Here is a 72089-nt window from a genome sequence, read left to right on the forward strand (position 1 = left end):
TGATCTTCATGACTCGGCTGCCTGCAACTCCAAGCTAGTGTGATTTGATTGGAGGATATTTGAATGAGTGAGGATTTAATGAGGAAGATCCATCTTCTATAATCTCTCTTCTTGTCTCATTCAAGTTCCTGCACCTTAATTAACCATAATTGCCATAATTTTCTCCCAAAAACCTGCAATCAATGCACATTATACCACTAGACATAACATCTTACTTTTACTCATCTCATTAAGCAAAATATAATTAAAACATGTAAGGAATTATGAGAAGAGTTGACTTTAGTAAGCTTGGAGGTGTATTAAGGTCCATATATTTACCCAATGATGAACTTCATCATCGCCCCTGTTATCACCCCAAGAAACTCTCCTAGGTTGTAGCTCGGAGATGCTTGGGACATCACAAACTCAACTTAATGTTGGAAATGGATGAATGGAAGGAATGATGCATATTCAAGCCAGATAACCACTCCTACTTTGCTTGACTCCAGACATGCATGAACACCCCCAGACTACAAGGCTTTAGACCACCAATTACTCACAGTTTAAGGATTGGGTGAATATGGAGAATACTGACCACACCAGCAGATGCACAGGACCCTGTGATGGCCAGCTGCAACCAGTAAAAAGGTCTGCAAATCTAATTCCCTAGTGCACAGACAGGATGACAGCTCTCTGTCACTAAGTGAAAAGAAACCTGATCAATACATTCACTGATACATGCAAGATTATAACACAGAGGTAGGATGACAGCTCCTCTAATGCTACACATCAAGAGTTCAAGAAAAAATGCAAATCAAGCACAACCTAGAACAAAAAAGAGGTGGAAAGTGAGCAATTAACAACAAAAGAAGCTTGTATTAGCTGAAAATGCCGACGAGACGCTGCAAGTATCAAAGCAGTTACAGTCTCCAGAAGTTGAACCTTACATCAAAACAACAACCATCAACCCTGATTACATCTGTTTTCTGGGTATATATAGAGTTTGATTACAAAAATGTTTTGTTATTCTATGCGTGGAGGGGTCATAATGGACCACCAACTACTTTAACTGCTTGGCAGAACTTCTGAGTGCAATTGCTTGCTATAGTGAACAAAATTGATCTTTTGTGGATGCTCTGTTGTACTTCTCAAGCAGGTGGAGTGTCGTAGAGGATGGAACTCCATAACTGTTGAATGTGTCTACCTGCTCAGCTCTGTACCTTTCCTTCTTGGCCATGTAGTTTGTTGAAGACAGTGGTTGAGGAGTAACTGCGTAGAGTACTGGATGCTGACCACCTTTGTCCTTCGGATGCATGGAATGGCTATGGACGTGGACAATATGGACGAATGGAGGGGGGAAGATCGGCCGTTGGATCGCGCAGATCGATGGCGGGAATCGGTCGGCGGAGGGTATCGGGAGATACAGAGGCGGAGAAACGTGGGCCGTTGGATCTCGGGTGGGCAGATCCAACGGTCATCGGGCGTCGAAGGTGTGCGGAGGTTAACAGGCGGGGAGGACGGTTTTGGCGGTGAGCGGTATTTATCGCACCGCCTTTGGGGGGAAAGCGGTAATCGTACGAGGGCTTGCGATCACAATCATCGTGCAACGCATGGCAGCGGAAACCGCTTTGATTGCGAGTTAAAGCGCGGGCAGCTTGCGGGTGCGGGAGGAGCGAATGCTGTTGGATCGCGCGGTAGGCGATCGGACGACGGGGTTTAGTTGCACATGTTGGTTCGATTGATGTGACAGGAGGGTCGTTGGATCATGGTGTCGGGGATCAACGGCTAAGATTAAAAGGCGGCAAAGGGTTAAGGAGGCATGGGGTCACGTGGATATGGAGCCATGGGATCTTAAGCTTAGCGCTTGGGGCTTTAAGAAACAGGGGTTTATGCCGGGTATGAAGGGAAAAATAGAGATGGCGGGGGTTATGAGAATGTGAGCGGAATGAAGGGGTAAGAGAAGGATGACTGATACGGGTCCTTTGTAGGCATAACCAGCACGGCCAGACATGTATTTGACCCTCAAATCTCGAAGTATGTAGCAGAGCTAACACTGGCTCCTTCTGGGGATGAGATCCTCCCTATGAGGTCTCAAGAACCGTAGACCACTACCTTATACATCAGAACAAGACTAAAAACATTGCCTAGTATTCCATTGGGCATGGAGTCTAATTAAGTTTACACTAAAAAAGAACACATTTACAACATTAAGGCTTGAAACCTCAAACGACCAAAATCTTCAAAAAACTGCCCATTTGCTGAGTCACCAAAATTTGTTTCCCCTTCTCTTGGTCAGCAGGTTCATTAAAGATTTGCAAAATCGGATTTATTTGATCATCTACCTCAAAAAGTTTAGGGCATTTGACCTTATCAGGTAGAGATGGTTTGTATCTCACCCCCTCTCTGTATGCTCTCATCCTTGGATGTTCTTCATGGGAGCTTTTGTACATCTGCTGAATAACAATGGTTGCTGTGTACTTGACTGTGTCATCTGTGGCCTGCACAATTAATATAAATGGCGAACCAATGTATTCTTGTGTGGGGGACACAAAGATTTCACCTGCTCCTGCATCTTTCTTAGAACAGTCCACATCCAAGGAGGTGTCCCAAAACTGTGCATCCTCTTCCTCTGTGATCTGGCAAACTGCCCTTTCAAGCTATGTTGAGTCCATCTGGGTAGGCTTCATGATATCAAGACTGAGATTATCAATATCAGCCTTGAGCATTGAGTTATAGCTGGCCTCAGAGCCTAGGAGGAAATTATGAGTGGTTTTATCTTGAACAGATAGAGAAGCACAAGATGATGGGGAGCTTTCTTCACCCTTTTTGATCACTGGGCTGAGGATAACAGCAGGTTGGTCAATTTGCAGAGATGCATAGTCATTAGAAGCTGGGCAAGCTTTAGGCTCAGGCTCTTCAAGGATGGTGGGACCTGCTGCTGGTCGCTTCTGCTTATAAGCTTGTTGTTCTGTAGGTACAACAAAATTATGAGCAGGGCCTTTGGATAATGACTTTTCATAGGCAGCTCTGGTTAAGAAGGGGGCACTGCCCTTGTCTTCCATACCATGGACTTCATCCTCTTCTTCAAATTTCTCTTCTTCCATGACTATACTCTGGAAAAGGGTCTTCACCCTTTGGTCTTCGTTTGCCTCTTTGCTTCTCTGCCAACTCTGCAACTGCTCTTGTGCTCCTCTGTATGGATTTTGATTTGGAAGAGCAAAGGAATTAGGAGCTCCTGCTTTCCTAGAATGCTGCTCAACTCTTAATTTGGAAACTTCAGAGGCTAATGACTCAATCATCCTGGCCATTTTGTCGATCTTAGGATCTGAGGATGATGAGAGCTCATCCCTCTGCAAGTTCCCAAATTCAGTGTGATAATAGAGAAGATCCTTCTTATCCCCCCAATGCTTTAGGAACACATCATCTAAGGCCTCAATGTTTGCTATAGACCTATGGGGAAATTCTCTGAACCACTTTCTAGCCTCACCATCAAGGCTCTGGACAAACACTCTCATCCACACATCATCTTCACTGATATCTAAGTTATCAACATAACTATAGAAAGATTCAAGGTGTTCTTCAACTGTTACTCCCTCTGTACCAGTGAACTTGGGCATATATTTCTGATACTCTCCTGTAGGCATGGCATTCAAAGGAACAGGGAAGACCAGGGGTCCATACCTAGCAGCTATAATTCTTTCCATCTTCGTGGGAGCTTGCTGGCCTGCCATGACTGGGATATGTGGAAGGACACTGATAGATTGAATGGTAGGAGGTAATGAAATAGATGACAGAAATGACGGAAATTGATGGACTGTATGGGAGGCTTTCTTTGGACTGAGATCCAAAGGGGAACTGACTGAACAAGGAGCTATATTAATCTATGAAGGAATCTCTTTACTAACAATGTTGGGCTCTAAATCTTCAAACTGTATATCATCAGCTATAACCTTCTCCTTCAAAGATACATAAGGTTTCTTAGGCTTACCTGATCCCGATGCTGCTTTCTGTGATGTTTTTCCTCGCTTAGCAATCTTCTCAGGGTCAGGCACTGGGTTAGCTGGTAATTTCTGAGGATTTCTCCGAGTATGCCTCACAAACTGAGCTAGAAATGAAATGTGGAGTCGCCACTAGGTAGGTTCTCCAGTAGATTCGCCAGATAGATGATTACAACCAAAAATGTGCCCAGACTTTGTCTATCATCAAAATCTGGAATTGTGTCGATCTCCCAGGGATGCTGAGCTTCAATCTCCTCTCCCTAGCAACGACACCAATCGATGTTATCACCCCAAGAAACTCTCCTAGGTTGTAGCTCGGAGATGCTTGGGACACCACAAACTCAAATTAATGTTGGAAATGGATGAATGGAAGGAATGATGCATATTCAAGCCAGATAACCACTCCTGCTTTGCTTGACTCCAGACATGCGTGAACACCCCCAGACTATAAGGCTTTAGACCACCAATTACTCACAGTTTAAGGATTGGGTGAATATGGAGAATACTGACCACACCAGCAGATGCACAGGACCCTGTGATGGCCGGTTGCAACCAATAAAAAGGTCTGCAAATATAATTCCCTAGTGCACAGACAGGATGACAACTCTCTGTCACTAAGTGAAAAGAAATCTGATCAATACATCATTGATACATGCAAGATTATAACACAGAGGTAGGATGACAACTCCTCTAATGCTACACATCAAGAGTTCAAGAAAAAATGCAAATCAAGCATAGCCTAGAACAGAAAAGAGGTGGAAAGTGAGCAATTAACAGCAAAAGAAGCTTGTATTAGCTGAAAATGCCAACGAGACGCTGCAAGTGTCAAAGCAGTTACAGTTTCCAGAAGTTGAACCTTACATCAAAACAACAACCATCAACCCTGATTACATCTGTTTTCTGGGTATATATAGAGTTTGGTTACAAAAATGTTCTGCTATTCTACGCGTGGAGGGGTCATAATGGACCACCCACTGCTTTAACTGCTTGGTAGAACTTCTGAGTGCAATTGCTTGCTGGAGTGAACAAAATTGATCTTCTCTGGATGCTCTATTGTACTTCTCGAGCAAGTGAAGTGTCTTAGAGGATGGAACTCCATAACTGTTGAATATGTCTACCTGCTCAGCTCTGTACCTTTCCTTCTCGGCCATGCAGTTTGTTGAAGACAGTGGTTGAGGAGTAACTGCGCAGAGTACTTGATGTTGACCACCTTTGTCCTTTGGATGCATGGAATGGCTATGGACGTGGACAGTATGGACGAACGGAGGGGGGAAGATCGGCCGTTGGATCGCGCAGATCGACGGCGGGAATCGGTCGGCGGAGGGTATCAGGAGATACGGAGGCGGAGAAACACAGGCCGTTGGATCTCGAGCAGGTAGATCCAACGATCATTGGGCGTCGAAGGTGTGCGGAGGTTAACGGGCGGGGAGAACGGTTTTGGCAGTGAGCGATATTTATCGCACCGCTTTTGGGGGGAAAGCGGTAATCGTACGAGGCTTGCAATCATAATCATCGTGTGACGCGTGGCAGCGGAAACCGCTTTGATTGCGAGTTAAAGCGCGGGCAGCTCATGGGTGCGGGAGGAGTGAATGCCATTGGATTGCGCGGTAGGCGATCAGACGGTAGGGTTTAGTTGCACATGTTGGTTCGATTGATGTGACGGGAGGGCCGTTGGATCATGGTGTCAGGGATCAACGGCTAAGATTAAAAGGCGGCGAAGGGTTAAGGAGGCGCGGGGTCACGTGGATATGGAGCCATGGGATCTTAAGCTTAGCGCTTGGGGATTTAAGAAATAGGGGTTTATGCCGGGTATGAAGGGAAAAACAGAGATGGCGGGGGTTATGAGAATGTGAGCGGAATGAAGGGGTAAGAGAAGGATGATTGATACGGGTCCTTTGTAGGCATAACCAGCATGACCATACATGTATTTGACCCTCAAATCTTGAAGTATGTAGCCGAGCTAACAACCCCCCTACTGAAAGTGTTGCTCACCCTCTGTGCAACTTAATCTATGTCCATGTCTTTCATTGCTTCGGTGGCTTCCCTGACATCCCATGCTTTTGCTATAGTCTCTTCTTCCTGGGAATAAAATCTTGCCTTCCTTTCTATCTCTTCGCACTGCTTTCTTTCTTCTTCTTCTTTCCTTCCTTCCAACATTCCTAAAAGCAATGGTGGACTGAGCCTCAATCCAATCCAATTGACTTTGAGTCTTTGTAGAGCCTGCTTATACATGGGGGTTCTATTTAGTGCCTCTCTCATTCTGTTAGGAGAATGGTATTCTTTGATTTTTAGGCTGTAAGGCAAGGTGTTCCATCTCCTTTGGAAAGCTTGCATGCTATCATCTCCTAGAAATTTGAACATGTCTTCAAAGTGTGTGACTGCTTGTTCTTGTGCAGCAAGGTACCTAGGTGAAATCTTGGGATCATTTGCAATGAGGTTGTGGGTGCTGATGACAGCCATTAGGTTAGATTGCTCAATAAGGGGTTTTGTCTCTTCTTTTGCCATTACCTTTTTTATCTCTGTAGCTCTTGCCTCCTCATGATTCATCCATGATGCTAAGGCCATCAATTTCAAGTCTCCTAGTTTTGAATTTGGGTCCCACACATTTAAATCTATCAAGGCCAAGTTGTGTAGGTAAAACTAAGATATTTTTGCTCTATCTTCCAAGGTGCTTTGATCACAAAGATCAATGAATTGTCTATAGTCCTGGAAGGGCATAGTTCCTCTTTGTGCCATAGTCTTGATTTGGAATTGTAGCCATTGTTCCTTGAGATACAAGGCATAAGACTTTGTTGGCATCCTGCACTAGATTGCCTCCAAGGATAAACTGGCCATAGTTGCCAACTGGCTTTCCCTTTCTTGTAGTTGTCCCCTTAGCCATGCATTCTCTGCTTCTAACTGATATTTCATAATTGTTTCTCTGTCCCTTATGTTGCTCAGTTCTCTACCCATCTGCTTCAATTTCTCCTCCATGTGGCCTACATCCTCCACCCCTTTTTATTTGGCAATTTGCATCCACTAGTGTGTCCTTGTCCTCTCTTTTTCAAGTTCAAAGAATATGGGAATGGAAAACTTTTGTGGGATTACCCTACCTCCTTCAATGAACCTGTAGTAGGAGTTGAGGTTTGGCTGTGGACTAGGTTCTCTTAGTTCTTGGTCTTCTTTCTTTGTTTCTTATTGAGTGATACCTTCTTGGTCCCTTTTATGTGTTTCCTGTAAGTTTAACAAAGTTTCTTGTAGGATGGCCTATGCTTCCTGTAGGTTTGCTTGTGTCTCATGTAGGAGACCTTTTCCCTTTGATGAGGCTGACCTTGTGATAGGCCTCCTAACATAAGTGATGGGATATTTGGGAGAGGCTTGTTTTGATGATCCTTCTCCTTGATTTTTATCTAGAGGGGCTGCCTTTTCTTACTACTTTGGTGAATCCTCAATGGAAATTGGAGTTTTGGTGGGGGTTTGAGGTCTCCCTTGTCTAATTCTAGTGCTCTTTCTTGTCTTGAAGTACAGTGGAGTTTGTCTTTGCCTCTTCCCCTTTGATTTGATAGGTGTACTTAGGGCAGTAAGAGCAACTGCTACCTCTTTCTCTGTGGGTTCTAGAGATACCCTTGGTGATTCTTCCCCTTCTTTGCCTTGAGTTGTAGACCTTTGTTCATCCTTCTGTCCTGTTTCCTATTTTCCATTTTCCTTCTCATTCTTTTCTTTGTCTCCACCTTCCTCTTCTTCTTCTTCCTCTATTTCCTCACTCTGCCCATCTGTCTCTTCTTTTGTTTCTTCTTCTGTCTCTTCTTCATTCTCCTCCTCTATTTCTTCTTCTTTTTCCTCCTCTGTTTCTTCTTCATTTTCACTAGCAGTGGGGCTTTTGTCATATTCAAGAGCTTGAATTGCTCCTCCTTCCTGCATGTCTCTGAAGGTTGTCCATGTAATAGGGAGTCTTAGGTTTTGTAGAGCATCTTCAAGGATGAGTTTGATCAACCCATGATGGGCTAGTTGTTGATGTTTTCCCTCTTGCACTTTGATGTTCATGTCTATCATTGATTGTAGAAGGAAATAGGGTATACTTAATCTATTTTGAGGAGATGTGTTTTCTCCAATTCTCAGTTCTTGGAGTATTTTGAAGTGGTATCCATAAATCACACTATATCTCCCTTCACATGATATGTATTTAATGAGGTGGTAACTGACTTCATTCCAAGGGTATGGAATGCTTTCCCTTCTAACCCCATTTTTTTCCTCCATTGGCTCTTCTCCTTCCAAAAATAATCTTTTCTTTGCAAGGGTGCTATTACCCTTGTCTTCTTTTCTCCATGGTAACCTTAAAGGGAGTGTAGTGATTCTGCTTATAACTTTAGGGGTAATTACTACTAATAAGCCTTTCACCATAACAATGGCATTGGTCCTAGTGAGGGGTATGAGTGAGAGGGAAAATTATCTGGCCACATCATCATCGTATCCTCTCATCCTCTCAAAGAACCCCATCCATTGGTGCCTTGTGAAAATTTCCACTACAGGAGGATGTTGGTGGATCCTTGCTGTGTTTGTGGGTTCTCTCTTGTTGAAACCTCCTATCATCTTTCCTTGGTAATTATGGATGTTTGTGAGGATACAATTTAAGAATTCTGGTAGGTGAGGGAGGTATGAATGTTAACTTTTAGTGACATGCAATACAACTCTCCTATACTGCAATTTCCTTAATCAAATTGAGGATTTTTTCTTCTTTCAAATGGAAAACATGGAGGGTATAGCTCCTACCTTGCTTTGTTACGTTCAGGTGAGGATAACCTTTGATTTCACCTCCCTTAGTGCTTACTGATAGTCCTGTAGATTGATTTCTCTGTATCCTGTAGGCTTCCTGTAGGTTTCCTGTAGGTCTCTTGTGTTGTAGATGCTGACTGTCTCCTGTAGGTGCTACTTCAGGAAGGCCAAGAGCAACCTCTTTGTTCGATGAATTATTGAAATTTCTAATGCTCTCTTTGTATGGGAATCAATGTTTTATTTCCATATATGGCTGATCGTGTGGGGTGGTGTGCTGGCTGTCTAAGTACGAGCACCTCCTTTTGGACTGTTGGTCCCACTATCAGTCCATCATTCCACCTCACCTCGTAATCATCTCCCACTCCTTTCCTCCGTAACTTAACCATTTTTGGCTTTATTCCCTTTTTCTTCTGATTTGACTTTTGCCACATGTGGAGTGGTCTAATTGTTTTCTTCTCGTCGACTAGCCAAAGGTGGCCAAGTTAACTGGCCACCTTTACTTATAAAATCAACTCTCACATAATCCTATAGTTTTGATCATATCATACTAATGAGAGAGCATGAGTAAGATGACATACCTGTGGGTAAGATGCTTTGATGATGATGCATGTTGGAGAATGATGCTTCTTTGTTGTGTTTTTGCTGCATATTCTTCTTTGTATTTGTCTCTTTTGATGTGCAGGTGCTGGAGAGTGATGCTGGTGATCTTGTTGTTGCTGCTGAGCTCTGGAGGAGCTTCCTCATCCTTGGAATCTTGATGCTGAAGATGGCTGCAAACTGTGAGGTTTCCTTTGTGGGATAGGCTACTACAGGATTTCCTACAGGAAACCTACAAGATGTCCTGTAGTTGCCTCTCCCTTAAAATTTCATACTTTTTCTCAACTCTAAAGCATGAGGGATGTTGAAATGAGTGGAGAAGGTTGGTAGGGTATAGTAGGTGAGAGATGTTGTCTCTAGGTATTGTTCCTCTTTCCCTCATCTTTCTCTCTTTTGTTTGTTTTTTCTTTTTCTTTTTGTAACCTGCATTTTTGTTTAATTGATTTCATTGATGGATGTAGGGGTGATATGGTGATGAAAGGAATGGAAATGATGTGGTGGAGTGATTTTTTTTTTTTTTTTTAATCTAGAAACAAGCTTGTCATCCCCTTGCTCTCGGACTACCTTTCTTGGGGTTTTTGAGGCCACTATAATTCCTACAGGAAACTCCTGTAGGTTTACAAGGAATCCTGTAGAAAACACAAAGCTTGTGTAAGATGAGCTGGAGGGGTTCATAAGTGGAAGAATAAGTAAAAAATGAAAGATATGAGATAGGTGGATTGAAACATGGCTCTTGTGGGTCCTTTTATCCCTCTCATGCTGTGCTTATCCTCCTCTTGTTGTCCTACAAAACAAAATTTCCAGTTTTTTTGTATCTTTTTATTGGTTTTTTTTGTTTTTTTGTAAAACAACTAGTTTGCCTCCAAGGAGGTTTTCATCCTAGTTGCCTGCCCTAGGTGCCTCAAAAGAGGTTTTCACCCAGAGATATTTTTATTTTCTTCTTTAAAAAAAAAAAACACCCTTGGGCCGCCTCAAGAGGTTTTCAATCCAACAGTGGGACTCAGGTGCCTCATGGAGGTTTTCACTCGAGTCTCTTTTTTTATTTTCATGGACTTGGTGGAGTGGAAGCTGAGACTTGATTCACCACCATCACTGTCTTGCTGATGCTATTGATGAATTCTTGCTTTGACAAGGGCTTCCAGTAGATCTTTAATCTATACCCATTGACAAGTAAAGGGATAGCCTCTGCATCAATGATCCTTATTTGTACAACACCACTATCATGGCATTTTTCCATGACATAAGGCCCTAACCATCTAGTCCTTAACTGACCTTTAAAATGCTTGTACCAGGAATCATACAACAAATCCCAATCACCTTCTTGAAACTGTTTGTCCCTTATATTCTTGTCATGCCAAATTTTCCTTTGAACTTGTGTCACCTTTGTGTGCAGGGGGGCTTGCATCCTAAATTCATCTAACCCATTCAACTGGAGCAATATTTCTTGTTGTGCCCTGGTGAGATTTAGATTCAGTTGTGCTGCCATTTTTAAGGTGTTGTATTCAAATTCAATGGACATCAAGGCTTTCTTTCCATAGACAATCTCATAAGGAGTGAACTCAATGGTGGCCTTCCATGTGGTATTGTAGGCCCAAGTGGCCTCAACTAATCTATCTTCCCAATCCTTTCTACTGCTGCTAATCATTTTTGTCAGAATGCCTTCTAACACTCCGTTGGTTACCTCCACTTGTCCATTAGCCTGTGGGTGGTAAGGAGTAGATGTTCTGTGCTTGATCTTGTGCTGGCTTAACAAATTCTCAATCATGTGAGATGTAAATTAACTGCCTTGATCATTGACCAATTCTCTAGGGTACCCAAACTTATAAAACACATTTTCCCTTAAGAATTCAACCACATTTTCTTCTGTTGCTACTTTGATGGCCTTGGCTTCAACCCACTTGGTTAAATAGTCAGTGCACACAATGATGTACTTCTTCTGTTTGGATGGAGGGTCAATGGGCCTAATGAAATCCATGCCCCACTTGTCAAATGGCTCGAAAGTCACTTGAGGTTGCAGAGGCATTTCATCCCTTGGGGTAGGTTTCCCCATCCTTTGACATCGATCACACTGACTGGTATACCTCCTCACATCTTGGTGAAGAGTGGGCCAATAATAACCAGCTTGTAGTACCTTGAATGTTGTTCTTTTGGCTACAAAATGACCTCCACAAGGCCCATCATGATAGGTCAGAAGGATTTCAAAGACTTCCTCCTCCCTGACACATCTTCTCAGAATTTGATCCGGGCCTAGCTTAAAGAGATTGCCCCCAATCCAAGTGAATGGGGCGCTCTTCCTTACGATCTTGCTCTTTTCCTTGGAGGACAAATTTGGTGGAAACTGTGTAGACACCAAGTAATTTTCTATGTCAGCAAACCATGGAGAGAGAACTGAAATGGCGAATAAGTGTTCATCTGGTAACTGATCATCAACCATTCCTTCCTCCCCTGCAGGCAAATTCAATCTAGATAAAAAATCTGCAACAACATTCTCCTTGCCAGGCTTATCAATAATAGTTAAATCAAACTATTGCAATAAAAGTAACCATCTAATAATCCGGGCATTTACATCAGGTTTATTCATCAAGTATTTAATTGCAACATGGTCAGTATGTACAAATGTTTGGTAACCAGTAATGTAATGCCTAAATTTATTCAATGAATGCACAACAACTAGGAGCTCTTTTTCAGTCACTATGTAGTTCAACTCGACTTTTGACAGATTCTTACTGATGAAGTAAATGGCATAAGGTAGCTTGTCATCTATCTGGCCTAGAGCTGCTCCTATGGCTTTGTGAGAGGCATCGACATGTATATGGAAAGGAAGAGCCCAATTTGGGCCTCAGAGAATAGGTGCAGTAGTCAACTTGTCCTTTAGGGTGTCCAAGGCTTCTTGACAGCTTTCTAACCATAAAAATTCAGAGTCTTTGGCCAATAACCCAAATAAAGGAGAAGCTAACTTGCTGAAATATTTTATAAACCTCCTATAGTATCTGACTAAGCCTAAAAATCTTCTGACATCCCTCTGTTTTTACGGAGTCGGGACCCTTTTGATGATGGCTATCTTATTTGGGTCTACTTGCAGTCCTTCCTGGGATATTGAGTGACCTAGAACAATCCCTATAGTCATTAAGAACTCACATTTTTCGGGACTAAGGGATAAGTTCATTTTAATGCATTTGTTCAACACCTTACCCAGGTTAGAGAAAGAATCCTAGAAATCACACCCATAGGGTGTAAAGTCATCCATATAAATTTCTACTGCATCATGGACGAGCTCGACGAAGATACTCAGGACTGCCCTTTGGAAAGTGGCAGGGGAAATGCATAGACCAAAAGGAAGGGGACCCTATAAGAGAAAGTACCCCAAGGATAGGTGAAGGTGGTTTTATCACAGTCCTCCGTGTTAATCTGGATTTGATTGTACCAGTGAAACCCATATAAGAAAGAGAAAAACCTTTTCCCTACCAGGCCATCTAACACTTGGTCAATGAAAGGTAGAAGGAAATGGTCATTCTTTGTTGCTTTGTTTAACTGTCTGTAATAAAAAAAATTCCTCCACTTCCCATTTTTGTTTGGGACTAGCACCAAAGGAGACACCCACTCATTGCCCGAGATAGGGTAAATGAATCCTACATCTAGTAGCTTTTGCAATTCTTCTTTGACTATATCCTTGAGAGATAGATTCATTCTCCTTTTGGGTTGTCAGACTAGTTTGTAACCTTATTTGATATAAATGTGGTGAGTACACACCGAGGGGTGCACTCCCTTCATCTCTTTGTAATTCCAAGCAAAGGCATCCAAATGCTCCCTTAGCATGTTACATAACTCTTCTTCTTGGTGTACAAAAAGAGAGGGGTTGATTTTTAGAGTTCTTTTAGGGCCGAATTCTATTGTCTTGACACGAGTAGGGTTTGACTCAACTAAGCATAGGTCAATCCAATGGTTGCTCTTGGTTTCCTTCACTACTTCTTCTAGAGACAAGGTGTTGGGAGTTGGATTTTGGAGGATGTGTTCAATCAAATCATCTTCATCAGGATGTCCTCCTCCCATGGCAGTTTCTAGGGTATAGAGTTGGGCAGAGTAGACTTCATCTTCTTCCTCCTCTTCTAGCCATAAAGGTAAATCATGTTCTAAAGATGGCTGAGCAGGAGGGTACAAGACCAACTGCTTGGATAGATGCCCATTTTTGATAGTCATGTTTCCAGCCTTGCAACTGATGTAGGCATTGGCAGTGGCTAACCAAGGCCTCCCAAGTATGAGAGGATAACCATTAAACTTGGCCTTAGGTTGGAGAACTAGGAAGTCTGCAGGGTACTCCCAGGAGTTAATGGAGACCATCACATCCTCAACAATCCCCTCAGGGGCTACTGTGGATCGGTCTATAGCCTGCAAGACCATCATGGTATTTCTTAATGAACCTTGGAGATTCAACTTGAGCATGATGTCCTTAGTCATTACATTAATGGAAGCCCTAAGATCAATCAAGATATGTGGGACAATGGTGCCATTGATGTGCACATCTACTACAGGGCTTACAGGGTCTAAATACTTTGGGCAAATTACTTGCCACAACATTAAGTCGGACAACTGTCCAATGACATTAATGGTAGGGGTGTCTCTCTTTTGCCTCCCTGGATGTTTGAAACACTTCTCTTTAATCAGTTTGTTGTAAATAGGTATATCCTGAATTGCTCATTGAAGTGGAATTTTGACACATAGATTTTTCAATTCACCCAGAAGTTCATTCTCTTCTGGGCTAGGCTGGACTAGATGAGTTAACCTTTTAAGAAAGGGTGGTGAATTAAACTCTAGGCATACTTTCCTCTCTTTCCTCCTCACTCTCCTTAGGCGGATATGGAGTTTGGTTGTCCGAGAGTACTCTCCCAGACCTCAGGTTGATTTCCTGAATTTCCACAGCATAAGCAGGGTAGGATGTCTCTCCACTGTAGACTTGTTGTGCCTGTCTGTTGTTTGGGTTCAGATTTGGTTGGGCAGGCATCTGAGGTTGTTTAGGTGGAGCAGGGTGTAAAAGTTGTGGTTGAGTAGGAGGTGAAGGCAATAAAGCTGGAGCATTGTTGTATGGGGGCCTCCACCCCTGGGGTGGTGCATTCCACTGAGGCTGTGGAGGAGTATATGGCTAAAATGGCTGGTTGGTCGACTGGGAATGGTACTGAGGTGCAAAGACCAAGGAGAAGGTGTAGACTAGGAGGGATGAGTAGCCCCCCCCCCCCACCAAGAGGGAATGTATGTGTTTTGGTTAGGGTTGTAATATGCATAGGATGACCCTTGCATGCCCTGCTGGTATGGTCAAGGCCCATGAGGCCTTCTTTGATTTATGTAGCAGAGCTGTTCAGTCACCCCTTCAGTTCCCTGATACACAACTTTTAGTCCAGGTAGAGAAGGGCACTTGTCTGTGGAGTGGTTTTTTTCACAGACCGAGCAGATTTCATTCAGGTTTAATGGACATTGATTCCTAGGGTGCCTCCTTGTGCATTTAGGGAAGAAGATGGCTAATGCTCTCTCTGCTTCCTCCTGATTCCTCTTGATGTGCATAGTGTCCATCTGTAGGGCAAGGGTTTGCAACATTTCACTCTTAAAATCTTCCAACATGTTCCCAATTTCACCTTTTATAGATGTGTTGGACGAGGATGAACTAACCACTGTTTGAATACCCCTACCCTTTTTCCTAGCTGCTTTAGAATGGTTTTAAAAGACAGTCTCGATATCCTCATAGGGTAGCTAGTAGATGTCCCCTCCTGATAGCAAGTTTAGGGTATCTAGAAGATCTTCCCTGACCCCCCTGAGTAGGACTAGCTTAAGTGACTCAAGATCAAGTGTGCACTTGGCCCTTTTGTAGCTAAGCTGGAATCTTTCCTCATAATCCTCTAAGGACTCATCATGCCCCAAGGTCATTCTAAATTTTTTCTCTTTAGTGTCTTTGGACCTGCAGTAGTCCCTATACTTGTTGTTGAAAGCTTGTTGCATCTGAGCCTAGGTGGTGATGCTATCCCCAGGTAAACCCATGAACCAGCGCAAAGCTGCATCCTTGAGAGTGGATGGGAATAATTTCAACTTCTGATCATCAGTGGTGTAATCATAAGTTCTGCATATGACAGTGAACTCAAACAAGAAAGTATTTGGATCTTCTGAGGTCAGGCCATGGAAGTGAGGAAGAGTAGAGGGGCTTATGTTTTTCATCTTGGCATCCCCATTGGTTTCTCTGATGGGAAAAACACCCTCAATTATTTTTCTATCTCCTCCGTCATTTCTATTTTCAACCATTAGATCAGTTGGAGTGGGTTCTTCTTCTTCTTCTTCCCCTGTAGGCTCTTCAAAAATCTCTGGTTGTTCGCCTAAGGGGTCCTCCAATTCACAACCACCGAAGAAGAGGGAAGGTTGGCTGTTTGAAGTGGTGGGGGTATTTGGTAGAAATTTTCCTAAGTTATCCCTATTCCTACGAGGCATGAAAGAAGTGTTTTTGTTTTGTTTTGTTTTTCAAGATTTAAGACTAATTGCAGAATTGAAATGACAAACTGAATTGAAGCTAACTGCTGAATGAACTCACTTGCAGAATGGAAAGGAAAGCAAACCAACTTACAACTACTTTTGCAAAAATGAAGCTAATAGCAGAATGAAAGAGATAAGAAATGGAAGAAAGAAAGCAGAAATCACATCTACTCAGACACCTCCCCGGCAACGACGCCAAAAAGTGATGAGCACCAGTATTGCAACAAGAATGCTGTAACTCCTAGGGCTACCAACTTTACTTTATCAACCTGGGGTTCGTACAAACTTGGAGGTGACAATACTGTATACACAAATAGATGCAATGGATCCACTCTTTGTCACTGCTGAGCTGGTGATAGACCACTAGGGTTTCTCAAACCAGCCTTCTATTGATTTAGAAGAAGTTTGATTACCAATGGAGAAAGGGGAATTTCGCCATAATTGAGAGAATTGAAATATTGTCTACTACAGTAATGAAAGATTGAAAGCAATGCTTAAAAAACACCACTCATCTAGCTATCTGTTAAGAGATATTGCTTCAGAAGAATTCTAAACTAACACATGTGGAACCCTAACTATCCTAAGCATGCAATCTGATCCAATCAAAACGCTTTATTGCTGTGCATATGAATGAACACAACAACCTTTTCTTTTTTGTGAAAATATGAATGTTAATTCTTCTTGATTGTATGACAGGTGGGTTAGGTGTGGAGAGAGGTGATTGTGAAGGGTTAGAAGGTTTGAGAGCCAAGCAGGGGTCTTTTCCTATCTTTTTTGATGCATTTTTGACAAATCGGCCTCAAAATAGGCCACTACAGGTCGTGCTACAGGATGTTTACAGGATGTCCTAATGCATCTGCAGGATCCCTTGTATTCCTACAGGATCAGGTCGAAAGCATAAGGAGTGATTTAGGCAGTGGTATAGGGCTTAGGGAAGGTGAGTGATGGAAGGAATAAGGCAAGGAAGTGGCTAGGACTTCCTCAGAACTCAAACCAAAGTTTCTAGGATGGTTGGATTTGCTCAACAAGCATGGCAAGTTGGTCTTATGAAATGATAACTCGGTTTATGGAATTAGTGGCTTTTGGCGATTATGGATGGATGAGGTTAGGCTGGGGTTGCTGACATGAGATATTCCTGCACTCTTGAAACTCCTGCAATACACACATCACTGACATTTACCCATAAATCATGTCAAAATAAGAAAGATCTCCAACAACATAAGAAAACAAAATTTCATCATTCATTTGCCTAGTTCATACATGGAAGAAACATCATGAAATCTAATACAAAGTTGGAGATAACAAAAATAACAACTGCAAACTATCCTTGAAAACTGAAGATGCTGGCCTAATTAGCAGAAAACCCAAAGTTTCATAAGAAATTAGAATTCTGTCTTTTTGGGGCTGAATGGGAGTTTTTCCTTCAAACCATGGTTCCTGAAGGGAGGAGTGAAGCAAGAACCACCTGCTATCATCCTTTTTGGTATTCCTTTATCTCTCTAAAGCTATTGCTAAAGCTATGCACACATGGAAGAAAAATAATCAAATTCATTAATACTTGCAATGAAATAATGCCAAAATTAATTCAACAAGTAATCTATGAAATAACCTAAGCATACAAGTACAGTAAGAGGAAGCTCTGCTGCTCGGGTTGGGCCCTAACCCAAGAGCTTCAGCCCTCTGAGTCAACTCAATGCTGGATCAAGGAAATGCTCATTTTCATTAACATATCAAAAAATAATACATAACAGTGTTTTGCCACAATCCTTCAGCTTGAAAGTGCTTAGTTATCTTGCATAAAAAATCCAAATCCTAATGAGGCTCTAGGCCTCCTTATTTATACAATTGAAGTTTCCAACAACTTCCTTAAATCTAGGGAGGCTTGGCTCCCAATCTCAAGATGAACTGGTTCTTTAACTATCACTGGCTCGACTGCCCATGATCTTCATAACACGACTGTGTACAACTCCGAGCTAGTGTGACTTGATTGGAGGATATTTGAATGAGTGAGGATTTAATGAGGAAGATCCATCTCCTATAATCTCTCCTTCTTGTCTCATTTGAATTCTTGCACCTTAATTAGCCATAATTGCCATAATTTGCTTCCAAAAACCTGCAATCAATGCACATTAGACCACTAGACATAACATCTTACTTTTACTCATCTCATAAAGCAAAATAAAATTAAAACATGTAAGAAATTATGAGAAGAGTTGACTTTAGAAAGCTTGGAGGTGTATTAAGGTCCATATATTTACCCAATGATGAGCCTCATCAACTAATCATGGCTACAAACAGTGGACAAAAACGCCCACACGAGTTCGATGATTTAGATAGTGATAGGGATGTCCCGCACTCCGAGGAGGCAGTAGAGATGGATCTTTATCTGAAAAACAAGGATATGCAATTATCCTCTATTGTATTTGATAAATCTGTAGGATGGTTAGATGCGAGTAAGAGGAAAAGGAAAAAAGAAAAACCCTTAAACTCCTCTTGTGTTTGATCAAAAGCCTGTAATATGTCATACCTAATTGGAGGCAAGATCTCCTAGATCAATTTTTTGTTTGGTCTATTGTTAACTATATATCATCTTTTTGTTTCAATCTAAAAAAGATAAATCAGATTAATAAGAAAAATGTTATAACAATTGTTAAATCTCTTTCCATATCTTTATCAATATCAATATTTTGTTTTTTACTAATACAATAAAATATAAATTAAAAAAAAATAATAATTAAAATCATTGTATCTCATTTAAAAAACCATTTCATTTTCATTTTCATTGCCGCTCTTAAATGAGTTATAATGGCCATGTTCTATTATATATATAATTTATGAAAGTTATAGTTTTTCTATATTTTGCCACTTTACCTTTTTAAATGAGTTATAAATGTTATGTTTTATTATATATAATTAATGAAAGTACTTTACTTTTAAATGAAATATAATTGCTTGTTTAATTACATATAATTTAATAAAATTATTGTTTAACTCTTTTATCATGTGATATTTTAAAGATATTAATTAAATCTGTTTGAAATGTGATAGAAATTTATTAGAATTACGCGTTTAAATTACAAAATCTACCCAATTTGAATGTCCCTAAATTATTTAACCCATCCGTCCCCTGCGCTCAAGGGGACGAAAGTTTTGGGCCTGTACGTCCGCCAACCCCTCTGGCAACAGATATTTTGGCACATGCGGCGCGGTTGTTGCAGTGGACGGCAACCGTAACCGACAAAACCTCTACGGATATTTGGGGCACAACTGACGCGGTTTTTTGGGCGGAAAGCAAGAGAAAGACACAACTTTTAATGATGAGTTATGCAAATTTCCTTGTCCGTATTTAATGTTGTCTTGGGTGGTATTTTATTGGGCATAGAGGTGATGGTGATAGGGTGTTTTGTTAAAGTATTTTTTTGGTGATTTTAATGCAGGTTAGATACCCTTACGTGGCCGTTACTCATACCACAGAGTAAATGTGCTAGTCATGTCAAGACTCACATAAAGTAGCAAACAAAAACATCTTTTCACAACTTAGATGCCCAACTTAGATGCCCCTAGATCACGGCTATTCAAACCACATATTAAATATGAAAACTCATATAAAATAGCAAGCAAAAAAAGGCAATCCTTGGTAAATTTAATGCAGGGTAGATGCCCGTGGTTACTCGTACTAGATTAAATGTGCTAATCATGTCAAGACTCATACAAGACATAAAGTAGCAAGCAAAAAAAGTACTTCTTGGTGATTTTAATGTAGGGTAGAGATTAAATGTGCTAATCATGTCAAGATTCATATAAGACGTAAAGTAACAAGCAAAAAAAAGTACTCCTTGGTGATTTTAATGTAGGGTAGATGCCCTTGGGTGGCGGTTACTAGTACCAGATTAAATGTGCTGGTCATTTCAAGACTCATATAAGACATAAAGTAGCAAGACATAAACTAGCAAGAAAGAAAAATACTCAGTGATTTTAAGGGTAGATACCCCTCGGTGACAGTTACTAGTACCATATTAAATGTGCTAGTCATTTCAAGACTTACATAAGATAACAAACACGAGTCCCTTAAAATAACAAACAAAAACATATTCACAACTTAAATATCCCTAGTGCTAGTCATATCAAGGCTTACATAAGATAGCAAACACGACTCCCTTAAAATAACAAACAAAAACATATTTTCACAACTTAAATATCCCTAGATCCTAGCTACTCAAACCACCAATTAAATATGAAAACTCACATAAAGTAACAAACAAAAAAATGTTTTTAAATGTTTTTAATGTGAAATCAACCGATAATAGAGAGGTTGTTAGATTTGAATTGCAATTCAAATCCAACAAATCGATAACCTATATTCTAGATATCAGTGTTTCGGATTAATCACATCGTTAGGATTGGGTCGATGTTTCGAACCAACTAATGTGGAGGTTGTTAGATTTGAATTGCAATTCAAATCCAACAAATCGATAACCTATATTCTAGATATCAGTCTTTTGGATTAATCACATTGTTAGGATTGGGTCGACGTTTCGAACCAACTAATGTGGTTCATCCTCAGGACGAGGTGAGAAATCACTGGATCTAAAGGAATAAATAGCATGGATGCATCATTGCCCAGAGTTAGCATGACTAGTTTTCAATGGCTAACTCTGGGCAATGATGCATCCATGCTGTTTATTCCTTCAGATCTAGTGATTTCTCACCTTGTCCTAAGGATGAACCACATTAATTGGTTCGAAACGTCTACCCAATCCTAACGATGTGATTAATCCAAAACACTAATATCTACATAATAAATCACAAAAATCTTAAATCTAACTTACATACTATTAACCCAACATTAAAAATTATATAATAAAATAAATATTAACCACCTACAAAATAAATTATTCTTTGATTATACATACTATACATAACACTGATAATTATATTTCCCATTATGATGAATAAAGCAATTTATATACCATTCACCACAACAACATTAAAAACTAATACAGCGTAGATCTTAAGCACCCTCGAATCTCGAATCAGGCCCAACATTGATTATATACGCTTAATAATTATGATAAATAAAATGATGAATAATTATATTTTTCATTACGATAAATAAAATTATGCTTCATATTTATGAGAATCAATGTTTTATTTCCATATATGGCCGATCGTGTGGGGTGATGTGCTGGCTGTCTAAGTACGAGCACCTCCTTTTGGACTGTTGGTCCCACTATCAGTCCATCATTCCACCTCAACTCGTAATCATCTCCCACTCCTTTCCTCCGTAACTTAACCATTTTTGGCTTTATTCCCTTTTTCTTCTGATTTGACTTTTGCCACATGTGGAGTGGTCTAACTGTTTTCTTCTCGTCGACTAGCCGAAGGTGGCCGAGTTAACTGGCCACCTTTACTTATAAAATCAACTTTGAGACATAATCCTATAGTTTTGATCATATCATACTAATGAGAGAGCATGAGTAAGATGACATACCTATGGATAAGATGCTTTGATGATGATGTATGTTGGAGAATGATGCTTCTTTGCTGTGTTTTTGCTGCATATTCTTCTTTGTATTTGTCTCTTTTGATGTGCAGGTGCTGGAGAGTAATGTTGGTGATCTTGTTGCTACTGCTTAGCTCTGGAGGAGCTTCCTCATCCTTGGAATCCTGATGCTGAAGATGGCTGAAAACTGTGAGGTTTCCTTTGTGGGATAGGCTACTATAGGATTTCCTACAGGAAACCTACAAGATGTCCTGTAGTTGCCTCTCCCCTAAAATTTCATACTTTTTCTCAACTCTAAAGCATGAGGGATGTTGAAATGAGTGGAGAAGGGTGGTAGGGAATGGTAGGTGAGAGATGTTGTCTCTAGGTATTGTTCCTCTTTCCCTCCTCTCTCTCTCTTTTGTTTGTTTTTCTTTTTCTTTTTGTAATCTGCATTTTTTTAATTGATTTCATTGATGGATGCAGGGGTGACATGGTGATGAAAGGAATGGAAATGATGTGGTGGAGTGAATTTTTTTTTTTAATCTAGACACAGGCTTGTCATCCCCTTGCTCTCGGACTACCTTTCTTGGGGTTTTTGAGGCCATTATAATTCCTACAGGAAACTCCTGTAGGTTTACAGGGAATCCTATAGAAAACACAAAGCTTGTGTAAGATGAGCTGGAGGGGTTCATAAGTGGAAGAATAGGTGAAAAATGAAAGATATGAGATAGGTGGATTGAAACATGGCTCTTGTGGGTCCTTTTGTCCCTCTCATGCTGTGCTTATCCTCCTCTTGTTGACCTGCAAAACAAAATTTCCAATTTTTTTGTATCTTTTTATTGGTTTTTTTTTTTTGTAAAACAACTAGTCTGCCTCCAAGGAGGTTTTCATCCTAGTTGCCTACCCTAGGTGCCTCAAAAGAGGTTTTCACCCAGAGATCTTTTTATTTTCTTCTTAAAAAAAAAAAAACACCCTTGGGCTGCCTCAAGAGGTTTTCAACCCAACAGTGGGACTCAGGTGCCTCATGGAGGTTTTCACCTGAGTCTCTCTTTTTTATTTTCACGGACTTGGTGAAGTGGAAGCTGAGACTTGATTCACCACCATCATTGTCTTGTTGATGCTATTGATGAATTCTTGCTTTGACAAGGGCTTCTTGTAGATCTTTAATCTATACCCATTGACAAGTAAAGGGATAGCCTCTGCATCAATGATCCTTATTTGTACAACACTACTATCATGGCATTTTTCCATGACATAAGGCCCTAACCATCTAGTCCTTAACTTATCTTTAAAATGCTTGTACCAAGAATCATACAACAAATCCCAATCACCTTCTTGAAACTGTTTGTCCCTTATATTCTTGTCATGCCAAAATTTCCTTTGAACTTGTGTCACCTTTGTGTGTAGGAGGGCTTGCATCCTAAATTCGTCTAACCCATTCAAATGGAGCAATATTTCTTGCTGTGCCCTGGTGAGATTTAGATTCAGTTGTGCTACCATTTTTAAGGTGTTGTATTCAAATTCAATGGACATCAAGGCTTTCTTCCCATAGACCATTTCATAAGGAGTGAACTCAGTGGTGGTCTTCCATGTGGTATTGTAGGCCCAAGTGGCCTCAACTAATCTATCTGCCCAATCATTTCTACTGTTGCTAATCATTTTTGTCAGAATGCCTTCTAGCGCTTCGTTGGTTACCTCCACTTGCCACTTGGTTACCTCCTTTTGATGATGACTATCTTATTTGGGTCTACTTGCAGTCCTTCCTGGGATATTGAGTGACCTAGAACAATCCCTGCAGTAATTAAGAACTCACATTTTTCGGGACTAAGGGATAAGTTCATTTTAATGCATTTGTTCAACACCTTACTCAGGTTAGAGAAAGCGTCCTAGAAATCACACCCATATGGTGTAAAGTCATCCATAGAAATTTCTACTGCATCATGGACTAGCTCGACGAAGATACTCAGGACTGCCCTTTGGAAAGTGGCAGGGGAATTGCATAGACCAAAAGGAAGGGGACCCTATAAGAGAAAGTACCCCAAGGACAGGTGAAGGTGGTTTTATCACGGTCCTCCGTGTTAATTTGGATTTGATTGTACCAGTGAAACCCATCTAAGAAAGAGAATTTTTTTTCCCTACCAGGCCATCTAACACTTGGTCAATGAAAGGTAGAAGGAAATGGTCATTCTTTGTTGCTTTGTTTAACTGTCTATAATCAAAAAAATTCCTCCACTTCCCATTTTTCTTTGGGACTAGCACCAAAGGAGACACCCACTCATTGCCCGAGATAGGGTAAATGAACCCTGCATCTAACAGCTTTTGCAATTCTTCTTTGACTATATCCTTTGAGAGATGGATTCATTCTCCTTTTGGGTTGTCGGACTAGTTTGCAACCTTCTTTGATATAAATGTGGTGAGTACACACCGAGGGGTGCACTCCCTTCATCTCTTTGTAATTCCAAGCAAAGGCATCCAAATGCTCCCTTAGCATGTTACATAACTCTTCTTCTTGGTGTACAAAAAGGGAGGGGTTGATTTTCAGAGTTCTTTTAGGGCCGAATTCTATTGTATTGACACGAGTAGGGTTTGACTCAATTAAGCATAGGTCAATCCAATGGTTGCTCTTGGTTTCCTTCACTACTTCCTCTAGAGACAAGGTGTTGGGAGTTGGATTTTGGAGGATGTGTTCAATCAAATCATCTTCATCAGGTTGTCCTCCTCCCATGGCAGTTTCTAGGGTATAGAGTTGGGCAGAGTAGACTTCATCTTCTTCCTCCTCTTCTAGCCATAAAGGTAAATCATGTTCTAAAGATGGCTGAGCAAGAGGGTACAAGACCAACTGCTTGGATAAATGCCCATTTTTTATAGTCATGTTTCCAGCCCTGCAGCTGATGTAGGCATCGACAGTGGCTAACCAAGGCCTCCCAAGTATGAGAGGATAACCATTAAACTTGGCCTTAGGTTGGAGAACTAGGAAGTCTGTAGGGTACTCCCAGGAGTCAATGGAGACCATCACATCCTCAACAATTCCCCTAGGGGCTACTATGGATCTGTCTACAGCCTGCAAGACTGTCGTGGTATTTCTTAATGAACCTTGGAGATTCAACTTGAGCATGGTGTCCTTAGTAATTACATTAATGGAAGCCCTACGATCAATCAAGATATGTGGGACAATGGTGCCATTGATGTGTACATCTACTACAGGGCTTATAGGGTCTAAATACTTTGGGCAAATTACTTGCCACAACATTAAGTCGGACAACTGTCCAATGACATTAATGGTAGGGGTGTCTCTCTTTTGCCTCCGTGGATGTTTGAAACACTTCTCTTTAATCAATTTGTTGTAAATAGGTACATCCTTAATGGCTCAGAGAAGTGGAATTTTGACACATATATTTTTCAATTCACCCAGCAGTTCATTCTCTTCTGGGCTAGGCTGGACTAGATGAGTTAACATTTCAAGAAAGGTGGTGGATTAAACTCTAGGCATACTTTCCTCTCTTTCCTCCTCACTCTCCTTAGGTGGATATGGAGTTTGGTTGTTTGAGAGTACTCTCCCAGACCCCAGGTTGATTTCCTGAATTTCCACAGCATAAGCAGGGTAGGATGTTTCTCCACTGTAGACTTACTATGCTTGTCTGTTGTTTGGGTTCAGATTTGGTTGGGCAGGCATTTGAGGTTGTTTAGATGGAGCAAGGTGTAAAAGTTGTGGTTGAGTAGGAGGTGAAGGCAATAAATCTGGAGTATTGTTGTATGGGGGCCTCCACCCCTGCGGTGTTGCATTCCACTGAGGCTGTGGAGGAGGATATGGCTAGTTGGTCGACTGGGAATGGTACTGAGGTGCAAAAGACCAAGGAGAAGGTGTAGACTAGGAGGGATGAGTAGCCCCCCCCTCCAAGAGGGAATGTATGTGTTTTGGTTAGGGTTGTAATATACATAGGAATACCCTTACATGCCCTGCTGGTATGGTCAAGGCCCATGAGGCCTTCTTTGATTTTTGTAGCAGAGCTGTTTAGTCACCCCTTCAGTTCCTTGATCCACAACTTTTAGTCCAGGTAGAGAAGGGCACTTGTCTGTGGAGTGGTTTTTTTCACAGATCGAGCAGATTTCATTCAGGTTTAATGGACATTGATTCCTAGGGTGCCTCCTTGTGCATCTAGGGCAGAAGATGGCTACTGCTCTCTCTGCTTCCTCCTGATTCCTCTTGATGTGCATAGTGTCCATCTGTAGGGCAAGGGTTTGCAACATTTCACTCTTAAAATCTTCCAACATGTTCCCAATTTCACTTTTTATAGATGTGTTGGACGAGGATGAACTAACCACTGTTTGAATACCCCTACCCTTTTTCCTAGTTGCTTTAGAATGGTTTTTAAAGACGGTCTTGATATCCTCATAGGGTAGCTGGTAGATGTCCCCTCCTAATAGCAGGTTTAGGGTATCTAGAAGATCTTCCCTTACCCCCCTGAGTAGGAATAGCTTAAGTGACTCAAGATCAAGTGTGCACCTGACCCTTTTGTAGCTAAGCTGGAATCTTTCCTCATAATGCTCTAAGGAATCATCATGCCCCAAGGTCATTCTAAATTTTTTCTCTTTAGTGTATTTGGACCTGCAGTAGTCCCTATACTTCTTGTTGAAAGCTTGCTGCATCTGAGCCCAGGTGGTGATACTATCCCCAGGTAAACCCATGAATCAGCACAAAGTTGCATCCTTGAGAGTGGATGGGAATAATTTCAACTTCTGATCATCAGTGGTGTAATCATAAGTTCTGCATATGAAAGTGAACTCAAACAATAAAGTATGTGGATCTTCTAAGGTCAGGCCATGGAAGTGAGGGAGAGCAGAGGGGCTTATGTTTTTCATCTCGGCATCCCCATTGGTTTCTTTGATGGGAAAAACCCCCTCAATTATTTTTCTATATCCTCCGTCATTTCTATTTTCAACCATTAGATTAGTTGGAGTGGGTTCTTCTTCTTCTTCTTCCACTGTAAGATCTTCAAAAATCTCTGGTTGTTTGCCTAAGGGGTCCTCCAATTCACAACCACCGAAGAAGAGGGAGGGTTGGCTGTTTGAAGTGGTGGGGGTATTTGGTAGAAATTTTCCTAAGTTATCCCTATTCCTACGAGGCATGAAATAAGTGTTTTTGTTTTGTTTTGTTTTTCAAGATTTAAGACTAATTGCAGAATTGAAATGACAAATTGAATTGAAGCTAACTGCTGAATGAACTCACTTGCAGAATGGAAAGGAAAGCAAACCAACTTACAACTACTTTTGCAAAAATGAAGCTAATAGCAAAATGAAAGAGATAAGAAATGGAAGAAAGAAAGCAGAAATCACATCTACTCAGACACCTCCCCGGCAACGACGCCAAAAAGTGATGAACACCAGTATTGCAGCAAGAATGCTGCAACTCCTAGGGCTACCAAATTTACTTTATCAACCCGGGGTTCGTACAAACTTGGAGGTGACAATGCTGTATACACAAATAGATGCAATGGATCCACTCTTTGTCACTGCTGAGCTGGCGATAGACCACTAGGGTTTCTCAAACCAGCCTTCTATTGATTTAGAAGAAGTTTGATTACCAATGGAGAAAGGGGAATTTCGCCATAATTGAGAGAATTGAAATATTATCTACTGCAGTAATGAAATACTGAAAGAAATGCTTAAAAAACACCACTCATCTAGCTATCTGTTAAGAGATATTGCTTCAGAAGAATTCTAAACTAACACATGTGGAACCCTAACTATCCTAAGCATGCAATCTGATCTAATCAAAATGCTTTACTGCTATGCATATGAATGAACACAACAACCTTTTCTTTTTTGTGAAAATATGAATGTTAATTATTCTTGATTGTATGACAGGTGGGTTAGGTGTGGAGAGAGGTGATTGTGAAGGGTTAGAAGGTTTGGGAGCCAAGCAGGGGTCTTTTCCTATATTTTTTGATGCATTTTCACAAATCGGCCTCAAAATAGGCCACTACATGTCGTGCTACAGGATGTTTACAGGATGTCCTAATGCATCTGCAAGATCCCTTGTATTCCTACAGGATCAGGCAGAAAGCATAAGGAGTGATTTAGGGAGTGGTATAGGGCTTAGGGAAGGTGAGTGATGGAAGAAATAAGGCAAGGAAGTGGCTAGGACTTCCTCAGAGCTCAAACCAAAGTTTATAGGATGGTTGGATTTGCTCAACAAGCATGGAAAGTTGGTCTAATGAAATGATAACTCGGTTTATGGACTTAGTGGTTTTTGGCGATTATGGATGGATGAGGTTAGGCTGGGGTTGCTGACATGAGATCTTCTTGCACTCTTGAAACTCCTGCAATACACACATCGCTGAAATTTACCCATAAATCATGTCAAAATAAGAAAGATCTCCAACAACATAAGAAAACAAAATTTCATCATTCATTTGCCTAGTTCATACATGGAAGAAACATCATGAAATCTAATACAAAGCTAGAAATAACAGAAATAACAACTGCAAACTATCCTTGAAAACTGAAGATGCTGGCCTAATTAGCAGAAAACCCTAAGTTTCATAAGAAATCAAAATTCTGTCTTTTTGGGGCTGAATGGGAGTTTTTCCTTCAAACCATGGTCCTTGAAGGGAGGAGTGAGGCAAGAACCACCTGTTATCAGCCTTTTTGGTATTCCTTTATCTCTCTAAAGCTATTGCTAAAGCTATGCACAAATGGAAGAAAACTAATCAAATTCACTAATACTTGCAATGAAATAATGCCAAAATTAATTCAACAAGTAATCTATGAAATAACCTAAGCATACAAGTACAGTAAGAGGAACCTCTGTTGCTAGGGTTGGGCCCTAACCCAAGAGCTTCAGCCCTCTGAGTCAACTCAGTGCTGGATCAAGGAAATGCTCATTTTCATTAACATATCAAAAAATAATACATAACAGTGTTTTGCCACAATCCTTCAACTTGAAAGTGCTTAGTTATCTTGCATAAAAAATCCAAATCCTAATGAGGCTCTAGGCCTCCTTATTTATACAATTGAAGTTTCCAACAACTTCCTTAAATCTAGGGAGGCTTGGCTCCCAATCTCAAGATGAACTGGTTCTTTAACTATCACTGGCTCGACTGCCAATGATCTTCATGACTCGACTGCCTACAACTCCGAGCTAGTGTGATTTGATTGGAGGATATTCGAATGAGTGAGGATTTAATGAGGAAGATCCATCTCCTATAATCTCTCCTTCTTGTCTCATTCGAATTCCTGCACCTTAATTAGCCATAATTGCCATAATTTGCTCCCAAAAACCTGCAATTAATGCACATTAGACCACTAGACATAACATCTTACTTTTACTCATCTCATAAAAGCAAAATATAATTCAAACATGTAAGAAATTATGAGAAGAGTTGACTTTAGTAAGCTTGGAGGTGTATTAAGGTCCATATATTTACACAATGATGAGCCTCATCAACTAATCATGGCTACAAACAGTGGGCAAAAATGCCCACACGAGTTCTATGATTTAGATAGTGATAGGGATGTCCCGCACTCTGAGGAGGCAATAGAGATGGATCTTTATCTAAAAAACAAGGATATGCAATTATCCTCTATTGTATTTGATAAATCTGTAGGATGGTTAGATGCGAGTAAGAGGAAAGGGAAAAAAGAAAAGCCCTTAAACTCCTCTTGTGTTTGATGAAAAGCTTGTAATATGTCATACCTAATTGGAGGCAAGATCTCCTAAATCAATTTTTTGTTTGGTCTATTGTTAACTATATATCATCTTTTTGTTTCAATCTAAAAAAAGATAAATCAGATTAATAAGAAAAATGTTAGAACAATTGTTAAATCTCTTTCCATATCTTTATCAATATCAATATTTTGTTTTTTACTAATACAATAAAATATAAATTAAAAAAATAATAATTAAAATCATTAGGCCGATAGGCCTTCCCTTTGAAAGAGACTTTCGTCGTCCCTTTCATTCTAAGGTTGACACCTGGCATTTTTTCATCTTTGCAGTTTCGCATTTGTTAATGACCCTGTATGCGCTGTTAATCCGTGGATTGTGGAACCTCTGCCCAACAACCTGCGTGTGGTGCGGTGAACGTTGTTGGACAAGATGAGGCGGTTCAAGCGGTTGCGGAAGCTGTGTTAAGATCGTGGGCTGGACTTGAAAGACCTCAACAGCCGACTGGATCTTTCCTAGCCATGTTCTCAATTGGCCCAAGAGGCATCTCATTGCTCTGGGAATAGCTTGAGGCCTGGCATTTCTTCACACCAACGTGCACCTGACCATGATCCATGGCGATGTGAAGCCAAACAATGTGCAATTCGACGGAGATTTGAAGCCCATCTCTCAGATTTTGGCCTGGATAGACTGGCAGCCATTCCAGCAGATCCCTCTTCATCTGCACCTACCCCTGCTGGCTCTCTGGGGTAAGTTTCTCCTGAAATAAATTCAACGGGGCAGATGACAAAAGAATCTGATGTCTACAGCTTTGGAATTGTATTGTTGGAACTTCTTACTGGTAGGAGGCCGGTCATGTTCACCGAGGACGAAGATATAGTGAAATGGGTGAAAGAGACAGCTTCAAACAGGGCAGATTTCAGAGCTGTTTGATCCAAGCCTTCTGGAACTGGACCCAGAATCTTCAGAGCGGGAGGAGTTTCTGCTGGCAGTGAAAGTGGCTCTTCTGTGCACAGCCCCTGCACAGCCCCTGATCCTCTGGACAGGCCATTCATGACAGAGGTGGTGTTCATGCTTGAAGGTCATCCATGCTGAGGCGGTTTCTTGATTTACAATAAATTAGATCCTCTCAATCCATGTTTCTTGGCTTTTTAAATTAATTCCTTTGAATTAGACCCTCTTCATCGACGCTGAGAGGTGGTTTCTTGTTTTTTTAAATTAGATCCTCTTCATCCATGCTGAGGCGGCAGCATAGATCCCTCGTTGCACAGAAAGCCAGATAAACCGGGTCTGCCAATGTCACTGTTGAATATGGCTAGCATCGAAGCGTTTTTCTGGAGGAGAAATTCCTGTAAAGTGGAGATGTTAAAGATGGAGTAAACGGCGTAATTACACCTTCGTATACAGTGAGTGCATCTGCTTCTGCTAGAGTCTTTTCAAATTACTGTTATTTCTTTTAAATGAATCTAAGAAACCAGCACGTACAACCCGTTGCAAGCCAGCTATTTAGTGCTGGATAATTCCAGTTGCCTACACGTGTGTAGAGCAACTCCACCGTTTCAACCAAGTGAAATTCCTGTTGTAATTGAAGGGATTTGCAATTTGTTTCGGCCTTTTTATTTGCTCTAACAAATCCAAATGTCATAGTAATAAGACTTGCAATCACATAAGAGCGTGAGATTCCTCTGAAATGTGTCATGAGATTATATCTAAGAAGTTTTAACTTTTAACCCAATCTAGGTGCAAGACAGTATGATACAACTACATCTACATTTTCACATAAGCCTTTCCACAATGATCCCCACACTCATCCAGAAATGCTACCACTGTTTTGTAGTGCGCAAGCATAAAGTCACGTTTGGGTTGAGCAATGAGCAGCATGGGGCTATATGCCACTCAACTCACTTGAGGGTGGGAAGGCCGTCTTTCTCTTCGGATAACAGTACAAACATTTTTCAATTGACATGAACATTATCCAGTCAATACCCCATCTAAATTGAATTCATTTTCTGAAATCCCCATCCCGTCCTGTTGCTGCACAATTACATAGCCCGAAAGATATATTTGTTAGCAAGAAAGTGAATAGGACAGAACATAGACCTAGATTGTTTAAATGATAAAACCATCAATCACCAGCAGAAGCATCAGCAGCATACTCTTCTTGTTTTTAGCATGTACCATATTCATTCACAACAAGGTTATTGAAAATATTCTTACAACACAATTCATTCTGATAAGTGAACAAATGTATGCATGTTATAATTGTAGCCGCACAAATTAGGAGGTGCGCATACAAAAATGTATGCTGGTGCATAATTTTGCTTCCAATAAACTTCAATTTATTGTTTTCACAAAAGAAAACAGCCTGACCCAATGCATTCCTGGACTCTGTGTATGCCTTTGAATATTGTTGCAGGTTAGAAGACATTTCAGGCCAGAGTTATTGAATAGACTTGATGAGATAGTTGTATTTGATCCTCTTTCTCATGATGAGCTCAAGAAAGTTGCTAGACTACAGATGAAAGATGTAGCAATTCGTCTTGCAGAGAGAGGTGTTGCTTTAGGGTTTACAGATGCTGCTCTGGATCTTGTTGTTCACGAAGCCTATGATCCTGTAAGTAATCACTTTGTTTCTTGTTTTATTCAGTCTAACTTGCCAGGGGATGTGCCCCCTACCCTAATAAACTTGACACTGCATCTCCTTCACAAGTCCTCCCTTTCCCTATTGCAGGGGACATGACCCACTCCTTGGACACATGTCTCCACATCGTAGGAGATGTTGTGGGAGGGTTCCCTGACTAAATTGGACTTACCTCCCTTTGAAACAATCTAGAATTGCGATTTATATGTTCTATTCTGATGCCTGGTATTTTTCATTCATAATGTTTGCTGGGTGTTCTTCATGTACAATGATTTTATTCAAGGTCTGATTTCTATTTTCCATGCCCTGTCATATAAACCTGTGTGGAAAGTTATTCTAGGAGTTTGATGTTTTGCAGAGTTTTGGTTGTGGTGGCCAACAGTGAATATTAAAAGCGCAGGACTTTTCAGTTTACAATTTCATTTTCTCATATTTTCAATGGTCTGTCATATATTTTGCATGAACCTGTCTAGGGAGTAATTTTAGTCTGATATTTTTGCTGGCAGTTGGTTGTGGTGGCCAACGGTTGATCTTTAAGAGCTATGAACTCTTCAGTTTACAGAGTTGCTTTCTGAGATTTTCAATTTTCTCAATTTTCACATTCAGTTTCAAATTTTCTAATTTTCACATGATTTTCTTCCTTCTGTATGGATCCCATCGATATAAATTTCAGTTCTGTTCTTTAAATTTTAACATTTTCCTCTTGCACTTGAACTTTAAACATGGGGTGCTGCCTGTCTCTGCGTAGTCGGCGAACTTAGTTCAAAGTATATAGTAAAGGGATGTTTTTGGTGTGTTTGCTGATTAATATAAATTAATGCATTGTTTACTTGTTAATACTAGTGAAGCAGGCAGGATCATTATTAGCCTTTTGGTTTGTGGGCAATTTAGGTCAAAATTTGTGAGTAAAATGCAAGACTAGTTGGGGATTCTCATTTAAAACCTCTAAATGGATAACGTGGTAACCTGGTACTTGCAGGTTTATGGTGCTCGCCCCTTGCAACGATGGTTGAAAAGTAAAGTTCTCACTCTGCTATCTTGGATGCTCATCCGCGGGGAGATTGATGAGAACAGTAAAGTATACATTGATGCAGTGCCTGAGCACCAACTCCCAGATTTTGCTCCAGATACATCCTCAATAAATTCATCTATCACTCACAATGCTTGGAGTTGATGATGATTTGGTATCAAACAGTAGTCCAGATTTTAAATCTACTTCTCTGAGCTTCATAATTTTTCTTACTGCTTGCTTCTATAAAAGCTTCAATATTTTATATGTGGTGTATTACTGTGAGCCAATGTCACTACTTAGCTGTGTTCAATTTCAATCACTCTGCATAATGGCTGAAGCTGTGTCTGAAGTTGAGTGGAGTCCATGTTAAGTACCTTGCCCACTTGATCTACTTGGAGCAAACTTTTAGAGAACAAGAACATGATAATAACAAACCTAGGGGCAAAACCTTTTGCTCTGCAAATTCCAGTTGGGATCCTTAATAAATATAGTTAAAGTCTATAAGCACTTTTTAAGGCATTTCGGCGCCCCTCAGTAACTAATTTAATCATTTGCACATCTCTTGAGCTAGCTCACTGAAAATACATATAACGATCATGTTTCAAAAAGAAATAGATGGACCTACACATAAGCAGAGAAGCAAACGGTTCCGGCTCCTCCAGTGGTAACCAAAAGGAAAACTTTACAAATGGGTGAAATTCATTGCCACCTGTAGCATGTAGTATAAAGGAGGACAAATGAACTTCTGCCGGGTTGTTGGAGATTCAGAAGCTTCAGAAAAGGCCTGTAGCCTAATGGCATGTACAGTCCATATTTTAGTGTAATAAAAGAAATTACAATACATTCCATATTTTAGTGTAATAAAAGAAATTACAATACTTGAGACACTGCACACAAGCAGCTGGTAACTTGAAACTCCAAGATAATGTAAAATTTATCCATCTATGGGCTGGTTCATCATCATGGATAACATGAGAATGAGGAACTTGTCCATTTATGGCACCTCAGTCTAACACAAGCTGGGTTTCTCATCTAATACTGTAGGATGAAGAATAATAGAATTTTTTTTTTAGTATTAATGCCCATTGTGTTTAACAAATTCTTCTTAGTCAAAGCTTTGAACGCCTAAATTACAATTATATTCACGCTGATACAATTGTTATCGATGTCTGAAAATCATGTCCATTCGATATATAATACTGTGATTTACGAAAGCCTACACAGTGAATACCATCAATTGTTCAAACAGTAAACCTCGAGAAGGAAATTCCTCTGAAATACATTTGAACACTGTAAAATAAAATATATGAATATGTATCTTCCATTATTATATGTTTAATCAACGGTTACTGAAGTGAGTATCTTTCAGCGGCTCCTATGGTACCACTCTTTGTGTATCCTTGTCTGCGTGGAAGCTCTCCCCAATTCCGATATCCTTTCCAAAAACTTTATATACTGTGTCTTCGCATATTCCTCTGGTAAGCTGAAGTCCATAATTTTAAGAGCAGGAGTGCTCTGAAGCAAGCAACCTACCACGGCGATTTCCCTATCATCTAATTGAACTAAATCTACCCCTAAGAATTGAAGATTAATCAACGGAATGCTTAAGCGTGCTGGTACTGGATCTCTGGCTAGCTCCTGCATTAAATTAGAAAGCATATCAGTCAACTCTGCCCTAGATGAGATTTTAGCCCTAGCCTTTGCTGATGCACACCAACGATGCACATAAATAAAGAGCGGGTCAGTTTGCCCACGATGCACATAAATACACAACACAGCTTTGGACTCCATATTGTCATCATACCATGGGAAGCAAGGCTTTAACATTATACATGCATAATGAGAATAAGAGTAAGAAGAAATTAGCATAAAAAAGAATTCCTTACCCGAATAGACATGCAACGAACCTCCAAACGCTCGAGATTGGGAAGTCTCTCGAGTAGCTTGTAGAAAGGAACCAACATCTTTTCAAGCGATGGCCAAAGTCCAATGTCAAGTTCCTTCAAAGTTTCGAAACTCCCCACTATCCCAAGAAACCTCTCTGCCGATAAATTGTTTGCTTCCTCTTGCCACAAAAACATTGACAATTTGATCAAATTAGTGCCAAGCTGCATTTTAAGTTGAGATACCGCATAGGAAAACTCATGAAGCAACACCCCGTTCACTCTTAGATCTTTTCTCAGGTACGCTTCCATAGTTCTAAGTTTGGGACAATTGACAGTTAAAAACTCCACCCCATTATGTACATCTAAATATATCATGTTGGGAGCAGAGATGACAGGTTTCCACAGCCCTTTACATGTCCGTAACTTCAGATTTTGCAACAACGGGCAAAGGGAAATAAAGCAGGCTAAGGAGGCATCTGTGATTTCAATATTAGTCAAGTTGCAAGTAATGAGATGGCTGAATCCAGAGAAATGGGTGGGGAGATGGGAGAGAATGTAATTAGAAAGTGTGAGCTCCGTAAGAAAATTGCAGGAGAAGAGGGCATGAGGCGGGATTTCACTTAGAGGGGAATCACACAAAGTGAGGCGTTGGATATTCTTCCATGCTGCGTACTGCACCCATTTTGATATGCTTTGGCGGTTAAATCGCCATTCCCGATTAAAGACATTGTGCCATTCGCAAGTGTCGTTGGATAAATGAAATGCCTCCAGATCCCATGAACGCAAAAGTAGAATATTGGAGATTATATTCTCCACTGTTAAGATGGAGAATGGATTAGGAGTGACATAAGGGCCCAACAGAAGATAGGGGGATAAAGTGAGTTGGCTGATTTGGGTGTAAAGAAATCTCCATCTCTTGGAGAGGATGGAGCATCGGATTGCCTCTTTTACTGAAATTCTGGAAAGGATAAGGCAGAGCAGAGCATCCGGTAGGATGGAAATCATGTCTGTAGTAGGAAGCATAATGATGCACTACAGGGAATGGTGAGTATAATAAAAAAACACACAGAGATGAGCGTATGAAAACCTCCGTTGGTACCCTCCTGAACTGATATTCTATGTGAATTGAGACAATTTGAATTAACATGATCCATAGAAAGATCATTAAGTTTTAAAAAACTTAGATGACCTTACACTTATGCAGAGCAGCAAAGGTTCCTTCTCCTCTGGTAGTTATCAAAAAGGAAACAGATGGCTAAAATTTCTTAACGCCTTTATCCTTTTGTAGAGAGGACAATGAAATTGTGCCTATTCAATGTAGGTTTCGATAAAAGGCCCGTATCAATCCAGCATTCCAGTGTTTCAATGAGATAATACGCCATAATCAAAGAGAAGATCCACAAGGAGAGGCGGTTAAGAAATCATGGCTTCAACTAGACACAATGTTGTGAAAAGTCAAAGACGATAATGGACCCTTGGGCTGAGATTTGATTTATTTTTATAGTTGACATAAGACAATTTGAATTAATATGATCCATAGAAAGATCATTAATTTTCAGAAATGGTTCACAGAAGCAGATAACCAAAAGTTCCTTCTCTTCTAGTGGCTACCAAGAAGGAAAACTATAGAGAACTCTGAAATTTCTTACCAACTGCACCCTTTTGTAGAAGAGGGAACATATGCAATTGTGTATGTTTGATGGAGGCTTCAAAAAAGGCCTGTATTAATGTAGTTGCATTGTCTAACCTATCCAATGGAATTTGTAACTGCACCAGACCAGACAATCCTTGGAAACAAATATATAAAGAAGACTAAGTTGATATCTCACGACACAAAAACTTGACATTATTCTGTGGTTGATCTCTATCGGATGAGTTTATGGTTACACTCCATTGGCTGACATTAGAATGATGGCCATCTTAATTACACTTCATTGGCTCACTGAAGAGTAAAATATGTAAACAACTTAATAGTGATTATTGATGAGAGGATGAGATTTACTGTTTTGTTCTTTATGTTATCTGCAAAACATAAAACACATATAGTTGAATAGAAAATATTGATTGTGAACCAAAACAAGTTCTAATTGATCTAATAAAATTGAAACTTGAATGGCCATTGTAAACGCATGTGATAACAAACTCTACTTATGATAACAATAGTGTTTGACAATAGATTTCTAATTAGCAACTTTGTATTTTCTTTCGATTAATACAATTGTGTCTCTTCTTGTGGTCACTCGTTTTAATGACCCACTGGTGCTCACTAGAGCTGAAAATTTTCTTGTCCTTGCCTTTGGAGCGATTGTATGTATGTGGAAGGAAAGGCAAGTATGATATCGCTATTGATTTGCCAGACCATTGTTATGTACTTTTTTAGGTCTGAAGATGTGTAACTTGTGGTTTAGCTTGATACATTCTCTTGTATACCACTTTAACTTTGTCAATATCATAAGTCCAGTAGCGATTTAAGTGTATGTCTGCATGGCAGAACTGCATTAGGCTTGAACTTTTATAAAAAATTACATTGTATTTAAAGAAATATGATGTCCAGATAGCATAGAACTCCAAACATCAAATCTCTTTGCTCCTTGTAGGCTTCAACCAATATCTCTTTTAGAGAAATTCAACAACTCTAATTTAATAATCCTATCGGCCTCTCTTTGTACCTTTTGGGACAATTGCTAGTTGTATCTCATTTAAAAAACCATTTCATTTTCATTTTCATTGCCGCTCTTAAATGAGTTATAATTGCCATGTTCTATTATATATAATTTATGAAAGTTATAGTTTTTCTATGTCTTGCCACTTTACCTTTTTAAATGAGTTATAAATGTTATGTTTTATTATATATAATTAATGAAAGTACTTTATTTTAAATGAAATATAATTGCTTGTTTAATTACATATAATTTAATAAAATTATTGTTTAACTCTTTTATCATGTGATATTTTAAAGATATTAATTAAATCTGTTTGAAATGTGATAGAAATTTATTAGAATTACGCGTTTAATTTACAAAATCTACCTAATTTAAATGTCCCTAAATTATTTAACCCATCCGGCCCATGCGCTCAAGGGGACGAAAGTTTTGGGCCTGTACGTCCGCCAACCCCTCTGGCAACAGATATTTTGGCACATGCGGCGCGGTTGTTGCAGTGGACGGCAACCGTAACCGACAAACCTCTACGGATATTGGGGGCACGGTGAGCCATATTTCCCAGGCTATCGGGCCATAAATGAATGGCGGGTGTATATGCCCACCGTTCGATTTCGGCTTTATCAAAATCGAACGGTGGGCATATACACCCGCCGTTCATTTATGGCCCGATAACATGGGATTTATTGATCCCCTTGGGGGCACAACTGACGCGGTTTTTTTGGGCGGAAAGCAAGAGAAAGGCACAACTTTTAATGATAAGTTATACAAATTTCCTTGTCCGTATTTAATGTTGTCCTTGGTGGTATCTTATTGGGCATGGGTGATGGTGATAGGGTGTTTTGTTAAAGTATTTTTTGGTGATTTTAATGCAGGTTAGATACCCTTACGTGGCGGTTACTCATACCACAGAGTAAATGTGCTAGTCATGTCAAGACTCACATAAAGTAGCAAACAAAAATATGTTTTCACAACTTAGATGCCCCTAGATCCCGGCTATTCAAACCAATATTAAATATGAAGACTCATATAAAGTAGCAAGCAAAAAAAGACAATCCTTGGTGAATGTAATGCAGGGTAGATGCCCGTGGTTACTTGTACTAGATTAAATGTGCTAATCATGTCAAGACTCATACAAGACATAAAGTAGCAAGCAAAAAAAATACTTCTTGGTGATTTTAATGTAGGGTAGAGATTAAATGTGCTAATCATGTCAAGACTCATATAAGACATAAAGTAACAAGCAAAAAAAAGTACTCCTTGGTGATTTTACTGTAGGGTAGATGCCCTTGGGTGGCGGTTACTAGTACCAGATTAAATGTGCTGGTCACATCATGACTCATATAAGACATAAAGTAGCAAGACATAAACTAGCAAGAAAGAAAAATACTTAGTGATTTTAAGGGTAGATAACCCTCGATGACAGTTACTAGTACCAAATTAAATGTGCTAGTCATTTCAAGACTTACATAAGATAGCAAACACGAGTCCCTTAAAATAACAAACAAAAACATATTCACAACTTAAATATCCCTAGTGCTAGTCATATCAAGGCTTACATAAGATAGCAAACACGACTCCCTTAAAATAACAAACAAAAACATATTTTCACAACTTAAATATCCCTAAATAACAAACAAAAACATATTTTCACAACTTAAATATCCCTAGATCCTAGCTACTCAAACCACCAATTAAATATGAAAACTCACATAAAGTAACAAACAAAAAAATGTTTTTAAATATTTTTAATGTGAAATCAACCGATAATATAGAGGTTGTTAGATTTGAATTGCAATTCAAATCCAACAAATCGATAACCTATATTCTAGATATCAGTGTTTCAGATTAATCACATTGTTAGGATTGGGTCGACGTTTCGAACCAACTAATGTGGAGGTTGTTAGATTTGAATTGCAATTCAAATCCAACAAATCGATAACCTATATTCTAGATATCAGTCTTTTGGATTAAGCACATTGTTAGGATTGGGTCGATGTTTCGAACCAACTAATGTGGTTCATCCTCAGGACGAGGTGAGAAATCACTGGATCTAAAGGAATAAATAGCATGGATGCATCTTTGCCCAGAGTTAGCATGACTAGTTTTCAACGGCTAACTCTGGGCAATGATGCATCCATGCTTTTTATTCCTTCAGATCCAGTGATTTCTCACCTTGTCCTAAGGATGAACCACATTAGTTGGTTCGAAACGTCTACCCAATCCTAACGATGTGATTAATCCAAAACACTGATATCTACATAATAAATCACAAAAATCTTAAATCTAACTTACATACTATTAACCCAACATTAAAAATTATATAATAAAATAAATATTAACCACCTACAAAATAAATTATTCTTTGAGCCAAACATTAATAATTTATTTTTAAAAATTAAAAAAAATAATTTATTCTTTGACCTAATAATTTATTTTTAATTGAATTAAAAAAAATTAAAAATAAATTATTCTCGAATCAGGCCAAACATTGATTATATACGGTTAATAATTATGATAAATAAAATGATGAATAATTATATTTTTCATTACGAGAAATAAAATTATGCTTCATATTTATGAAGATAAAAAGTTAGATGCGTAAATACATTTTAACACAGATGGGAATCTTATGCTAAATGTTACTTATAACGATTCAGTCAATTCGTGTTCAAAATTGAATTTATAAATACTTTAAGAAATTACAGGGAATCTATTTAACAAAATATGAGGTTGCACAAGTGAGGAGATTGTGATATGTAAATTGCAATGAGTAATATGCTATTTGTATTAAAGTTACAAGGAAAAATATCCACTAAATAGCGATCACGGTTGTTCTTTAACACGTGTGTGTCAAATTTGCGTTTATAAGATTGATAGGATTATAGCTCAAAATTTGTCTTATTTTTATTTTTTATTATATATATAGTTTTATTGATGAGTAAAAAATTGATATATATATTTTATTTTTATTTTTTATTATATATATAGTTTTATTGATGAGTAAAAAATTGATATATCTATATCTATATATTATGATAGTATCTAATTTAAGTTTATTGTACGGGAAATTAGACTAGAGAAAGAAAAGTACAGATTGTAAAATCTTAAGGCATAAAAAAAACCATGTCTAGACTGGAAAAGTGTATCCAAATATTCTACCCTATGAATAAGAAAACTAGCACTAAAGTACAACCAAAAGAATAGTCCCATAAGGATGCATACCAAGAGAGGTATGACAAATACCAAGAAACACATATATAGTTCTAAAGATACGGGAATAGTCGCGAGTAAAAACGAATATAGCATTCCAAAAAGTAAACATCATAAGCATTAAGTAAAACATGTGCATAAAGATGATAAAGACGTGTCCAGGTTGATGGGACACTCCTCAACCTTCACAACGGGGGGGCATGAGAACTGGGAGGCAATCCCATTTTGAGTCTAGCCAAATGACCCTCCACATCTAGTTGTAAATTCTTTAGCTCGCCCAATTTGTTCAACATGTTGTCGTGAGTTTTGCGTTTATCACAAGAATTTCCCAAGAAGCAACTTCACATGCCAATAGAGATCTATCGTGTGAAGGTAGTGATTTTGGCGCCCACGCGAAATGCCAGTGTTCAAAACCCATGGAGTGACCCCATCCATTACCTTAGAGTAAAAAATATCTTTTCTTTCTTGGTGAATTTCTTCTTTCACTTCATGAATTTTGAATTTGACCTCTAGTGACGTATGAATTTGGCGATTTTGGGTCCTTTGCTCAAAATCAAGCCTTTGAGCCACCCATAGTACCATGACCTCTGCCTCCTCTAAAAGTATGGGCTCGCTATAGAGTCATGGTTGTGAGAGGCAACAAAAGATAAGCCAGACTAGGAAGGTTTTGGACAAGGGTATGGAGAAGCCCTGAGCTAAAGAAGAGGGAGACGTTGTCTTGCTAGGAGGGCTATGAAGCAGAGGGGGTTTGAACAAAGACTTTGCTGTTAGAAAATCCAACAATGACAATAAGAAGGTCAGTGGAGGGAGAGTGTTCAACACCACCCTAGATGGAGTGCCTCTGTCAAATGTCATGGCAGGAATAAGAAATAACATGAAGAGGCAGCGAAGTAGCAAAAAAAACTGAGACGTCACCCTTCGGGATTAATATCACAACAAAAACTCTGGAAGCCTTGGCCTGGGAGTGAGTTAAGGCTCTCTTAGTGCACTCTGCAAACCACCTTCGTTGACTAGTCGCATTGAACTTTGGCTCAAGCAATGACATATGGGGAGGTGGTATGGTGAGAGGCCTTGTCATATCATACCTTGCATGCATTTTAACTAGAGATGACAACCCCATCATGCAATGAGAACCTAGGAATCTATCACTGAACAATCCTCCTTTAGCTTGGATGAGGGGAGAGAATCCCAAGGGGAGTTGCATAGAGGTAGTTGGTTACTACACCCTTTATTGGCAAGCACATTGACTAATTTATTAGTCTGTCTTCGGATATGAGAGGGTAGAACCATTGGAACCTGAAAGAGAAGGCATGCAATACAAGAGAGGAGGTTTCCAATCTCCAACTATGGGCTACTTGAATTGAAGAAGAACCATATATAAGCTTTCCTATTAAAGAAATGATGAGGCAAGAATCCCCTTCAATGGATAACATGGTATAGTTCCGTGAAATGGCTTGACGAAGTTCGAACTCTAGAGAAAATAGCTCCATAACATTGTTATTGTTATGGCCCATATAAACTACAAATATATGAAAAATGACTCTCGAATTGGATCTAAATACTCCATGATATCTTATTGGCCCAGGATTACCTTTAGAGGCTCCATCAAAATTGAGCTTGACAAAACTTGAAGGAGGGCATAACCAAGTGTGCAAAGAAGAGGACATTAGGCAAGGAATTAGGTGAGAGGAAGTGCAAGGAGATAGAGGGGGCTAAAGATATTTGAAAATTTGGGTTTTCGAGTTCTTGAATTCCCAATATGAGGCTATCCATCTGGAAATGAGTAAAATTTCCATAAGATTTTGAATAAGGATATTCCAAAGATCTAGCTCATGATCCTGAGAGTTATGAAAGATTCAACGAATTTTCTTTTGAGATGATCCATAATAAGAATCAATGGCATCAAATTCCATGCTCTATTAAGGATGTTATTGGAAAAAGGAGAAGGGCCCCACTTTTAAAGAGTATTTAAAATGTTGGTCCTCATTTTGTTTGGCTAATCAAAGAGTGTCATTGATCTATAACAAAGGCCTACCACCAGGGGACATTGATTGAAGAGATGTTCACTTGTTTCTTAGTCCTCACAATATAGGAAGCAAAGCGATGATCCTTGAAAACCCTTAGATTGAAGTCTATCCCAAGTTAGAGTTTACTTATGCATGAGTAGCCAAAGAAAACATGCAAACTTGGGCTAGAGTTTTTGTCCCTATAACTGGGACCAGATGTGCCTTCTTCGAATTTGATTGTGATCTGCCTCAATTTGATAAGCCTATTTGACAAAGAAATAGCCTCTTGGGTTGTATCCTTATGATAATTGTTTTGGTTCATATGGAAAGGGAATATGGCAGTGTTAAATTACCTCCTCTATCTTGTGCCAATCCAGAGTAGGAGGGAAGAATCCCTAAGAGTCATAGGATTCCAATGTTTGTAGTTTGGTTTCTAGTGAGGTTCTAATCTAATAATCCAACATAGAAATCTTCTAGTGGGAAACCATGACATCCTAAATATCTTGGAGGCCTTCCTAGGATGATAATTTAGGAAATTGGTGCACACGTTTTCCTAAAATTGAGTTGTTTTACCATCTTTGACTTCCTAAAAACAATGGTTTTACACCAGGTGTTTCCTTTACAAGCTAGAGTCCAAATAAATGATCAGTAGGGAATTGTTGAACTCGGATGCATTTCCTATCAGGGATATGACTACTATATTTTTTGCACCAAATTTTCCTCCATATACTGCTTCCACTTCACAACCATCTCCACCATAATTTGGTAGTTAAGACTATACTTAATTACTTTGGATCATGAAGGCCAAGCCCACGTTTTCTTTTAGGGAGACATAACTTGTCCCAAGAGACTAATTCCCATTTCCTTTCCCTTGTGGTGTCTCCCCCTAAAAATGATCATTGAAGAGAGTGGATTTGACTAATCACATATTTAGGTGCTGCTAAGAGTAAGAAGGGACACAAAGAGAGTGCTTGTAATATAGATTTAAGGAGCTCAAGTATGCCTGCAATATTTAGGGAGCGAAAGGCATAGCTATCTATCATTTTGGAAATTTTCTAAACCAAATATGTACATACCTTAGCACGAAGAGAGTTAGAGGTTAGGGGGCACCCAAGTATCTTGAGGGGAGAGAAAATTTTTCAAAACCAAGAAGCCTCATGATATGATATTGAATAGATAAAGGAGTATTTAGGAAGAGGATATTAGAGTTGTGCATGCGGATCTCTATAACTGATGCAACCATGATTTTTTCCAATATGTTGAAAATCTCTAGCTTCTTTGATGGTGGGAGTTCCCATGAGCATATTGTCATATACAAACTTCTTATGAGAAGATGGTACTGTTGAGCTAAAAAGGTGAAGCCATTTGATATTTTTGTTTGCAACCGTTTCTTTCAGAGATTGATCCATGCCTTTTACTGCTAGGATAAAAATAAAAGGCGAGAGGGGACCGCCTCATCTAATACCTCTAGAGGGATTAAAAGTTGATGAAGGGGAACCATTTACCAAAATGGACAAAAATGTGGAAGAGATTAAGGAGAGGATATAGGATGACCAAGTAGAAGAAAATCCAAAATCCAGGATAATTCTATGAATATACAACTAGCTAAGATTTTCAAATGCTTTAGAGAGATCTAATTTTATTATCATACCTCGAACGAGTGAATGACCTCATGAGCCATCACAATGCCATCCAAGATTTTAATTCCTTCAACATAACCCAACTTATTTTCCTATATAATAGATGGAAGGATTGGCTTAAGTCTATTGACAATCACTTTTGAAATAATTTTGTAGTCAGTGTCGCAAAGGGAAATAATTACTTCCAAATGGTTTATTTTGAAATTTTTGTAAATCAGAGGACACGATAAGTTGCTTTTCTTGGCTTTTAATAATGGTTGGTGCTGAAGGGTTTGGAAATGTAGGGTTCGCAACAACCTGGAGCTCAAATCTGGAGAGTTTCCCGATCTTGGTGAAACCAGTCTCAGGGGAATCCTTTTGTTTGCAGGTTTCAAACTCAGATCTTGTTTTATTTCTTGTGAAAAGGGTACAAGAGAAGATGCTCATTCCTAATTAATGCTTTCAGATCATTCATGAAGGATGACAACTTCAAGATCAAAATATCCTTAGTGAATACGACATTACCAAGGATGCCATGACTTACATGGTAGCAATAATTCGAGGTGGACCCAAAGGGGGAGGTACATCCACCTCATCCCCACCAAGATCATTTAAATATGTTCTAAAACCTGGCCCTCCTTCACTAAATCCTAAAGTTCTATCTAGATATACATTTTTGGTAGAATAGTTAGCTGAAACCACTTCTCTTGAGGTGAAAAATATTATAACCAATTTCATCGCAGGAAATTATGAACAAAAGCACTTATTTGCCATTTCAATGGTTTTTGGTCTTCTTTATTGGCTCTTGAGGAGTGGGTTCATCAAAATTGGTCTCCAGATGTTGGGGTACATTTATGCTCAAAATGTTTTTTTATTCTTATTTTTCAGAAGTTAGAGGACCAACATAAGTTTTTTTATTAGGGACCTTGGTTTTGGAGCTGTTACAGTCTCTCCCTTCAACCCTGGTTTTTGGATTTTAATCCTCTATCTTATTCAAATGTGGCAACTATAATATGGGTGAGCTTTTCCAATTTACCCATCCATTTGACACATCCAACTATCTTAGAAGAACTGGGAAATTTGTTAGGTCGCTTTATCAAGATTGATTCAGACAAGATTTTGAAAGGAATTCACACATTCATTCACATTTGTGTTAAATTGGACCTCAATAAAGGATTTCCAGACAAAATCCTCCTTAAATGGGGAAATAGGGTTTATACCCAACTGATGGATTATAAAAATATGAATTTTCATTGTAGATCTTTCCAACTGCTCGGACACTACAGAAGGTTTTCCCATATTCACAAGGAACCTTTTCACACCCTGAATCTATGAAGAAAGATCATGGATGGCAAGATCCAAAAATACCTAATGGTTCTATATCCACTGTGGCTCACGGGTTGGGTAATTCTTAGAATAAGAAGACTCTTGATGCCAACAATAGTTCTGCAGGCCCAACTTAGACTCATGATATGCCATCTCAACCATGAAGGGAGGAAGCTCAACCGACGATTAGTACAACTTAAACCATAAGAGAGATCAGGGTTTAAGATATCTCTCTCTCTCTCTCTTTATGATTTTTATTGTTATATTAAAGTATTCTTTATATATGGATATGGATTCATTTAATCCTATATATATATATATATATATATATATATCTTAAACCATGATCTATGTCAAGTGTCTATAGGGATCAAATTTCTTGAAGTGGAAAACTTTTCTTCATGTTCCGGACTCCAAAAGATATTTGCACTTAAATAGATTTGATCCCTCTAAACACATAATAAATTTAGGATTAAATGAATCCATATTCATATATAAAGAATACTTTAATATAACAGTAAAAATCATATATATATATATATATATATATATATATATATATATATATATATATATATTAACAAAAACAAACCACAGAGTATAGCCTGTTAAATAGATCTATCCATAAAACACTATGTTCCACAAAGACTCCGAGACAGGGGATGTGAGTGTGGGGAGATGCACAAGGGGATGTGTGTGAGTACCCTCAAACTTTAGGGAAATTAAGGGGGGACGAGGGGACATCGGGGTATATATATATATATATATATATATATATATATAACAATGGGAAAAACTATCATAACTCAATTGTCAAACTATTAGTGGGGACAACCATCACAGGTTGCTATTTGCAAATGTAGGATGACTCATCACTGTTATTCAAGGAAAACCAGTCCATTTGGAATCACTCGTTGGTAGTCCGTAAGGTGACAAGATTTCACTCCTACTAGATGCCTCTAGGTCTTGGGCCGTTAACCAGTTTCCTTACGTCCGAGGAAGATGGGCTCAAATCCAAACAAAAGCAGGTTTAGGGCATACTCCAGGCCATATATATATATATATATATATAATTCAAATTCATATTCACTAATGAAAACATAAATATATTGATGCTTACATAATTGAATTAAATAATGAAATGCACTAATCCATGCTCATCATTCGTCCATACACCATGAGATTCAATAATGAAATACATTGATCTATATTCATCATTCAAGAATCTACATTGATTTAGAAATTAAATTCATCATTCTAGATTCTAAATTGATTTAAAATTTAAACTAATTGTTTTATAATCTTATTAGTACTAAGCAAAATTAGACAACATGAGATACTAAAGTCTGAAGACTAGAATAGTAAATTGATATAACTCAAAGTAAAACATAGTAAAGAGTGACAAGTCAAATAATTAGTCTAAGGTCATCTATCTTTAGAGTTAAGACTCAAAAGTTAAAACTAAAAATAAAAAATGGACAATGAGCATTGAAGGAGTGTGTTGGCCGCTCTAATTGTTTTCACAATTCGAGCTCCACATAAATTGTCAACCCGAGAAGGTCTTTTTATTCCAAAGGTAATAGCGCACTGGATATGCTCAATTTCAAAAGCAGTTCAATGTTGTAGTAAAATAAAGTCACACACAATTGTTAAATTCAGCAATCTATCAATTCACAGTCTACTTAATTAAAGCTGAAGTCAATTAACTTATAGCAGACACGACTTCTCTGTTACAGCAAAAGGGAAATAAATGTATAAGAAAAGAAATCATTCAACTATAGCAGGAACAGGACCCTATTCCTTGGTGGGAACTTCAGCACCTGCTGCCTGGCACTAATCACACTGCAAAAGAAGTAACCTTAAGAGGTCAAGACCCTATTCCCAGGAACAGGAATCTTCAGCACTTGGCCTCTCTGTTCTAATCACACTGCAAGTAAAAGAAAGCAATCAATGGAGCAAGACCCTATCCCTCTGTACAGGGATCTTCAGCACATGCTCTCATCATCCACTCGTGCAATCAATACATGTAGCGCCAAGAAACAGAGTATCACAAACCATGTAACTAGTGTTTCAGCAACAGAACTAAATACAATGCAAATACATAAGAAATAAACAACTACAGGAATAAAAGGGTGGATCTTGTGAGGAAGGCGGGCCCTTTCCTTCTCACAAGATTCCCCAAGAGAAAGAATTAAACTAGAATGCTCAAAACAGGTCTTTATTCATCTGTCAAGAAACTGGTACATACAAAAAGGAGACTAGCTCCTGTCTCACACAATGCTGTTCTCAAAATTACGGTTCGATCCCCTCTAATGATGATGTCTCCTCTTTTTAAAGAGGAGACATCATTTACAATTTTACACAAGAGCGGATATCTCGATTCTGTTCAAAACAAGACTATTCTGTTCTTCTTTTAAAAAGAGATACTGTTACAACCGAGACAACAGTCATGCTATCTTTACAATAATTCAGGTAACCGTATCTTCGGCCTGCTGCTATTATCCACAAAAAGTTCTTCAGAATCGCAAATTACGCATAACGGAATTTGCGTGCTTTGTCGGCTGTTTCAGCAGCTGAGTTAACTGTTTCAGCATCGGGACCAGCTGTTTCAGCAACGGGACCAGCTGTTTCAGCAACGGGACCAGCTGTTTCAGCAACAGGACCAGCTGTTTCAGCAACGTAGTCGGCTGTTCCCGCAACTCAGTCAGCTGTTTCAGCTACAGCCGCTCGTTCTCATCAAGGCATATAACTTTATCTGCGATCTTCAACTTATGTTAGCAACAATGCACTTCAATAATTGATAAAATATAAGAGTATTATGGAATTAAATGTAAGACAGATTAACCATATAATAAAGAGAAGGTTTCCATATACCTTAGGATATAGTGAATGAAAAAGACATTGGAGCTTATGGTTTTGAGAGTAAAATGATATCAAAATATATAACAAAATGGTACATATTGGAGTCCTAACATCCCCCCCAGCTAAAAATGTTGCATGTCCTCAGGCAACCCCTTCGTCTGAATCAGAGTCTGAGTACTGGGACTGGCAATGCAAATTACTCAGGCAGTAGCTGGAGAAAGTGGCGTCTGTAGGAGCTCGGAATCCGCTGTTGGTCTGCAACTGTTGCCATGCCGAGGCTTCCTCTTCGTCAGTCAACAGATAATGATTTTGATATTTTTCTGAAGGCAGCCATAAGATTGGAAAACGGAAATGATACCCAATCCAGTTGACTCCACAATGCTGAATGCAATCAATATACTTAGGGACTCTATACAATGCAGCGTGAAAATTGAGAGGGTTAAAAGGATGATAATCCTGTCTTTCCTTATCTGATTGCTGCCAAAAGAGATCATTGGCCTTCAGTGCAGCAGGACCCTTCATTCGAATATGCTCTTGACAATTAAAAAGGATTGAAGCCTGTAATTGCTCTATGTGCTCGCTCATACCTGGCTTCTGCAAGAATTCATAGTACTGTGCTATAAACATGGCTGGGCTTACCGGCTCTGGCCTAATCCACAGGAGTTTATTCTCCTCATTATGACTGCTTGTATTGAACGCAGTCTGCCAAGTGAGCTGATTAGACAAAAATGAAGCAAATGCCCTAATTTGTATATCACCTGCAATTGGAATAAGATTAATTCTTCTTTCTTCAGGCATGGCTTCATTATGAAGGTAGAGTTCGCACAGCAAATGCTGGTCGCTTTCAGGGGCCTCCTTGAAGGTCTCAACAAATTTTTCTGAAGTCAGTACTTCATGTGGTCTACCATGTGCTATTGATTTAATTTGAAAGTAAGCTAGTCGTTCAGCAAGAAAAAGAGCGTAGTTTACAGAAGGTTTCCGTGTAACCATCAACTTTCGCACCAATGAAAACATCAGGGCTATCCGTTCCTTAGACTGTCTGGCTTTCTTCTTATATTCCCTGTGCTCTTGCAGTAATTGCTCCAAGTTCTCCCAGTTAGTGTATACAAAGTTTTGCCATTGCAACTTATGCTGTTGTAATACTATATCCTGTTTCTCAGCATGTTCCTTCTTCCATCTGTTGAATTGTTCCAATGGGTCCCATGGCCGAGTCTGTGTCTTTTTAACAGAAGTAGTAGGTTTGGGCACTATTCCCTCTGTCTGTATGGCTGCCTCAGAGGAAATGCATTGGGGCATTATTTCTTCTGTCGGGATACTTGCACCAGTAGTGTGCTGAGGCAGTGTCTCTTCTGCCGAAACAGCTGTATCAATAGTAGTATGCTCTGGCGATGTTTCCTCAGCTGGAATATCTGAATCAATAATCATGTGCTCTGGCAATGTTTCTTCTGCTGGAATATCTGAATCAATAGTGGTGTGCTCTGGCAGTGTTTCTTCTGCCGAGATAGCTGCATCAGTCCCCAAAGGATGAGATATCTCTTGTTCGATTTCTTCTTCTTCTTCTTGCATCATAGGAGGTCCTACTGGTTCTTGTGGAGCAGTGGGGCATTCCTCTTGTGTTCCCTCTGTCATAATTGTCTCAGGGAGTGAAATTTCAACTACTTTATAGCCTGCATTCTGGTAAATGATGCCACACTCTTTGCACATATATTCTATGCATGTCTCCCTGTTTTGCATTGAGGCTACTTGTGCTAATGTATGGAGATTGAGTTCTTTTTCAAAAGCCTCTCGAGCCATGGCTAACTCAGCTTTGTAAGCTTCTATTTCAGACTTCAGGAACTCATTTTCCTGCAGTAGAGATGCCATCGTATGTGGGCCTTGTATGCTAGTTGTTTCTGCTGGAATATTTTGCTGATGCACAGTGGTAGCTGGTTGTTGCACCACAATGGGTGCCTCTTGTGTTTCATCCATCGTGCCAGGAATGGATTCTTGTTCACCAGTAACTAGTTCTGATACCACAGTAAATAGTCCTCGTGCTCTATCAGGAATAAATCCTTGTTCCTCAGCAACTAGTTCTGAAACCACGGTGAGTGGTGCTTGTATTTCCTCTATCGGACCAGTCATGAATTCTTGCTTCTCAGTGACTAATGCTGGTACCATAGTGGGTGGTTCTTGTGTTTCATCCACCGGGTTAGGGATGGATTCCTGTGTTTCGGTCTCCAGTTCTGGTACCACAGTGGGTGGTTCTTGTGTTTCATCCACCGGGTTAGGAATGGATTCCTGTGTTTCAATCTCCAATTCTGGTATTTCAATCTCGAGTTCTGGTATTTCCATCTCCAGTTCTGGTATTTCAGTCTCTGGGCATTTCCCACTATCATCTTGCTTGTTGTGTTCCTGTGCCTCAGTGACTGGTTCTTGTGGGACAGTCACTGGGCATTCTTCAGTATTGATCTGCTCTGTAAATTCTTCTGCCTCAGTGACTGGTTCTTGTGGGACAGTCACTGGGCATTTTTCACTAACAACCTGCTCTGTAATTTCTTCTGCCTCAGTGACTGGTTCTTGTGGAACAGTCACTGGGCATTCTTCACTAACAACCTGCTCTGTAAATTCTTCTGCCTCAGTGACTGGTTCTTGTGGAACAGTCACTGGGCATTTCCCATTATCGACCTGCTTGGTGTATTCTTCTTCCTCAGTGACTGGTTCTTGTGTTACAGTCACTGGGCGAGTGACTGGTTCTTGTGGAGCAGTCACTCCTTGATCCATAACCAATGTCGTATTATCCCGAGGCACTGATTTTTGTGTGACAGTGTCTTCGGACGAGGCCGGCTGGGGAGTTCGGGATGGGGATAAGGGTTTCAATGCAATAGTGGCAGGGTTAGGGAAAATGGAGGTAGATTCTGCCTCAACAGTCTTTGTCCTTTTTCTTTTTGGTAGGAAGGCAGCAAAATCGCTGCCTTTCCTTTTTCTTGAACGGGAGTGCTTTTTCTTCAGGACAGGGTTTTGCGGAGAGGTAGGAATTTTGGATGTGGACCTTGTCCGTGGTCTAGAACTTGTGACTGCTGGGGTTTTCCTTTTTTTCTTAATGGGTGAAGAAGGGGGTGTTGGAGAATCGTCACTAGGGACAGGAATAGTAGAGGGTGTTAGCTCTGCTAACTGAGGCGAGCTCGGGGTTGGGTTGACGGGAGAATTCAGGGTTTCCTCCTGTTGTTCTTTATGAGGATTTTCAGACAATTGGGACGTTTTCTCTTGCTGAGGAGTTTCGGGTGGGGTTTGCAAAGGGACTTCAGGTGGGGCCTGCAAAGGAATTTCAGGTAGTTGGGGAATTTCTGGTGGGGCTTGCAGAGGGACTTCAGGTGGGGCCTGCAAAGGAATTTCAGGTAGTTGGGGAATTTCTGGTGGGGCTTGCAGAGGGACTTCAGGTGGGGCCTGCAAAGGAATTTCAGGTAGGGCCTGCAGAGGGGGATTTTGCTGAGCAAAACCCCTCTGTATTAGCAGCTGGCATAAGCGGTGATGGGTAAGGGATGTCATTGGAGATTTGGCTTGCTTACAATAATACGACATGTTTTTAATACAACCAAGCAGATAATAAGGGATATTAACCAATCTTCCATTCCTCAAATGATTCAGCAGAACAAAGTCATGGTTGTACACTACCTGATAACGCCCTTCGCATGTGAGGTAGTGTTTGACGAATTCTGCCACTGATGGCCATGGTTGAGGAAGTGAATGCAGACTGACCCCGCGGCCTCTAGGTTCCACTTGCTCGTCCGGGCGCAAAAAGTCTTGCTGCGCGTTAAGAACGACCGTCTTCCTGCTAAACCAGCGAATGCCCTCAGCTGGCAACCCTGATACCTGAACTATGTCATCCTCTGTCACTGAAATGCGAACCCCTCGGACCACTGAGAAATTGCCTTCAAAGTTCTGTGCGAATTCTAATACTTCTTCTGCGTTAAAATCTCCCAACCTTTCAAAATAAGCTGTCCACCCTGCTTGTTGGAAGATCTGATATGCTTCAGGAAAGAGCTGTAGAAGACTTATGGAGCCGGGCTCATTTCTAATGGCCGCCTTTCCCATGGCTAAAGCTCTGAGTTTTTCCGCAGAGGCACAATTCAGTATTCTCAGACCCTGATCAGACTTAGTTGTTGCAACAATGGCTGCGTAGTCTAAATGACGGCAAAAATGGATATGATAATAGGCGGCAGGTTGGTGCATGCGAAATAATCATTCCATTTTTGGAATTCCCCCCCCCTACGTATGGTATAATAATGATTGGACGTGGGGAGATATGCAATCATTATGAAATGAAATCCTCTCTTTTAATATGATTTATCCGAATTACATTAAAACCATATACCTTATACTTTACCTTTAATTAATAATTCGAAGTGTCGGTTGCAATAGCCTTGAATGATCATAGAAGGGTCTGTGTAATTGATTCTGGTATATTGCAAATAATTTTCACCAAAAGGATCTGAAGTATGATCGTGAAGGACCAGAAAGCTTATATGTTGTCAAAGAGAGATGCTGCTTTGATAATAACAAGTTGCTGAGACTGATGTGTGAGCAATTGACAAATGAACGATACATTGCTGAAGCAGGTGTTTCATCAATCGGAGGAAATTGATAATGTATTGCTGAAACAGGTGTTTCAGCAATGGGTAGAATCAATGATATGTTGCTGAAACAGGTATTTCAGCAACGGAAAAAGTTGGTGTTACGTTGCTGAAACAGGTGTTTCAGCAACGGGAAAAATTGGTGTTACGTTGCTGAAACGGGTGTTTCAGCAACGGGAAAAATCAGAAAATTGTGATAACTGACTTAGGTCTGTGAATGATAAGGGTTTATTTCAGCAGTAAGGGATGGGTAACACAGACTGAAGGAAGATATTTCGGGAGTGGTGGGAATGATAGAAGTAATGGAGGGATATTACTTTAGGGAAGAGGATAAAATGATGGGCGGAAGCTTCTTGATTTAAAGCTTCAGATCTTCTCATGATGAATCTGTCCTCCTTATTGCCTTTCCAGAATCTGCAAAATTCAATTGTAACATGCCAATCCTTGACAGGGATTATTAGTGCTAAATCTAATCTACTACTAAAAATATAGTGCAGAAAATTAAGTGCTGTGAGGAGCAGAAGACTCCCCTGGAAAAAGATAATGAATATCAGTCATGCAAGCAGTCTTGAAATCTTCTTTAGAAACAGGGCGCTCGTATAAACGGAGCCTATGGCCATTGACTAGTAGAGGTGTTTTAGCATCATCAATTGTTACAAGTCTTACCGTTCCGTTTGGAAAGACATCTTCTACTTCATACGGTCCAAGCCAACGTGTACGTAGCTTTCCCTGAAAATTTTCAAACCGAGAATCATACAACAAGGCCCAATTACCTTTTTGGAACTGCTTGTGTTTGATAATTTTGTCATGCCATTTCATCCTTTGTTGCTGAATCATGTTTGTTTGGTGAATGGCATCCAATCTCTTTTCATCCAACTCCAAAAGTTGCTGCAATCTAGCTGTCTGCACATCATTCAAATCAAGATTAACAGCTAAGGCAGTCTTTAAAGTTTTAATTTCAAATTCCACAGGAAAAATAACATTTTTACCATAAACCAATTCATAGGGAGAAAAACCGGTAGTGTTTCTCCAAGTAGTCCTGTAAGCCCATAATGCCTCAGGGAGCCTTTGGGACCAATCCTTTCGGTTGTCCTTCACTGTTTTAGTTAGAATGGCTTCTAAAACTTTGTTTGTGCTTTCCACCTGCCCATTGGCCTGGGGGTGGTATGGTGTGGTCATTCTATGTTGAATATGATATTTGTGAAGAGTAGATTTAAAACCATGAGAATTGAATGGAGGTCCTCCATCAGTAACTAGCTCTCTGGGGATTCCAAATCTAGTGAAAATATCTTCAAACAAGAAGGACAAAACAACCTCTTCATTGGCTCTAATAAGTGCTTTGGCTTCCACCCACTTAGTCATATAGTCTGTGCAGACTAATATATAGGTTCTTTGATTGGATGGAGGGTTAATGGGTCCTATGAAGTCCAAGGCCCATCTTTCAAATGGTTCAGAAACTACCTGGGGGTTTAGTGGCATTTGGTCTCTATGATTGGGTTGACCCATTCTCTGGCAGCTATCACAAGCCCTTACATACTTCTTTGCATCCTTGAATAGTGAGGGCCAATAGTAACCCATCCTCAGAATTTTATGCGCTGTTCTTTTATCAGCAAAATGGCCTCCACAAGGGCCATCATGACAAGCTTTCAGTATGTCATACACTTCATCTTCTCTAATGCATCTTCGAATCTCCTGATCAAGCCCAGTATAGAAGAGACATCCGCTGATCCAGCTATACCTGGCACTTTGTTGAACAATTCTTCTCTTTTCCCTATATGACAGGTGTGCTGGTAGTTTTCCTGCAACCAAGTAGTTAGCAATATCTGCATACCATGGAGAATGAGCAGAAACTGCAAACAAATATTCGTCAGGAAAACTATCATCCACTGGAATATCATTATCAGTTTTTAACCGTGAAAGAAAACCAGCCACCACATTTTCTTTACCAGGCCGATCTATAATTGTAATATCAAATTCCTGCAATAGTAATAGCCATCTGGTAACTCTAGCATTTGTAACAGATTTGTTCATTAAGTATTTAATAGCTGAATGATCAGTGTGCACAAACGTAGGATAACCAGTAATATAGTGTCTGAATTTATTAATGGCATAGATTACTGCAAGGAACTCTTTCTCGGTAACTGTATAGTTAAGCTCAGCAGAGGTCATGTTCTTACTGATAAAGTATATAGCATAAGGAAGATGATTTTCCTCTTGTCCCAGGACTGCTCCAATAGCACTGTCTGAAGCATCAGAGGATATGTGAAATGGAAGATTCCAGTCAGGCCCCCTCAAAATAGGAGCAGTAGACAGCTGATGCTTCAATTCTTCAAAAGCTTTTTGACAAGAACTAGTCCACTTGAATTCAGCATTTTTCATAAGCAATACAAACAATGGAGAAGCTATTTTAGAGAAATCTTTAATAAATCTCCTATAATAACCAGCATGTCCTAAAAAACTTCTCACATCAGTTTGAGTTTTAGGAACAGAAAGATTCTGAATGACTAATATTTTAGATGGATCTACCTGAATACCTAGAGATGAAATAAAATGTCCAAGCACTATTCCCTCACTCATCATCATGTGACATTTTTCGGTACTTAAGGAAAGGTGGGCTTGAATACATCTTTTTAGTACTTTCTCAAGGTTTTGTAATCCCTCTTCAAAAGACACACCATAGGGGGTAAAATCATCCATAAATATTTCCATACAGTCATTCAGCATATCTGAGAAAATTCCTATAACAGCTCTTTGAAAGGTTGCTGGTGCATTGCATAATCCAAATGGGAGAACTCTATAGGCGAAAGTTCCCCAAGGACTGGTGAAAGTGGTCTTGTCTTGATCCTGGGGTGCAATTTTTATCTGATTATAAGCACTGAATCCATCTAGAAAAGAGAAGAATTTCTTCCCTGCAAGACTGTCCAACACCTGATCAATGAAAGGTAAGGGAAAGTGATCCTTTTGGGTAGCTTTGTTTAAAGCTCTATAGTCAACACATACCCTCCATTTCCCGTTTTTCTTAGGAACAATTACTAACGGGGAAACCCATTCACTGTCAGATATGGGGTATATAAACCCTGCATTAAGCAATTTTTGAAGTTCTTCTTTAACAATTTCTCGTAAATTAGGATTCATCCGTCTTTGGGGTTGACAAACAGGTCGGCATCCTTCTTTAATGTAAATTCTATGAGTACATAATTCAGAAGAAATACCTTTCATGTCCGTGTAATCCCAGGCAAATGCCTCCTTATATTTGTGTAATAACTTCATTAGCTGCTCTGTTTCAGTGTCTGTTAAATCAGGATTTATGTTTAATGTCTTACCGGGTTCAATTTCAACTGTTACGCTCTTAGATGGGATCGTGTTTAAAGTTTGAGATGAATCTTCAGGTTCAATCTTTTCTTGTATATCAGTTTCAAAAATTGCAGTCAATTGATTGTGTGTTTCAGCAATAACAGAAGAAGGTTCACAAATAAAATTATTGATTATTTCATCTTCTGTATTGTCTTTAAGAGTTAAAGCTTGTCCTATAGTTAGAATCGGCTGAACAGCATTATCATCATAATCCATCCATATAGAATCTTCATTATTAACTACTGGCGTAGCGTGAGGATAAAGAGTTAACTGTTTTGTTTCATAACCATTAGAAATTGTCATTGAACCAGATCTGCAACTTATAAATGCATCAGCTGTGGCCAACCATGGCCTTCCTAGAATTAAGGGATGTCCCCCCAGCTTTGTTTTAGTTTGCAATACAACAAAATCAGCTGGATATTTCCAGGATTCAACTGAAATGAGCAGGTCTTCAACAACCCCTTCTGGCTTAATTGTGGAACGGTCAGCTAACTCTAAAATGGTGGGTGTATCTCTGATTGTGTTATTCAGCTGTAACAATTGTGAAGTTTCCAGAGTCATTATATTAATTGCTGCACCTAAATCTACCAAAACCCGGGGGATTACTGCTTTACCAATCTGAACTGTAACAGTAGGATGGCCAGGATCACCATATTTTACAGGAGGGGTTTTTCCGGACATTAATGCAGACAAGTCTCCCATCACATGTACTGTAAGGGGATCCTTGGTTTTCCTACCAGGTTTCTTCACACAAATATCCCTTAATGTTTTGGCATAAATTGGTACATCTTTTAATGCTTGTAAAAGTGGAATCTTAATATACAAATTTTGCAATTCCCCCATAAAATTAAAAGCAGGTGTTTCAGTTGTTTTGGTTAAAACCAAACGCTCGGGGAATGGAGGTTCTGTTGATTCAGCATTTTTGTTAGAAGGTGGTTGAGCTTCTTTTTGCTTTTCGGTTTCATTTTTATCTGAATCAGTTATATCATCAATAATAGGCTCTACTACTCTTCCAGATCTCAAATGAATATCATTACATTGCATAGTAGGGGATATAGACTGATTCTGAATTTCAATAACTTGCACAGCTTTATTGTTGGGGTTAGGATTTGGTTGCGCGGGTAGTTGGGGTCTCATTTGGTTGTTTGGTGGGGCATTTGATGGCAGAGAGAGTGATTGTTGGAATTGAGGCATCTGATTTGGGTATGGAAGTGATTGATTATTCCAACTTGGGTTCCAAGGATTGAAAGGAGGTGGTTGCTGTGGAGGCCAAGGAGTCCACATTGAAGGATCAACAAAGGGAGGGTTTTGCATTTGCATGGGTGGGAAACTCATTTGATTGAAAAGTGGATATTGCATTTGGTTGAAGGGGGGGTAGCCTGTTTGGCCAAAAGCAGAATAATTGTTCCAACGATTAAATGGCATACCAGAATTCGTACCTTGCCCTTTAGGTTGCCACTGTCTTCTTTGAGTTAGCAGGTAGACTGCTTCAGCTTCTTCCTCTGTTGGCTGCATCGCTGCTTTTATCCCCGGTAGAGATGGACATTGTTCTGTCTCATGATCTTTCTCACAAAGGGTGCAAACTGGTACTTTATCTCTTGGGCACTCCCTTAGTGGATGTTTATCTCTACATTTCGGGCAGTAGACAGCCAGAGTTGCTTCTGCCTCAGCCTGCTTCTTCTTAACCTGCAAAGTGTCAATCTGCGAAGCAAAAGAACTTAGCATTTCGGTTTTAAATTCTTCAAGCAAATTACCTATCTCTGCTCTTGTTGCTCCTCCATTGGCTGATTTCTGTACCCTTGAATAGGTGGAATCTCTTATTCTGTTTCTTGCAGCTCCCCTAGAACATCTTTTAGCAAGTTCACAAATCTCATCATATGATTCTTTAGATATATCTCCCTTAGCAAGCATATTTAACATATTTAAACAATCATCCCTTAACCCTCTAAGTAATATTGTTTTACGAATTTCCTTACTTATATCTGGATGATCGGATCTCTGTATGTTGTATTGCAATCTTTCGATGTAGTCCTCCAAGCTTTCATCCGATTTTTGTGCCATATTGAATAATTCATCCTTCTTCTCTCTTGTCCGGCAGTAGTCCTGATATTTAAGCAGAAATTTTTGTTTCATTTGCTCCCATGTTGTGATTACCTGGCTCCCAAGGCTCATGAACCATCTCAAGGCATTCCCTTTTAAGGTGGCTGGAAACAGTTTCAACTTTTGAGCATTAGTAACATAATCATAGCTTCTGCATAAAATATCAAATTCAAAAAGAAACTCGTCAGGATCCTCAGTAGATAAACCATGAAAGTTAGGTAGGGCAGACAATGGGATATTTTTCATTGTTCCTGCAGGAAGATCACTGATGGGAAATCCCAAGGTAGAAAGAGAATTTTCATCCCTTCTTTCTTCTTCAGGACCTGTACGTCCTCCTCCAAAGAGGAAATTATCATTGTTGTCTTCCATTGTTGGTCCTCCTACTGCACTTTCTCGATCGTCATAATCCTCTATTGGTTCTTCAATATTTCCTACCGGTCGTCCAGCGCTTTCTACTATCTCCTCGATATGTTCTTCTATTCTGCTACTTTCCTCTGACTCTTCAGCGCTGACTGCTGGTTCTTCTGTATTTTCAGGACCCACAACTTCTTCTGTATGTTCAGGACCCACAACTTCTTCTGTTCTGTAATCTGACTGAGGGGAACGCTGAAATTTTGACTTTCGAGAACTCAGTCTTTGTGATGATTCAGCCTTTGATACGATTTCGTCAATAAACGTTTTTCGTCCTCCCCAGCCCTTGCCACCTGTGCGGTTATTTTTCTTCTGGTTTCCTCGTCCTCTCATACAATCTGCACATTAGAAAAAATAGATAAATGCTTTTTGAAATCTATAATTACCTTCCCCGGCAACGGCGCCAAAATGTTGGCCGCTCTAATTGTTTTCACAATTCGAGCTCCACATAAATTGTCAACCCGAGAAGGTATTTTTATTCCAAAGGTAATAACGCACTGGATATGCTCAATTTCAAAAGCAGTTCAATGTTGTAGTAAAAGAAAGTCACACACAATTGTTAAATTCAGCAATCTATCAATTCACAGTCTACTTAATTAAAGCTGAAGTCAATTAACTTATAGCAGACACGACTTCTCTGTTACAGCAAAAGGGAAATAAATGTATAAGAAAAGAAATCATTCAACTATAGCAGGAACAGGACCCTATTCCTTGGTGGGAACTTCAGCACCTGCTGCCTGGCACTAATCACACTGCAAAAGAAGTAACCTTAAGAGGTCAAGACCCTATTCCCAGGAACAGGAATCTTCAGCACTTGGCCTCTCTGTTCTAATCACACTGCAAGTAAAAGAAAGCAATCAATGGAGCAAGACCCTATCCCTCTGTACAGGGATCTTCAGCACATGCTCTCATCATCCACTCGTGCAATCAATACATGTAGCACCAAGAAACAGAGTATCACAAACCATGTAACTAGTGTTTCAGCAACAGAACTAAATACAATGCAAATACATAAGAAATAAACAACTACATGAATAAAGGGGTGGATCTTGTGAGGAAGGCGGGCCCTTTCCTTCTCACAAGATTCCCCAAGAGAAAGAATTAAACTAGAATGCTCAAAACAGGTCTTTATTCATCTGTCAAGAAACTGGTACATACAAAAAGGAGACTAGCTCCTGTCTCACACAATGCTGTTCTCAAAATTACGGTTCGATCCCCTCTAATGATGATGTCTCCTCTTTTTAAAGAGGAGACATCATTTACAATTTTACACAAGAGCGGATATCTCGATTCTGTTCAAAACAAGACTATTCTGTTCTTCTTTTAAAAAGAGATACTGTTACAACCGAGACAACAGTCATGCTATCTTTACAATAATTCAGGTAACCGTATCTTCGGCCTGCTGCTATTATCCACAAAAAGTTCTTCAGAATCGCAAATTACGCATAACGGAATTTGCGTGCTTTGTCGGCTGTTTCAGCAGCTGAGTTAACTGTTTCAGCATCGGGACCAGCTGTTTCAGCAACGGGACCAGCTGTTTCAGCAACGGGACCAGCTGTTTCAGCAACAAGACCAGCTGTTTCAGCAACGTAGTCGGCTGTTCCCGCAACTCAGTCAACTGTTTCAGCTACAGCCGCTCGTTCTCATCAAGGCATATAACTTTATCTGCGATCTTCAACTTATGTTAGCAACAATGCACTTCAATAATTGATAAAATATAAGAGTATTATGGAATTAAATGTAAGACAGATTAACCATATAATAAAGAGAAGGTTTCCATATACCTTAGGATATAGTGAATGAAAAAGACATTGGAGCTTATGGTTTTGAGAGTAAAATGATATCAAAATATATAACAAAATGGTACATATTGGAGTCCTAACAGAGTGCTGCAGGGGAGGAGAGGCAACGTTTAACTGGTAAGTCAACTAATGCCATGGGGTAAGTCGAGTAGAGGTAATCTTGGTAATTTGAATGAGTTAATTAGGGATTGCAAATTAATTTAGGTTTTGATATGTGTTATTTATTTTTCTCTTTAGTTTTAATTTTATTTTAATTTTAATTTTTTAATATTTTTAAATTGCAAGGGTTATTAGATAAAATTGAGGGGGACACGTCCTCCTTCAAAAGGAGTTCTTTTGGGCTTATAGATATTGATTAAAAGCTAGTTCCATACCCTCATACACGATAGAATCTAAAGGAAACATTCCAATCTCCCCAATCTTGAAATCTTGAAAACAATTAAGTTTGATGGATTTTGAGTGGGATCTAAAATTTTACTTTCTCCATATGAAATCCAATAACGTCACAACCACTCTCAAACATTCAAAGTCAGTTAATGGCAATGTTAAAAATCTAAGCGAAAGTATGAAAATGAAAGATAAAGGAGAATGTCAGTTTTAGTTTAAGAATTTAACATTACCATTAATTAGATAGCATTAGTAAGGCCCCGGGATTGAATATTAAGCTTCATGACTTATAAATTATTGTTTCCAAGCAAAATTAAAGGGGACCCCTAGCTCTTTGTGAGGGGGATGCCCACAAGCACCCATTTTGGAGAAGCATGTCCCCCACATTGGGGAAATGTTCCCCTTGTAGTTCCCCATGTTTCCCCAAAAAAGGGACGTGGGGAAACATTTCCCAGGCTTCCCCATCCTAGGTGTGTGGGAAGCGTGAGGTGAATGCACCCCACCTGGGGGATGTGTCCCCGTTAAACACGATAAAACATAACCTTTTAGAGAAATGTATAGCATATAATAATATCTTATTATGAAAGTTAAAAATTTATATATAAACAATATTTTTCCATAACGTTAATACAGAAATGGAACCTTTCTAAGAAATTGTGTAGATCAATTTTACCTAAATTTGTATTTATAGAAACAATATAAATGCTTTTAAACTCAATGTTGAACTTGTGTTGGAGTGTCCACATATCGTCTTTGTGTTACTCTTATGGGGTGTTTGTTGTGAATCATAGGAAAAAAATGTTGTGCAATAGTTAAATGTGTTTCCATGTGTATCTTAATATTGATATTTTCGTTTTATATTAATATAAGATGAGATTTAATATAAAAATTAATAATGTAAAATTTAAATTAAAAAAAATATGTTATTAGTAAAAATTATTATTTATAATTTAAAAAATTTATTGGTTTTGTTTTTTGTTTTTTTGTTTTGTTTTTTTGTTTTTGTGTGTAAGGTGAATATTATATTAATTGGAAAAACTGAAAATTACATCATGAAATAGATAGTCAATGTCAGTTTCTCGCTAGGGATACCCGACCATAACTAAAATAGAATTCTCTTAAGGGAGGATTGTGATGCAAATACAACATTATATCTGAAATAATGTCCAGATATGTACTTGCTACCAAGAGAAACAATAGATAGCATATACAACAAAGATATAAGAGAATATTTTGAAGGTTTTGAGTAAGAAATTGCAATCCAAACAAGTGCTTTAGCCTTCTCCTGAGCAGTGCTTCCCACAGGGGTTAAGGCAAGGTGTTGTTCTATCCACTCCAATCTATCATCCATGATGTCTAGGTCGCTATGAAGGTGCTCTAGAGAGTGGAGAGCATAGCTGTTATGTTTTTCTCTGTCAACTAGTGTGCGCCCCATAATAAACTTCAACTACTATTATAAATCAATCATATATTGGTTGAAGCGCCCTCTAGTGTGCCCTGTATTAGGGACCCAATCATCCCATTCAACCAACACTTTAATTTTAGAAAAAGAGGATTTGTGGGTAAGACTCTCACGTTCTGCTCTAGCAATTTCTTCCTGAATTGGATTAGGAATGAGTGCCCTGTAGCGACCTGCAAAGTATTGCAAACACTAATTTCTATTAACTTTCCCTCTTTGGGCCCTCTCTTGATAGTACACCGCCACCTTACAAGTTCTGGCCTGTTGACATGACATCTTGATTGATATTAATTGATCATTATGTTGTTAACATGCAGAAAGTGCAAGCTTCCAATGATGTAACCACAATATACTAAAAATATGATTTGTTCTGAACAAATAGGTCCACATTCTAACTACAAGTCTCATTTTTTCAACAGAGACAGAGGCGTCTTTCTTTCCAAGCTGCTTACTTTTACAAAATAACTGTTGAAATTAATGGAGAATATATATTATTGGAGAGAGTTTGTTTCACAGTTGAGCATGTGTCCTAGATTAGGATTAGTTCTTATTTTCTAGGTGTCAATTCGAATTCTCCCTATTATGGTGTAAACTTATATATTCTGATTTTAATGATTAATTGGCATAGCAGTTCTTCTTGAGCAGTCTCCAGGTGCAGCGTGCTCACTTGAGAGCTACTTATTTTCAGTATATAAGTTTCGTCTTCTATTTTTTAACATGGTATCAAATTTGGTGACCTTGGTGGCTGGATAATTGAGTGCCCTTCGTGGCAGAGAGTGTCTAGAGAGGAGCCGAAGCAGGGAGTTGTTGTGGCTGGCAAGAGGTTGTTCGTTTTTTTTCTCTCTTTCTGCATTCAAACTTGGATCAACACCTACATCACTCTGAATATCATGCTATTCAAAGGTAGTCAAAAGAGGAGGATGCACGCTTGTTACCCTAGAAATCACACTGATATACCACCACTTAGAGAAATTCTCATCTGCGTGCCCCATCGTTACGCTTTTTTCCCCTGAAATTTGTGCTGGTTGAATTTTGAATGGGCTGTGCGTTTCTTGGTGGCCCGAGGCCAGGGAATTGGTCTCTTGTTTTTTAAAAATTTCAGTGATTGAGTTTGCCTCATGGTGGGTTGGCACGCCCAGTGTCTTGGCAAAAATTTGTGAATTGAGTGGCAGATCGCAGAAGTCTCAGTGTCTTGGAAAATCTCTGTGGATGGATTGCTGGATCCCAATTTGTGTGATCTGCATGTGGTGCGTGATCAACCTGAGCTTTGGGCTCCTTGTAGTGTGGGCGAGCTCTGTGGTTCTGTAGCAGCGTTCGTGGCTACAGGTCGAGGTGCGTGGTGCAACCCAATCAAGGTTGAAAAGTGCGTGGTGGCTGCACGTTGAAGTGCGTGGTATACTAGTGTTGCTTGGTGGCTGAAATACACAGATCGATGAAGAGTGGTCAATTCGAAGTGGCTTGTTCCTGCGGGTTTTTTGGATTGGTGGATCAGTGGCAGAGATAGCCACGTGGGAAGTGGTGCCTCCACGGAGGTTCGAAGTGTTGTGTTTGAAGTGGTTAAAGAGACTTCTATGTTTTTTTATAGCATCGAGCTGCTGTGAGTGTGGAAAAGTGGAAGTTTTTTCTTGTGTGCAATGGAGGCCTTGACAGCATGGTCGTAGCCCTTTCCTGGCCTGCAAAATATTTGGGTGTAGTATATTTGGGCATACCCATACCATATTTGGATTGGTGCGAATTCACTGCCTTGAGGTCGAAATCAATTAACTGAGCGACACCCTTCCAACTCGGTGGGTCATGTTCATAGGTAATCAATGTCTTATTTTTTAACATTTGAGATCGCCCTATTGTAGAGATCGTTGGTGGTTTTTCTTTGTTGAAAGCCTACAAGTTGTAATAGTATAATTGAATATCGCTCCTCTAGATATGGAGATAGATCCATTGGTGACATATATGGCGATTGAATTCACTCGTTGATCAATTGTTGAAGGTTGAGGATCTTGAGGCTGATCCATAGATCGATCTATCATGATGAATAATCATATGGCAGAGGCGTATCTGAATGAGAGAAACAAGCTCGATGGGTCGAATTATTCAAACTGGAAATTTAAATTGCAGACATTGCTTGAAGGGAAAAGTGCGTGGGCGATTGAAAAAGGGGATGAATTAAAGTCCACTGTAGCTGGAGGTGGAACAATTGTAGTAATTCAGGATTGGGAGAAGAGGGAGAACAAAGCAAAAGTGTTGTTGAAATTTTTAGTGAAAGACTGCATTATCCCTCACATTAGAGAGTGTAAATCAACAAATGATGTTTGGGTAACTCTTAAGGATTTGTATTAGATAAAGAATGCAAATCACTTATTGTTTCTGAAGAGAAATATTCTCTCCATTAAAATGGTGGAGAATGAATCAATCATTGCATTCATCTCTCGGATCAAGGAGCTGAGAAATAAGCTGGCCGATATAGGGGAGACAATGTCGAACAATGATCTTGTCACGATTAGCATGAATGGTATGACTAATGATTATCAGATGTTTATTACAGGCTTGAACGCGAGAGAGAAAGCCCCGAATTTCAAAGAATTGACAGGGATCTTGATGCAAGAGGAAGAGAGGCGGATGACTCTGAAACCCCAGAATTCAGATCTCGCATATGAAACCAGGCGTAGGACAGAAAGGCGGAGGTACACCATAGAGAAAGCCACGTCAAGGTATGTCTTCGACTAGAAGTGTTTTAGGAACCAAGTGTTTTTATTGTGGTAAATCTGGTCACTTTACTCAAAATTTTTTCTGATGAAGCTCGACATAGACTTAAGAAGCATGCAGGGCACTTTGCTGATGAAGATCATAATTAGGACCTCAGATTATTTGTATCTGATTCTGCTTTCTCTACTAAGAATGATGAAGTAGAAACTTGGTTTGTGGATTCTGGGGCTTCCACTCAAATGACAGGTAATAAACATTGGTTTGAAAATTTTAAAGAGAACATCAGTGGTGCTAATATCTACCTTGGCGATGATAGAGGATACCCGATTAAAGGGTATGGAAATATTCCTGTGATATTGCCTGATGGTAATACCAGGTGTATTTAGAATGTGATGTATGTACCAGGAATTAAAAAGAATATGATCTCCGTCTCTATAATTACAGACCAAAATCTTAAGGTAGAGTCCTTTAAATCTTACTGCGTTATTAAATATTTCCTGGATCATTTGAAGCCAATTGCAACAGGAATACGAGTTGGAGGTCTGTACAAGTTGAATGTTACAAGCGCACCACATCAAGCATTAACTTCAACATCTATGACAACAGTGAATCTGTGGCATCAAAGATTCAAACACATCAATCTTCCTAACTTATTGCTACTACAAAAACAAGGTATGGTTAATGGAATCCCTGTTTTAAAAAATGCACATATTGACTGTGAAGGATGTGCACTTGGGAAGATGCACAAGGATGAATTTCCCTCAAGTTTAAATAGAAAAAAGAGAGATATCCTTGAACTTGTGCACACTGACATATGTGGACCAATGCAGACAAGATCATTAGGAGGAGCATATTATTTTTTATTATTTGTTGATGATTGCACAAGATATACTTGGGTATATTTTCTAAGAAAGAAAAGTCATACATTTGAATATTTTAAAGAGTTTCGAAGTATGATTGAAAAATAGACAGGGAAGGTCATCAAAATTCTCCGCTCAAATCAAGGGGGAGAATAAAAGCTGGGAAACTTCGTCAAATATTGCAGAAACCATTGAATAATTTAGTAGTTTACAACACCCCACACTCCACAACAGAACGGGGTGGCAGAGAGGAAGAATAAAACTCTGGTGGAGTGTGCACGCAACATGTTGAAAGGTAAGAACCTATCTAATGGATTTTGGGCAGAAGCTATAAATATTGCAGTTTATTTAAAGAATAGGAGTCCAACAAAGAGTCTTGATCTTAAAACTCCATTCGAGGCTTTATATGGTTTTAAGCCTACAGTTAGTCATTTAAGAGTATTTGGTTCGAAAGCTTTTGCTCATGTTCCAAAGGAGGATAGGAAGAAATTGGATTCTAAGGCCATCAAATGCATATTTGTAGGGTATTGTTATGAGTTTAAAGCATACAAATTGTTTAATCCATCTACTCACAAGGTGTTTGTGAGTAGAGATGTTATATTTCATGAGTAGGTTGATGAAGGAAACAAAGACAAAGGCTATGAGGAGTGGCACATTCCTTTGCTGATGGAGGACAACAATGAGGAAATTAAAGACAGCCATGTGCAGCAGCAACAACAAAAAGAAGAATCAAGTGATGCAGGTACAGTTAGCAAGCCAAGTCCACTAAGGAATGAGCAAGACAAATTTGAGGCAAGTCTGCCACTAAGGAGATCAGGTAGGCAGACTCAATTACCAGCAAGATATAGGGATCATGCTCTTATAACTAGTATGTTAAATGTTGTTGAACCCTAAAATTATAAAGAAGCAAGTCAATATGATGAATGGAGGGCAGCCATGGAAGAGGAATATGAGTCAATACTTAAGAACAAAACCTAGGATTTAGTTGAATTGCCAGAAGGGAAAGAACCTATAGGTTACAAATGGTTATATAAACCTAAATTTAAAGCAGATGGTAGTGTAGACAAATACAAAGCTAGGTTGGTAGCTAAAGGTTACTCACAAAAAGAAGGAATTGATTATGAGGAGACCTTTGCTCCGGTAGCTAAGTTGAACACTATTAGAATGTTGATAGCTTTAGCTACAAAACATCATTGGAGTCTACACCAACTAGATGTGAAGTCTGCATTTTTAAATGGAGAATTGAAAGAAGAGGTTTATTTAAAACAACCTGAAGGGTTTATCAAATAGGGGCAGGAGCATTTAGTTTGCAAATTAAAAAAGGCATTATATGGTTTGAAACAGGCACCCAGGTCATGGTATGAAAAAATTGACTCATTTTTCTTGCAACATAGTTATAAGAGGAGCAAAAATGACCCAAATTTGTATACTGTGTTTGATGAAAAGGGGAAAATTGTTTTGATTTCTTTATATGTAGATGATTTAATTATCACTAGAAATGCTGATGAATTGATTAAAGAAATCAAAGAGCAAATGTCACAAGATTCTGAAATGAAAGACCTAGGAGAATTACACTATTGTTTGGGTCTGGAAGTTTGGAGGGACTCTTGGCAGACTTTTCTCACTCAAGGGAAGCATTAGAGGAAGTTTCAGCCTAAAAGTGGTCTCCTAAGGAAAAATAATAAAATAATAGCTAAAATAATAAAATAAGAGTTATAAATTTTGAAGGGAAAAACATAAAACTACTTTTTTTTAATTGTGTTTTGGCTCATCTCCTTATAGGTTTACTCAAATTTCAAGTGTAAACACTCATTGGATGTGGAATTAAATTTGCATCCAATGAGTACGCATTATACATACTTTTGAGAAGACCCACATTGATAAAAATTTAAGATACATTAAAAAAGCATGTTGAACACGCTTTTTTAATGTATCTTCAGTTTTTATCAATGTGGGTCTTCTCAAAAGTATGCTTAATAGGTACTCGTTGGATGTGGAAAATTATTGCGCATCCACCGAGTGTTTACGCCTGAAATTTGAGTAAACTTATAAGGAGATAAGCCAAAAATACAATTAAAAAAAGTAGTTTTTCTTCTTTTCCCTCCAAAATATTTACATGTACGTCTTTTTAAATTTAAAGGATTTTGATTGGTTTACATATTATGACATGGAAATTACGTGAAAATTTCATGGGCACTTTTAGGCTAAATTTTCCTCTAATGTATGTCAGAGGGTTATTGAAAAAGTTTAGAATGGAGCAGTGCAAAGTTGCCTCAGTGCCTTTACAACAAAATCTTAAACTTTGGATGGAGGATGATTCCAAAGAGGTGGATGCCACATTGTATAGACAACTAGTTGGGAGTCTGATTTATTTGACTACAACTAGACCAGACTTAGCATTTTCAGTCAGTATGTTAAGTCAATTCATGTCAAAACCTCTTGAGAATCACTAGGTGGCAACAAAAGGTGTCTTGAGATACCTTCAAGGAACCATTGATTTTGGTATTAAGTACATTGATCTTTCTGATGTTAATTTGACAGGTTTTTCAGTTTCAGACTAGGCAGGAAACTTGGATGACAGAAGATCCATAATAGGTTATGATTTCAACATTGGGTTCGAGGTAATTGCTTGGAGCAACAAGAAGCAAAGAACTGTTTCCTTATCTTCTGCAGAAGCAGAGTATCAGGCAATGTGCACAACCACGTGCGAGGCTATTTGGTTGATGAGACTTCTCCATGATGCTGGAGAAGAACAAAAAGATGCAACAATAATCAGATGTGACAACCAAAGCTCAATCAAGCTGGCAAACAACCCTGTGTTTCACAAAAACACAAAACATATTGATACTCAGTTTCATTTTGTTAGAGAGAAGGTTCAGTCTAAAGAAATTTTTATTGAATATTGTAATACTTGTGATAATGCAGCAGATATTTTTACTAAGCCCCTTGGGAGGATTAAATTTGAAATGTTTAGGGAGATGTTAGGAGTACAGGTGAACCCTTTCTCCATTAAGGGGGAGTGTTGAAATTAATGGAGAATATGTATTATTGGAGAGAGTTTGTTTCACAGTTGAGTGTGTGTCCTAGATTAGGATTAGTTCCTATTTTCTAGGTGTTAGTTCTAATTCTCCCTATTATGATGTAAACTTATATATTCTGATTTTAATGATTAATTAGAATAACAGTTCTGCTTGGGCAGTATCCAGGTGCAGCGTGCTCACTTGAGAGCTGCTTGTTTTAAGTATATAAGTTCCGTCTTCTATTTTTTAACAATAATAGGTTCAACCATATGCCCTTACATATAGAGTGGCTTGATGGCCAAAAGTTTCCAACAGTGTCAGTGAAACAATTATGAAGTAACACTAAGAAGTGCAAGCCCAAATTGCAAGTTGCCCAACTTGCAACTATTTTGTCAACAAAAAAATCCCCAGATAGTTGGCCCTTATCCTAGCTTGATAACATAGTGACCCAATAGGTTCTATCCACACAGAGGGTCCTCTAATAGTCTTTAATCATAATCCAAACGAAATAAACCACTAAACCACAAACATACCTAAGGAGTAAAATACAATTACAGGAAGAAAACTATTTTTTTCCACCATGGAAAGGGAAAGCCTTCCCTACCCATTTGCAGTCTATATGGTCACAAAAATTACTCAAAATAAAGAGAATTCCCTCCTATACATGGTCAATTGAGTCCAATTTTTCAACAACATACACATAAAGGTGAAACTTGAAAGGCTTGATAAAATTACGACTTACAGGAGTAGAGTTTCTCCCCCTATTCAAACAACATTGAAGGTTTTTATGAAGGGAAACAAACGATCCCCCACACTTAATTACAACACATACTTAGTTTGAGAACAAGATATCATAATTCAAAATATTCCCTCCCTCAGAAATCCCAACATTCCCACACCACCCACGAGGACCACAATTCACTAGGATCGGCCTAACAAGTACTTGTAGATTCAAATTCCCCAAAATAATAAACATAAAGTAAATGAAAATAGAGGTGTAGACACAACCTTGTAGGCCCGAAGCAATAATTAGAATAACCATGAAAATGATGAACCATCGCCGACCTCTCAACCCACTGCTCCGTAGTAGATTCATGCAACCTCCTTGCACCCAATTGAAACCGACACACTTACGAGAAGGGGGATGAAAGATGCCAAGACCAGAGGAAAAATATATCGGATGAATGCTTCCTGACTGGTTTTTTATGTAATGTTCCTCCCTTAATAATAAATAATAAATAATAATAATAAATAATAAAAATAAATAAATAATAAATCTTTTAACAATAAATTATAAATAATAAAATAATAATAAAAATAATAAATAACCATAATATTAAAAAAATACAAGAAAATAAATAATAAACAATGAATAAAAAATAATAAAAATAAAAATAGTAATAAATAATAAATAACCATACTAAAGCTCTAAATAAAAATAAATAGAAACAAAACAAGAAAACAATGAAAAAAAATCAGTAAAGCTATCAAAAAGAAATAAAACAAGAAAAGAATAAAGCAATAAAGTTGCATGTAGACACATGGAGTGTGTGCATGTGGTTCCCCTTCCAATGTTTGCTCTATTTATTAGATGGTGAGGAAGATGGGAGGCATTCCATCATTCCAAGATTCTATCATTCATTCTCTTAGGAGAATAGTGTTCTAACACAGAGGATTCACTGGCAGTAGTACGTTGATTGAGGGCTCGAGGGTGGCCAGTTGTAGCAAGACCTTGCGCAATTGAGCCTACGGTTGGGTGGAGAGTCGTCCCCAAAACCTTGTTGCAATTAGCAGACTTCAACCGAAATCACAGGTAAGGGTTCTACCCATAGTTTTGAACTTGAAGTTAATTAGTTATAATTGCATGTTGAATATAAATTACTTGGTTAATTACATGTTTATTTTGGGCTGTTACATATGGTATCAGAGCTTAGGTTCAACCCTTAGGGCCTATGGGCATCTTAATTTTTTTTTTGGGATTTTTTAACTCGACTTGTTTTGAAAGTTACATGATCGTTACTTCCAGGAGGCCACATGTTTTTTTTTTTTACAAACCCTCGCTATACACGTAGAGATTTTTTTTATTCATAAAAGTAGTGAGTACAAACCTTTTGCTGAGCTATGGTTTTGTTGAGATGGATGTTTCATAATTATCAGATTATCTCAATTTTTTTTAAAGAAGGTAATGCTTGTCAGGAAAGTGTGTGTGCATATAAAAAGATTATATCCGCCGAGAAACAACGCAGGAAGAAACACCTTACTTTGCAGTTTAATTTGTATTTGTCAAGTTACTTGATCATGCCATATTTTTTTTTAATCAAACTAATGGGATAGCTAATAAAGGAAAACGTAAGTTCTTTTTGGTTGGAATTCAGAATAGGGTTTGAGCCTCTGATTTTTCTCTTAGGGTTCACAATAAAGTAGAGAGACTATGATATGATAAATGTTTAAAATGTATATTTGGAAAATTTGTTTCGATCCATTCACCAGTTTTGATTTTTCTAATTTAAGGATACAATCACAAGGGAAAATTTGATCTAAGTTATCATTAATGCCACTTACCATTTAATTTACCATCTGAATTTTGTTCTTGTCAGTTCATAATTGTCAAGAGAGGATATGTTCAACATAATTCTCGTTCATACAATAGTGGTAAAAAAAAAACATATAATTCATAGACTCTTTAGTAAGTTCTGGGCATACATAATTTTGTTGACCCCAATTCCATTATATCGATTAACCATAGTGAACTATCTAATCAGCGTCAAAGATCCTTCCTGCTACAATGATTTTTCCGTTATTGTCTGGGTCTTTCCAATAGACTTGAACTTGTTATGGATTTGTATCTTCTATGGGGATCGATGAAACTGTTTCAGAAAATTAATTACATGTTTTTTACGCTACAACCTTCTGTTGGAAAACCATCCATTCCATTCAGCATAGATAAAGCCTGCGCGTTGCATTTGAGAATACATCCTCAGCGCTTCGTTGCCGGAGTCCTTCTTTACACAATCTCCGATCATTTATATTCAAAGCAATAGGCAACTAGGGCAGTTTTATATTCACATTCACATGGTATAGGGTGGATTACAATCACTACTGTTATAAATTAATTATAGAAAGTATGTATATCACACAGAAGGTGAATCGAAATTTGAGGCTTCATGGTATTTA

General features: G+C 39.0%; 1 protein-coding gene and 1 pseudogene across 2 annotated transcripts; one reads left to right on the forward strand and one right to left on the reverse strand.

The window, feature by feature from the left end:
* Positions 1–29251: 29251 nt before the first annotated feature.
* LOC149192726 (chaperone protein ClpB1 pseudogene) lies at positions 29252–32799 on the forward strand (annotated as a pseudogene). Its single transcript, XR_016255010.1, has 3 exons — positions 29252–30390; positions 31401–31598; positions 32605–32799. The product of XR_016255010.1 is annotated as a chaperone protein ClpB1 pseudogene (transcript).
* Positions 32800–33683: 884 nt separating this feature from the next.
* LOC149192727 (F-box/FBD/LRR-repeat protein At1g13570-like) lies at positions 33684–35767 on the reverse strand. Its single transcript, XM_089404685.1, has 2 exons — positions 34524–35767; positions 33684–34275 (listed from the first exon to the last, which is right to left on the reverse strand). Exons 1-2 carry the CDS (start codon positions 35544–35546, stop codon positions 34003–34005), a joined length of 1296 nt encoding a protein of 431 aa, XP_089260811.1. The 5' UTR covers positions 35547–35767; the 3' UTR covers positions 33684–34002.
* Positions 35768–72089: the final 36322 nt, after the last annotated feature.

This window comes from Pinus tabuliformis, chromosome 2_2 (assembly GCF_031772625.1).
Source record: "Pinus tabuliformis cultivar Carrire ecotype Pingquan chromosome 2_2, CPIR1, whole genome shotgun sequence".
In the NCBI taxonomy this organism is placed as follows: domain Eukaryota; kingdom Viridiplantae; phylum Streptophyta; class Pinopsida; order Pinales; family Pinaceae; genus Pinus; species Pinus tabuliformis.

Excerpts from the sequence above, each read along its gene's own strand:
- LOC149192727 (XM_089404685.1), bottom strand. The coding sequence starts at position 35,546 with ATGCTTCCTACTACAGACATGATTTCCATCCTACCGGATGCTCTGCTC. Across the intron at positions 34,276-34,523 it reads TTCGTTGCATGTCTATTCGG|GAGCTAGCCAGAGATCCAGT; the intron begins GTAAGGAATTCT and ends AATTTAATGCAG.